The sequence below is a fragment of the Lissotriton vulgaris genome, chromosome 3_2, assembly GCF_964263255.1.
Source record: "Lissotriton vulgaris chromosome 3_2, aLisVul1.2, whole genome shotgun sequence".
In the NCBI taxonomy this organism is placed as follows: domain Eukaryota; kingdom Metazoa; phylum Chordata; class Amphibia; order Caudata; family Salamandridae; genus Lissotriton; species Lissotriton vulgaris.
The window spans coordinates 274,062,090-274,134,178 of record NC_141690.1 but is presented as its reverse complement, the minus strand read 5'-3'; the positions used below and the strand labels follow the sequence as shown (position 1 = coordinate 274,134,178).

At 49.3% G+C, this 72,089-nt stretch overlaps 1 protein-coding gene across 1 annotated transcript; it reads right to left on the bottom strand.

Moving 5' to 3' along the window:
- Positions 1-15,447: 15,447 nt before the first annotated feature.
- On the bottom strand, positions 15,448-65,563 carry LOC147725677 (fibroblast growth factor 18-like). The gene is made up of 5 exons (XM_086964479.1): positions 65,196-65,563; positions 57,812-57,842; positions 33,980-34,157; positions 19,987-20,093; positions 15,448-15,839 (listed from the first exon to the last, which is right to left on the bottom strand). Exons 1-5 carry the CDS (start codon positions 65,561-65,563, stop codon positions 15,540-15,542), a joined length of 984 nt encoding a protein of 327 aa, XP_086820605.1. The 3' UTR covers positions 15,448-15,539.
- Between the last annotated feature and the right edge of the window lie 6,526 nt (positions 65,564-72,089).

The window sequence follows — 72,089 nt, the reverse complement described above, 5'->3', positions numbered from 1 at the left end:
GCTTTTGCCAGGCAATGTCTGTTCACGGAACAAAAGTTCAGGTTCAGAAGTGTCCAAGCGATTTGACGGAGACACAGCTTCTTGCAGAAGATCGTCGCTTTCTCGTTCAGAGTTTGTCCCAATTAAACGTGCATCGCTAAAAGGCAGAAAACGAGGCATGGTTTCAGTTTCAGAGACTGGAATACCTTTCTGGACCCACTGGTCATACGGTAGAGGCAAAGGGGCCCTCTTACAATGTACCTCGTGGATCCAGTTCTTTTTCCCGCGCACTCGCACTACGGATCACGTGGACAATAGCACCAAGTAGGGTCCGGTGCAGCGGGGCTGATCGTTTTTAGTCCGCTGGAAATTCTTTATCAAAACCCAGGAACCAGGATCGATGGCGTGTCCTGGATCTTCAGAAGCCTGAGGCAATGTATCATGAACCTGTTGGTGTAAAACGCGCAATTTAGCCGTCAATTTGTACAGATAGTCAAGCAATACTGGGTGCTCTATTTCACTGAACTTGGTCGGCCGCGGCACTCCCCATATGTTTGCCGGGCGACCAAAAACAACTTCATACGGACTAAGTCCCACTTGTGAACGTACAGTCATCCTTGTTGACAGAAGCGCTATCGGCAAAGCATCGGGCCATTGTAGACCGGAGCTCGCCTGAATCTTGGCTAGTTTTAACTTAAGGGAGCCATTATAGCATTCTACCAGACCAGCTGATTGGGGGCGATTTGCAGCATGGAACTTCTGTCGGATTCCTAAACCTTCACACACTCTCTTCATCTCTTTACCCACAAATTCACTCCCATTGTCACTCCAGACCATTCTCGGCAAACCGAACCTAGGGAAAAATTCCTTAACAAGGGTTTTAGCTGTGGACAAGGCAGTATTATCTTTCTGGGGATATGCTTCTACCCATCTCGAAAAGGCACAAACAACCATGAGCTCATATTTTAAGTTGTTGCACCTCTCCATGTGGATGAAATCTAACTGCAAAGCCTCAAACGGATACATCGGACGTGCAAAATGACCGGCTGGAGTTGGAGTCCCCTTACCAGGATTGTACATCAGACAAACCATACAATTCTTAACCAAATTCTCTGCACACTGAGGAATTCCAGCATTTTGCCATACTGGAGCCAACAACTTACAAATCCCTTTCACACTGATATGAGCCATTCCTTGAGCCATCGTAACCACTGCAAGCACGTTCTCATCAGGTAACAACTCAACCCAACAACCATTCGAAACTAATTTACCCTTACTTTCTCTCCATTCACTCAACTCTTTCTCTGTAGCTTCAGCTTGAATCGACTTCACACTCTCAATCGTATCTTCACACATACTTCCATCTAGAACCCATCTCGCCGGACCTGCAACATACATTCGACTCATCACATCTCTCGCTGTTTCTTTCGCAACTTCATCTGCAAACGCATTACCACGACCAACATCATCAGTAACTTTCTTATGCGCACTGCATTTCACGATCGCAACTTGCAACGGCAAAGTAAGTGACTCAAGAAGTTCATTCACCAACTGACCATGCTGAATCTTAGTTCCATGCGAAGTCAGGAACCCACGCTCATTCCATAAACGTCCAAAACTATGAACCCCACTAAACGCATACTGGCTATCAGTGTACACAGTCACTTCTTTCCCTTTCGATAACACACACGCTCTTGTCAATGCAATCAACTCCGCTGCTTGCGCTGAATTATGTGGGATACGTACAGCTTCAACAATCGTATGCAAAGTCGTAACAGCATATGCCGCAGTCGTATCACCATTCGGAAGCTTAAAGCACGAACCATCAACCCATAAGGTACCATCACACTTTGGAAGAGGAGTGTCCCTAAGGTCTATTCTCCCTTTCGTTTCTTCCTCTGTCCTAAGAAAGCAATCATGCTGTTCAGAAACATCTGTCTCTACTGAAATCGGCAACAACGTAGCTGGATTCAACGTATTGCATCTCTTTATGTGCACATGACTCGCTAAGAGTGTCAACTCCTAACCTGACAACCGAGCACTAGTTAAGTGCTGTGTCTTTGTCCTGTTCAACAAGGTATCCACTGCATGTGGAACCATTACAATCAACGTATTATCCATCACCAAACCAGCAGACTGTCGGATAGAGACAGCCGCTGCCGCTGTAGCTCTCAAACAACTCGGCAACGCTCTAGCTACCGGATCCAGAGTCGACGAGAAATACGCACGTGGACGTTGCTTATCGCCAAACTGCTGTGTCAAAATTGACAATGCACATCCCTCTCTCTCGTGGACATAGAGTGTAAAAGGCTTACTGTAGTCGGGAGTACCCAACCCAACACAGGAGCCGAACACAACGCATCTCGTAATTCTGAAAAACTCTTCTGACATTCGTCAGTCCAAGGAATAGGATTCGGAGTATCCTTAACAGTAAGAGCTATCAAAGGTTTCGCAAGAAGCGAAAAATTCGGGATCCACTGTCTACAGTATGATGTAATACCCAGGAAAGCACGCACTTCTCTCTGTGTCGTTGGCACACTCATTTTCGCAATCACTTGAATTCTTTCTGGGGTCAATCTTCTTCCCTCCTTCGATAAGAGATGACCTAAGTAGGTCACCTCTTGTCGACAATACTGCAACTTCGAAAGAGACACCTTATGATGGAAATCAGACAAATGACGCAACAGCGACAAAGTAGCCTCTTTACAAGCCTCTTCATTGTCAGCAGCAACAAACAAATCGTCAACATACTGAATAAGGGCAGCACCATCAGGTAAGACAATCGTATCAAGCTGTGTTTTCAAAGCCTGACTATAGATGGATGGACTCTCACAATAGCCTTGAGGAGCGCACTTGAACCGGAAACCTCGGCCTCCTAAAGAGAAGCCAAAAATATCTCTACTCTCCTCTGCAATCGGGATGCTGAAGAAAGCATTCTTCAAATCAATCACCCAAAACCAGGTAGCAGAAGCTGGAATCATAGTCAGTAAAGCAGTAATATCTGGCACAACAGGAAATTGCGGTACGACGATCTTATTCACCTCGTGAAGATCGATCACAAACCTATACATAGGCGGTTGCGAAGAATCAGTACGTTTCAAAACAGGCAAAACCGGACTATTGCACACGTTACCTCTTGTTTCTTCAATCACACCTTTCTCAATCAGATCATAGATGATCGCTAAAAGCGCTCTTTCACCATCACTAGAAATCTGATATTGGGGAATACGTGGCAATCTAGCATTCGCTTTCAGCGTCACAACGTATGGCGGAATCTCCAAAAGACCCACATCATTAGGATCAGTAGCCCAAAGAGAATCAGGGAGAGAATACAATTCCACTGGAAGTCGATCTTTAGATATATACATTGGAGAGATCACTCTCTTACCCAATGTAAGCTTTACTCCTGAAGGAGAACAATGTAGCGTCGCATACAATCTTTTCAACAAATCTAATCCCAACAAGTTCTCACCACAACCTGTCGTCAGAATAAGGGGTGCTTTGAATTCACAAGGTCCAACAGAAAGAGACAAAGGACTAAAAATCGGATTACTAACCGGGGTGCCAGAAAAACCTACGGAAACATTCGTTAAGCCAGACAAAGGTGCGCCAGGGAGTTTAGAGTGCATAATAGAACTCTTCGCAGCATCAATATCCAACAGAAAAGGCTCTGACACACCTGATGTAATCACTTCAACATAAGGTCCACTCTGATCTATTGGAACTGAAACGACTCCCTCTCTTTGTCTATGGCTGTCCTAGCAATCATTACCATCCATATTCTCACCTTCAACATAGTAATCGTCCGCATAGTACTGAGTCGTCCTACCAGACGCACCATTCTGCTGATCAAAACTATTCATCGAGTTCTGTGGAGGCAAGGAACGCCCATTCTGGGGAAACACACCACGCCCTCTATCTCTAGGAGCTTGCTGAACACCTCAACCTCTCACACCAGAAGCACCATTCATATGCTGCAACAAAACCGGACAACTATTCTTGAAATGACCCTCTTCTTTACAATACGCACACTGATGAGGGCCTACAGGAAAACACTGTTGAGAAGACTCGAACCGTTGCGAGTTTCTCTGATACTGCTGAGGTTGCTGATAATCGAGCTGATTACTACGAGGCGGATACGCTTGCTGCAAAAGAACCTTTCTCTTTAACTCTTTAGTCTTCTTGTCGGCTCAATCTTTCTCATCCTTATCTCTATTCTCGTAGTACTGTGCAGTAGCCAATATCTGTGCCGACGAAGAAACAGCCCAAGAACTCTCAGAGTCCTTCAACTTATTGCATAAATCTGGAAGCAAATTATGCACAAACTTATCGACAAACAACCGTTGACCACCTTCCGTACTCATGTCCTGACCACTATGGTCAATAAATGTCTCTTCAAACCTAGTAAAGAAATCAGACACACTTTCGTCTTTCTTCTGCTTGCATGCAGACAATTTGTCCCAGTTTACTCACATAGCAGGCATCAAAGTCTTCATATAAATAATGATCCTACCAGGGAGTTCTGCAACTAAAGGCTCAGGTTTAGCACCACCAACTTGTCGACTATCCGCAGCACCAATATTAACTCATGTATCACCTAACTCTTGCGCGTGATCCGTATGACGAATCAATCCCCATAAAGGCTGTGGAACTATATTCCCAAACAACATATCTATATCGGCTAGATTCATAACACATGAATCTGCAGTCTGTGATAATTCCTTATAGTACCCTGCAGGATTTTTACGTGGATCAGGCAAAGTCTGCTAAAGGGCTAAAACTTCAGCTCGCTTCCATGGAATATGTACCCAAACACGCTGAAAATGAGCCGGTACAGCTTGAATACCAGCTTGAGCATTGGCCACAACGGCCTCTTTCCACACCGGAGGAACCTCTCTCATTGGATATTGGCGCACTTTTCTCCTAACGGAAGGATCAGGCTCAAACAACGGCTGTGAAGGAGACTCACTCCTAAACGACAAAATGTCGCAACTGCTCGTTCAACGTCGAGACCCACTGTAGTTCCTTTCGCAAACTCAGACTGTACACGGAACAACTCAGACGGAGTCTGTCCCAAATCACCATCTTCCCATTCTTCACGAAGGAAAGTACACTTTCTTCTCAAAAACATACCTCTGCTTCGGTGCTTCCCACTGACGGAAGACATCCATAACAGACTCTAAATTATATCTTAAAGAATGAGTAACCCATTTACGCGCTAAATGATCCAATACTTCCCGCTCATCCGGACCAGGCAGTTGGCTACGCAACTGTGTACGCGCTGAAATAGGGGTCATACCCCTATTTTAGAGGAGAAAAAAGACCAGTAACAGTATCAGTCATTCTCTGTCGAACAGAAGGAGAAGCTGACATAAGAACAGGAGACAAAGCAGACTGAGAAGAAACCAACGTAGGAACAATAGCAGAAGAAGTAGCAAGTACAGGAGACAAAGTCGTAGAAATTGGAGACGGAGCAGGTAGCAAAGTCGGTGGCCCTTGAGAAGGCTGCACCAGAGGAATAGGAGCCAACTGAAGAGGAGCTTGCGACTGTGCAATAACAGGAGGCAAAGCAACTGGAGGTTGCACAACTAAAGGTTGCGGAGGTGCTGTAGCACTCTGCACATAAGTGGGTGGCGAACTCAACAAATGTGACATCAAAGGATCTTTCTCAAGGTCCTTCGTTGCACCTTGCTGATGAGGTGGCAAAGCTGGATAACATTTATCAATCACCATTTTACGTTGCCTGTGCAACTTCTCACTTGTTCGTTCTTCTTCGTTATCTTTAAACTGTATAGCAGCTTGCATTATCGAGATACCCTTCTCTCTTTTATTTCTCTTCGCTAACTTACTTTCTTTCTGTCTGGCTTCCTTTCGCCAAAGGCAGAAAGAGTCAAACATCACCGGCCGGGCTTTCATCTTGAAAAGTTTAACTTCTAGATTATCTAAAATCTCCGTGTCATAACTACCATATTGGGGCCACTTGAGGACACCGTCCTTCCTAATGTATTTAATCCATACTTCATTATACGTGATGGGGCCCACGCCATGTTTCAAATAGAGCTCATAGGTCGGAGTTCCAATCGGAGGCACCGGACACGAGTCATCCAATCGGGAATCCCTATCACAACCACAACAAAATATCTTTCCAAGTCTGCTAAGACCAGGCATCTTCGCTCACTAGTCTAGCTTCAAACTTCAAGAGAATATCAAATACGATAGCCTCACAAATATACGAGTCCCTCGGCTTTGGAGCTTGCAAGTCCCAAATCAAAGATCCCAAGGGATACCCAAAAACTAAGGACTGGGAGACGCTCCACTCATACTTAACTGAAATATCGATGACGTCGCCAGAAGACCCGTCTATCGTCTTGCTCTACAAATCATCAAAGGGCTCCAAGACAAGGCGACAGTCAGGGCAGCAGTCCTTCGTAGCCGTAGGAAAGCGGGGAACCTCGCAGCAAAGACTTTCGGACCACGACGACATACAGGGGTCGATGAAGTGGTAGGCCTTCCTCCAGAATTTTCACACGAAGCTCCTCACGATCTTCAGGCTTGGACCGGTACCCCTGAAGTCGCCCCACGTTGGGTGCCAACTGAAGAACCGGGTTTTAGAACCCAGCGGCGTCAGGGGCACGCCCAATGTCTTCGGGTTCACCTGTCTTAGAATACAGAGATACGGGATACTTCTCGGTGACGTCAAAGACCAAATTTATTGGCTGCAACCAGGAACAGAGGTCTACGAAGCACAACACGGGTGGTTCGTCAGAGGCTGTACAATTTTAGTAGAGCGAGACATCATCTTTTATGCCAAAAATCACATTCCTGACTATCAACAATTATTTACGAACTGTCCAATCACACAGTGACATTTCAGAAGGTATCGCATAACGACAAGCCCACTTTCAGTTGTACAGCCCACCATCAATGACAAGGAAAATCCAACATTCTTGCTCGGACAGGCCGGACAAACCCATAATAAAAAGACCTCAACCCAAACCATAAATAGGCCATAAAAGAAGGAACAGAAATAGATGAGAAGCAAGATAAAAGGGTGTGTGCGTGTACCATAAACTCAGCAATGTCCTGCTCTTTGATCTCTATCTGACCAGCTGCCGAACAAGGAACTGGCTCAACAAGGTTAGCTTCGGGCAATGGAGTCAGTTCACTCAGGTCATACAGAAGTTAGCTAAAGGTGTACGTGTCCCAAAGACTCGCTCGGCTGTAGTCATCGGCCTATGTGAGGGCAACCACAAAATGGCTGCCGTACACAAAATGGAACCTGAAGGTTCGGAACGAAATCCCTGAATACACCGTGAATCCATCAATCGAACATGACGAAAACACTCGTACATACCGCACTCGTCATTTGCGGTTCGCTGATACCAAAATCGTCACGATACGACGACCTTTATTGAACGGGTTCAGAATCACGGAACCTCAGAGAAGAGCACCACTCTGGTCACTTGCACAACATCAAACACACTGCAAGACAGGAGAAGAGCACCAGTCTTGTCAATCACACAACATCAAACACAACGCAAGACAGGAGAAGAGCACCACTCTCGTCACTCGCACAACATCAAACACACTGCAAGACAGGGGAAGAGCACCACTCTGGTCACTCACTCCCAACATCAAACACACTGCAAGACAGGGGAAGAGCACCACTCTGGTCACTCACAAAACATCAAACACACTGCAAGACAGGAGAAGAGCATCACTATGGTCACTCACACAACATCAAACACACTGCAAGACAGGAAAAGAGCACCACTCTCGTCACTCGCACAACATCAAACACACTGCAAGACAGGAGAAGAGCACCACTCTGGTCACTCACAAAACTTCAAACACAATGCAAGACAGGAGAAGAGCACCACTCTGGTCACTCACACAACATCAAATACACTGCAAGACAGGAGAAGAGCACCACTCTGGTCACTCGCACAACATCATACACACTGCAGGACAGGAGGAGAGCACCACTCTGGTCACTCACACAACATCAAATACACTGCAAAACAGGAGAAGAGCACCACTCTCGTCACTCGCACGACATCAAACACACTGCAAGACAGGAGAAGAGCACCACTCTGGTCGCTCACAGAACTTCAAACACACTGCAGGACAGGAGGAGAGCACCACTCAGGTCACTCACAGAACTTCAAACACACTGCAGGACAGGAGGAGAGCACCACTCTGGTCACTCACAAAGCTTCATACACACTGCAGGACAGGAGGAGAGCACCACTCTGGTCGCTCACTCCCAACATTGGAAATTATAATGTAACAGGGGCTATTTGGCCACATGTTTTCCAAAACGTGTTTTTTAGGGAAAACCTCCATCTCCCTTGAGGGCATCAGTCCTGCTCACTCACAAGAATGGTGCAATCTGTGGCTGTTTTTTTTTTAATGTTGCTTTGAGTTCTTAGTTCTAGGCCTGACACCCTATTGCATTCTGTAAATCCTGGGACCTATTTACATGGGCATTGCGCCACTGAAGCATCACTTATTGCCACACTCCAGTGTTGCTGTGCCCTGCTCCATATTTACAACGTGGCTCTAAACCTTTATGTGTGACTCACCACCGCCTTGTAAATATGGCCCAACTCGATGCAGTTTTCTGCAGCAAAGATGCGTGCTGAGTGTTGCTATGGGCGTTCCCACGCAACAAGCATTGCTTTTTGACACTGCTCCAGATTTACAATGAGTGGTAAATCTGAGGAAGCTCCAAGAACCTACGCCTCCCAGCCAAGGTGTCAGAGTGGCACAACAAGGAGAAATACTTTTATTTTTCCCCGTTTTTGTTCTTTCTATGTGTGCTGCAGCATACATAGAAGGAGCCATACACCAATGATGATTGGCTTTGAGCAGAAAGGTGTCCCTTCCTGCACAAACACAGTCACACCTGCAACACAGGCACCCTTGCACCATGGGCCAAGGGTGCCTGCGCTGATTCTAGGCTGCTTTATTTGTACCGGCACAGGGCTGGATACAGGAATGTGCCATATTGTTGTAAATATGGTGCATTCCTGCACTGATGCAGCTCAGCGCAGAAAAATAGCTTGAGGCACCATGCTGCATCATTTTCTTATAAATGTGATCCACTGTTCAAAAGCATATCTTCCATCAAATCAACACTTTCTCTACTTTTTTTCAATCATACTAATCCATTCTCTAATTTCTCTTTCATCACAATAATCTGCTCTCCAACCCTGTCTTCCACCATGCCCAATTTTGTTTATCTATCCAGCCCTGTCATCTTGCCAACGTTTTCTCCTATCCCTATTCTGCCTCATGCCTCTTTTTTTCTCCAAGTGCTTTGATTCACCATGATCATTCGTTGTCGAAATACTCTCTTCATGCCAGCTGGATTTCCAATTCTTCGCCCTTTGTAACCATTTTACCCCCGCTTTTATCAAGCACCCTTTTGACAGGACCTCTTTGCATCACGCCAGTCCTTTCCCCTTCCCTCCCATACTTGAGACCAATCCTTTCTCAAATTGTTCTATCCGTTCCATTCTGGTATTTGTTGCAAGATGAAAATATTATGCGGTGTGCCAGGGGTGCCTTACCATGTAATACTAGCACAAAACACAAAGTTGGACCCCTGTACTTCTCTCAAAGCACCTTCTCTCGGTCATGGTTGAGTGGCAAAGTGTAGACAGACTACGAATGTTAAGCATTTCACATCAACAACATGGACGATAAGTATTGACACAACTCGAGAGAAATCTGACGCTCTGATTTATATATATTTTTAAACACCGATACAAAATCAATACATACAATATAATGAGAGTTATCCATTTTAAAGCATTAAATAAATCAGTACTTTCCAATATGAAAACAATAACGTTGTGGTCAAAGGGAAAAACGCATGTGCAATCGGTCGCTTAGAGAGTGAGTTCAATGGGATTCATTTAGAGTTAAGGTCTAGTGACTCCCTAGACTAGTTCACACTGGCACAATTTTACCTGGCTCAGGAGAGCGGGGTGCAGAGGTGCACTTTAGCTGTTAAACTGAGCTGCCAGTCAGGCTTGTGGAATTGGGAAGGTTACCTTAGCAAAAAGGTGCTCGCAGGGTAAGTTGAGCAACACCCTTTGGGACTTAGGCAAGAGGCTGGTCCTAGACTAGGAGTCTCCAGCCAGATCCGATCTACCTGGTTCGGGAGACCCAGATGCAGAGATGCTCTTGGCTATCCGTGGTGCAGAACTGGATCCACGGCCAGAGGAGCTGGCACGCGTGCCAAGAGAGGATGAAAACAAATGCTAGATCTTTAGGATGGAGCCACAGGGGTGGTGTGTCGTTCATGGAGGTGATTCTCTTCTCTTGAAGCGTCGAACAAAACAGGTTGCAGTCTGACTGACCACCAACAAGCCTTTGTAAATGCAAGCACTCCTGTTGAGGAAATCTATATCCAGGGGAAAGTTGTAGAAAGCTGAGCCTCACAGAGGGTTAAGACTACAGTTCCCAGAAGCCACCTGCCCAACGACTTTTAGCAGCCACGCTGGACCATTCGGGGAACAGGACTTCAAGGTCGTGGACTTTGCGGTTTGTGCCTTCCGACTGCAGGTGACTAGTACCGCTAGTCCTCGGGAGTTCTTGTGAAGTTTTTAGGTTACAGAGAGCCTCCCCTTCCTTTTAGAACTAATCTTTGGTCCTGGGTGAGTCATAGTCCAGAAGATGCAGGGTGGCTGTCACAGGACCAGTACTTCGCACCTTTCCTTTTGTGCAATCCTGCTCTTGTGCAGACACGGGTTTCTTCTTGTTTCACGTCAAATCTCAGGATCTGGTTTCTGGGGTGGCACTTAAATCCTGGATTTAGGGTATGTTAGTGTGAGGACTAGAGCCAATGGACATCTAATCTTGCAGCTAATCCTCCCCAGTAGTGACATCACTAAAACTAGTCAGGTTGATTTTTAGCCTAAATTCAAGATGGCCAGAACCATCCTCGACTGTACGCCTCAGCTGCAACACCCAAGAAATGTGGTCAGCCTTGTGGAGGTGGACGCCTCCAGCATAGCAAATGTTCTACCTGCCTGTGAAAACCAGTGCCTGAGGAAGGGGGAGCCTTTGTCCTCAAGTGGGGGGTCACGTTACTTTGTCCAGTGGTGGCAGTGAGGGCTTTGAGGCTCACCGCCACACCCATCTAATCACTAGCCACCCTGGGTGGGCTGAGATGTTACCTCCTGCACACCCAGGTTTTTGTCTCTGGCCACTGGAAGTGGCACAGAGTCCCCAGCATGAACAATGGTTTAACTTGGTGGGCACTGTCTAAACTGCCACCTAGGTACATTCTGGTTAAACCTTAAATCCACGAGAATGTCGGCGGTTAAAGAGCATTGTGTTTTACACCAAGCACGAAGAAGGAAATTGACTGTTCCATGATGGAGCTCACCTTTTGGGGATGTCCAGTGTCTGCCCATGTTATCCTACGGAGGGCCCGTCACTTGAGGTAGAATTAAGTTTAGAATGCTACCAAAGAACAATAAATGCTTGCACATATATTTCCACACATATAATGTACTGCAGCTTCCCTCCTGGGCTATAGGAGGCCTGCCTTAGCGATGGCTGACATATATTAAATGCAGTGAGGTGAGCCTGTCGCACATGATGTCCGCAGGGTTGAACTCGAGCAGGCAAGCTGCTTGTGCAGGGCTGACATGGCAGACCTGCAGCCTTTGATTTTACTCGGGTCACCCAGGGTGGTACAAGAAGTGCTGCGACCCTGGTGACCCTTTTACATCCCTGCCCTGGGTACCACTGGCACCACATACTAGGGCCTTACAGGGGTTTAAAGGTACTTGCCAATTGGGTGCACCAATTCACATTTACAGTTTAAGGGGAAGTTTGCTGGTGCTGGGGCCTGGTTAGAAGGGCCCAGCACAGCATCTGTCAGTTCAGGGGGGGGTGGCATCTGCAAGCAGCACCGTTTACTACAGTACCCAACATATCAATCCTTTTCTTAATCCTGCCATGATATCATGGTGCTCTATTCTCCAGTCCCTTCCATCAAAACAAACCATATTCCAGTCCCTCCTTTCCAGCATGCCAATCCTTTCTCCAATCCCTCTCTTCCAGCATATCAATTCTATTATTGAGCCTACCATTACATCCCGCTACTCTGTTCTCCATTCCCTCCCATTGTAACACACCTTACTCCAATCCCTCCTTTCCAGCATGCCAATCCTTTCTCCAATACCTCCTTTCAATCATGCCAATCCTTTCCCCAATCACTCTCTTCCAGCATGATCTTGGTTGACCATCTCCAGGCTGTGGGTATCGAGGGTTCGGCTCTAAAACTGCTAAAATCCTTTCTATCTGACAGAAAACACGTGGTGGCCCTGGATCCTTTTCTGGCCGAGTCTCTCTGTCTGCCATGTGGGATCCCGCAGGGATCCACGCTCATCACCACCCTCTTTAATGTCTACGTTATAACTTTGGCCACACTGATAAGATCGGTTGGGCTGGATCTTACCTCATATGCCGACAATACCCAAATCGTAGTAGCAATGTCTTCTCCCAACAAGCAGTCTGGTGCAAATTTCCAAGTGGAATAAAACTATTTAAAACTAAATTCTGTGACTACAGAGGTCATCCTGTTTGGAAATATCCCTTGTCTATGTTGCCCGTCTTGGGGGCCAGAAGAATTTAGGGCCATGCCCACCCCAGGGAGTATGTTTAGGAACTTGAGAGTGGTAATGGACAATAAACTGATATTTGAGTTGCAGGTCAATATAGTCACGTCCACCACTTTCCTTGTCCTAACGATTCTCAAAAAGTTCTTTCCTTTCATCTTCGTAAATTCCCAAAAACAGTGATCCATGATATTAATTTGCATAAGATTAATCTGGCGTGTGAACCTCGTTGGAAGGAATAATTTAAGTTTTTGTTTGATTTACTTTGCAGTATATATTTCTTCCAACGCATTGTTTGTATTTACATATGTTGTATCTCAACATGCATTATCTACACCTTAAGAAGCTTCAGGGCTTACAAAATGCCAGTGCCAGAATGTTGACTGGATTCGCAAACACAAATTAGTCTCACAAGCCATCAAACATCTTCATTGGCTGTCTGCTCGGCAGTCATTACATTCAAAGCCCTTTGTCTTGCCCACAAGGCTCTTCATGAACCTGACCCAGATTTCCTGAAACAATCCTTCAGGTGGTATAGTCCAGGGAGAAATCTAAGGTCCACTGGTGTCCAGAAATTTGAGGTTCGTAGGTTCAAATGAACCAATTGGGGAGGAAGAAGTTTTGTGAATACTACAGCTAATGAATGGAACCTTCTTCCCCCACATATTAGGGCTCTTCTGAACTTGCATATGTTTAGAAAGGCACTAAAAACTTGGGGGCAGATTTACAAGAAACTGACGCATCTGTACAGATGCGTCAGTTTCCCTGCGCCTCCATGCGAAACCATTGTGCAACCATGGATGCGCTGTATTTACAATGCGGCCCACCATGGCGCAAGGTTTGACAGGTGCATCAGAAATTCTGACGCATCTGTTGGTGCAAAAGTCACGCATTGCTGGAGTCATGTCGCAAGCACGACATAACTCCGGCAATGCACAGGGATGCAATTTCCCAATACACGGGGTCACTCCTTACGCCTGCTCCAAGCAGGCGTAGGGTTTTGATGCAATGGCGTCCTAGAAGTGGTGCAGTGAAATCTTGCAGATTTCACTGCGTCATGTTAAGGCTTTCCTACGTGGGAACGCCCACCATGCATACATTATACCTGATGCAGATATAATGTGGCGCAGGGGTTTACAACAAGGCGCATCTCCCTAGAAACGTCACATTGTAAATGGGCTGCAACATGGCGCAAATAAATGGCGCTACGGCGGCACAAAAGTGTCACAGGGGGCTTGTTCTTCGGCCTCTTGAGGCCTCATCTACAAGAAAGTGACTCAGCGTGGCACCGCAAGCCATTTGGCTGCGCCGCACTGAGTCACTTTCAAATCACAGGGATCCAACATATTTACAATAATATGTCCCATCCCTTTGCTTTCCCCTGCACTAGGGCACAATTGGCTGTCATGCGCCAACGCAGGTACCCTTGCACCATGGTGCAAGGGTGTCAGCATTTTTGGGGAGATTGGTTTTGTGCAGGAAGGGACACCTTTCTGCACAAAAACAATGATGAGAGGTGATTTCCTTTCTATATGTGATGCAGAATGCAGCATGCATTGAAAGAGGAAAAAACAAGGAGAAATGAAAACAGTTCTCCTCGTTGCAGCTCCCTGTGTCTCCCCTGGGAGGCATAGCATTTTGACCCATTCCCAGGTATATGAAAGGTTATAAATCTGGGAATGCGGCAATAGCCATGGGTTACGTGGGAACACCGATGGCACGCCCCTACATTTACAAAGACACAATGGGTGACTTTACCTGCCCTTGTAAATATGGTGTAGGAAAAGGCACCGCCGGTGCGTCACAAAAAGTGTAAATAAGCCCCCTGGCTTTTTCCCAGGTAAAACTAAGATTATGGATCATAGGGTATATTAGCAAGAACCTCGTTAAAATATCGCCGTTTTAGCGGCAGGAATCTGGTGCTAAAACGGCGATAATGGGCTTGCTAATATGCGTTATAGAATTCAAATAGGAGCCCAGGTTAGATGTCCTGCACATCTAACCTGGGCTTCTATTGGAATTCTATAACACATATTAGCAAGCCCATTATCGCCGTTTTAGTGCCAGTTTCCTGCTGCTAAAACGGTGATAATTTTTACGAGGTTCTTGTTAATATGTCTCCATATTTTTCTAACTCAGAGGCAGCGCCTTGACAGCTTTAGGTAATTGTTTGCACTGAATATGTCACCATAAAATAACATGGCATGGCGCCGGGAAAAGTGCTATCTGCTGGACTCACTCAGCTGGCATCTGAGGCACAGGGTGTACTTAGCATGATACTTCTCCAGAGGACGATAAATCTACTTCCTGGGCTACTACAGTTGACAAATGGCTGAATCTTGTGGAAAGTCAATTAGGCCTGTGCAAGCATTTCACTTTACATTCTGACACTTTCTTTTTCTTTTTAAATTTTGTTGAGTGTTTCCTACATCAAAACCATTTGAAAAATAAAATAATTCAATCATAAAGATTGAAATCGATGTACACTTTTGAGATAACAAAAGATATGTGTTTTCTTTTCCTCCTTTATTTTGAACTGTTTTTGTTTTACTTTTTTAAACAAAGCTTTACAGACAAAATACTGGCAAAGCCAATAGCTCGGCACCTGCATTAGAAAGTCGCGACATATTGACTTTGCCAAAGCTTGTTTCACGTATTGACTTTGCCAATGCTTGTTTGATTTTACTCCCATACAGCGTGTGCTATGGCTTCACAAAAGGAAAACGACAGTAAAGAAAGACTCTGATAGGGGAATGTTTTTAATCTTCTTGTTTGTTGACAAGGCATCGGGCTCTGAATAGAGTTATAAATAAGAGTCGGCAGCTCGGCAGTCCATCCTTGAAAATATAAAAATAGAGCTTTTTCACAGGGTGCATGGTCCACAGATATGTACAGTGCAGCGGGAGCATCCGTGCCAGCCTACGGCCTGGACGTAGGGCTGCTCTGCCACCGGGGCCCCGGCCTCGCCCGGAAGGCCCTCTTAGTCCTTTTGGTGACAGTGGTGAAGCGGAAGGGGTGGTGGCCATGCCCCTTGCCCTTGGGAAGGCGCTTCATGAAGTGGACCTCCCGCTGGTTCTGTTGGGTCCGAGGGCCCTTCCTGGGCCGGCCCACCCGGGTGAAGCCCAGGTACCAGCCCCTGTACTTGGCAGACATGAAGGCAGTGTAATTGTTCTCTAGGACCTCTTCCACGAAGACGCACTCCGCACTCCTTCCGTTCATCTACAATACGGTTGTGGAAAGACGGACAGAGAGAAAGACAGAAGAAAAGCGGTTAGACCTGTGGTGGGAGCCTCTGTCTTCGAGCCGCTCCTGGTGCGATTGAAAATGGCTCCAGAGAGACAAAGGGTATGATTACAAGCTTGGCAGACAGGGTTACTCCATCACATATGTGACAGGTATTCCGTCCACCGTATTACAAGTTCCATAGGATATCATAGAATTGTAATTTGGCTGGTGGGGTATTTGTTAACCCTCGGCGTATTGGGCGTTGCGGGGCTACACGGAGGTCCATGGAGTTGCAACAACCTCCGTGGAACTCCGCTCCACTACACCGTCTGCTGACACCCCCCTATTCAGAAGTAAGTTCAAATTAATTTAAAAAAAACTTGAAAGCACTTACCTTTGTACTGCAGTGCCAGGGGCTGCCCTCCTCCTCATTCTCACCATACCGGTAATGCTTTAGGAAACTGTGCATGCGTGCGTGCCCGCTCATGTGCATTTCACTCAAGAAATGCGCATTCGCGGGTGCTCGCGCATGGGCAGTTCCCTCAAGCAGTACCCGTATGGCGAGGAAGAGGAGGAGGGCAGCCCGGGGGCGCCGCGGTAAACAGGTAAGTGGTTTTTACTTTTTTCAAATTACTTGTGACTTGTATCTTAATAGGGGGGTTGGAGGTGGGCAGCGCCCCAACCCCTCTCCGCTGTGGAGTGTGCAGAGATTTGCATACTCCACTCCGGTGGAGCGAAGTTCTCTGCCCACAATTAGTGATGTCACTAGGGGTCCACCATGTGATGGCACTAGGGGTCCACTGTGTGATGTCACTAGGGGTCCACTGTGTGATGTCACTAGGGTTCCACCATGTGATGTCACTAGGGGTTCAAAGTGTCTCTACTTCCCATGGCCTGTCTCACCCTGACCTCTTGGAAGCACAGAGGATTCTGTTGCGAGACAGTGGAGGAGGTAAGGGGGTCATTCATGTGATGTCACTAGGGGTCTACTATGTGATGTCACTAGAGATCTACCATGAGATGTCACTAGCAGGGGCAGCTCCTCCATTATGGTGGGGGAGCATCGTCCAGCAGTGTCCCATGCAGGTCAGAGTAGTGGGGCCGGGTTGGGAGGGCATTTCGACCGAGAACCAGGGAAAATTAATTATTTACTTAATTTTCCCTTGTGGTTGTCTGTCGAATCCCCCCAAACCGGCCCCACTGCTCTTACCTGCACGGGCCGCTCCTGGCGTCGTCCCACTGCTGGAACCAGCAGAAGTATGTAAAATAAAATGAAAATAAAGAAGTTATAAAACTGCTTTATTCTCATTTTATTTTACTACGACAGCTGAGACGTTAGGGGGGGCCAGCAGGGGGAGTGGTGGGCTCCGGACACACTGCCAGTGCGCATGTCGGTTTGGCCGTCCGTCCACGGGCGGCCAAACCGACATGCGCCCTTCCATATCTCCAGGCTATTGCTTGGCGATATTGGCAGGCTCAGGAGCACAGGCTCTCTATTTTCTATCCCCCGTGCTGCCCACCGTTTTACCCTGCCTACAGTGCTACTGGTCACTGGGGGTCCACCATGTGATGTCACTAGGGGTCTACCATGTGATGCCACTAGGGGTCTACCATGTGATGCCACTAGGGGTCCACCATGTGATGCCACTAGGGGTCCACCATGTGATGCCACTAGGGGTCTACCATGTGATGTCACTAGGGGTCTACCATGTGATGTCACTAGGGGTCTACCATGTGATGTCACTAGGGATCTACCATGTGATGTCACTAGGGGTCTACCATGTGATGCCACTAGGGGTCCACCATGTGAAGCCACTAGGGGTCTACCATGTGATGTCACTAGGTGTCTATCATGTGATGTCACTAGGGGTCCACCATGTGATGTCACTAGGAGTCCACCATGTGATGTCACTAGGAGTCCACCATGTGATGTCACTAGGGGTCTACCATGTGATGCCACTAGGTATCTACCATGTAATGTCACTAGGGGTCTACTCTGGGATGTCACTAGGTATCTACCATGTGATGTCACTAGGGGTCTACTCTGGGATGTCACTAGGTATCTACCATGTGATGTCACTAGGGGTCTACTCTGGGATGTCACTAGGTATCTACCATGTGATGTCACTAGGGGTCTACCATGTGATGTCACTAGGGGTCTACCATGTGATGTCACTAGGGGTCTACATGTGATGTCACTAGGGGTCTACCATGTGATGTCACTAGGGGTCTACATGTGATGTCACTAGGGGTCTACCATGTAATGTAACTAGGGGTCTACCATGTGATGTCACTAGGGGTCTACCATGTGATGTCATTAGGGGTCCACCATGTGATGTCACTAGGCGTCCACCCTGTGATGTCACTAGGGGTCTACCATGTGATGCCACTAGGGGTCTACCATGTGATGTCACTAGGGTTCTACCATGTGATTTCACTAGAGATCCACATGTGATGTCACTAGGGGTCTACCATGTGATTTCACTAGGGGTCCACCATGTATTGTCACTAGGGGTCTACCATGTGATGGCACTAGGAGTCTACCATGTGATGTCAATAGGGTTCTACCATGTGATGTCACTAGGGCTCCACCATGTAATGTCACTAGGGGTCCACCATGTGATGTCAACAGGGGTCTACCATGTGATGCCAATAGGGGTCCCCCATGTGATGTCACAAGGGGTCCCCCATGTGATGTCACTAGGGTTCTACCATGTGATGTCACTAGGGATCTTCCATGTGATGTCACTAGGATTCCACCGCGTGATTTCACTAGGGGTCTACCATGTGATGTCACTAGGGTTCTACCATGTGATGTCACTAGGGGTCCACCATGTAATGTCACTAGGGGTCTACCATGTGATGTCAGTAGAGGTCCACCATGTGATGTCACTAGGGGTCTACCATGTGATGTCACTAGGGGTCTACCATGTGATGTCACTAGGGGTCCACCATGTGATGTCACCAGGGGTCCACCATGTGATGTCACTAGGGGTACACCATGTGATGTCAATAGGGGTCCACCATGTGATGTCACTAGGGGTCTACCATGTGATGTCACTAGGGGTCTACCATGTGATGTCACTAGGGGTCCACCATGTGATGTCACCAGGGGTCTACCATGTGATGTCAATAGGGGTATACCATGTGATGTCAATAGGGGTCTACCATGTGATGTCATTAGGGGTCTAAAATGTGATGTCAATAGGGATCTACCATGTAATTTCACTAGGGGTCCCCCATGTGATGTCACAAGGGGGCCCCCATGTGATGTCACTAGGGTTCTACCATGTGATGTCACTAGGGATCTTCCATGTGATGTCACTAGGATTCCACCGCGTGATTTCACTAGGGGTCTACCATGTGATGTCACTAGGGTTCTACCATGTGATGTCACTAGGGGTCCACCATGTAATGTCACTAGGGGTCCACCATGTGATGTCACTAGGGGTCTACCATGTGATGTCACTAGGGGTCTACCATGTGATGTCACTAGGGGTCCACCTTGTAATGTCACCAGGGGTCCACCATGTGATGTCACTAGGGGTCCACCATGTGATGTCACTAGGGTCTACCATGTGATGTCACTAGGGGTATACCATGTGATGTCAATAGGGGTCTACCATGTGATGTCATTAGGGGTCTAAAATGTGATGTCAATAGGGATCTACCATGTAATTTCACTAGGGGTCTACCATGTGATGTCACTAGGGGTCCACCATGTAATATCACTAGGGGTCCACCATGTGATGTCACTAGGGGTCTACCATGTGATGTCACTAGGGGTCAAAGAGTTCCAGTGACAGCTAAAGGTGGAAACAGCTTCCTCTTCGCCGCTGTTTACAATTCCTGTGGACTGCTTTACAACCCCTGTCATTTAAGAATTATGTTTACTGACTTTTTTTTATAAGTAGCTTTGCCATTTGATAGTTTTAAACAGTGGGCGTGTGGTCTGCTTGTCATTCTCTGTTCATTCACATCCCAGGCCCTTGGATTTACAGTAAAGACGAGGGCTCACATGAACCACTGCTTCATTTGATGTATTTGGGGCGGAGTCAAAGGGCGTGTGATGTCACTTCTATTAACACCCTGTGCCTCTGCCCACCTGGCACCGCCTCTGGAGAGGGGGGGGGATACCCACCTTGCCCAGGACTTTGCCGCTCCTGTTCATGCAGATGTAATATCCGCTTTCCTTGCCCTTGATGCGGACGTGGCTCCCAAATGTGTCGGTCTCCACCATGAGAAGCGCTGCATGGGACAGAGGGAGAGAGTTAGCGAGGCGCTATGGGGGGGGCGATCATCTTCAACACCACAACGCGTCATCACCTGAAAAGGTTGCTTTTATTGGTTGGAAGCAGAAAAAGCTCAAGAAAATACCCTTCTGTTCATGCCACACAAGTTGAAGAGCCCCCCCCCTCATCGGACTAGGATTAATAGCCTAAGATCCCCTCGCCCTAAAATCAACTCAACCCACCCCTCTGGCACTAATGTCTTCTGCCACCTTTCCTATAACTACACCTTCCACTGTTACTTATAACTTGTCTAGGCCTTCCGGTGCCTTCTGGGCCAACCAGCCCGTTTATCCTTCATTCCTCTTTCCTCTTGGGCTACATTTAGAAAGATGTCAAAAAGTTGCTGTGCTGCGTTGCGTGACAGGGAGAGAGCAAGAAAGATCCAGACGCAACCGTTCCCCCACCTGCGAGCGCTCTGAAGTTACTGAAATGCAACACATAGCACTATGCAAACCCCACAATTAGTAAACTAGGAAAACACTGGGACGCTGGGATAGAAGTCTAAAACCTGGCACTGCCCCAGTGCATCCATGACGTCTGGCCACTCGCGCCAAGAGTTCCTAGAACTCTTGCACCATGCTCCGCAGGGCACATGCCACCCACCTTCCCTACACATCGCACAGATGAACCACATTCCTGCAGGCCTGCCCGGAGCACTCTGGAACCACACTCAGGATTCCTGCTGCTGGTAGGTACACCCTCCACTCCAAGCTTAGCTCTGGTTGTGTCAAAGGTACGGCCCAGACAAGCAACCTAGCGCCATCTTATGGCCTGTGATCTGTCTGAGCTCTGCAAGATGGCCGCCTCCCTTCTCTTGTGGGTGGAACCACAGGAAGCTCTGATTTAATTGGACAGACATTTATAATGGGAGAGCGCTGGTGCTGTCTAGACGCTCTAGAACCAAGGGGCTTATTTACAAGCTTATTTACCTATTTATGAACAACGCATGCGCGTTGCTTAAGCGAGACCTAAAAAGGTCAGAGATCTCTTCCTATCGATGGGAGGAGTGGGAATGTAACAGCACACCCCTACGGTTGGAGAGTGTAACAGGAAGGGGTTCTCTCAAATGGAAAAAACTATTTTCATCATTGGAAAATTAAGCAGCACTTCTGCATCCATGAGGGTACACCATGCACAATGCTGCTTGTGGAAATGCCGTGTAGAGGATTCCAGAAAGGTTCAGTGAATTCCTGAAGCTGTAAATCTACACACACGTGACATCATAACCTGCAGGTGCAGGAGTATGACTCGGAGAATCCACCCCTGAGTGTTTAAGCCATTTACCTTTATTATTACACGTGCTGGAGTTCACTGTCCGGTGATAAATTCTGCTCTGCTGGCGGAGTGTGCGGAGTTGTGCCTGCTCTTCATCCCGCTTGCAACACAGAGTTCTGGGAAAACTCCACCAACCAACACATGGTGGATTTTTTCTTGTATGCGACTCGCCAATGGTAAGATGGTGAGAGAGAAGTGGCTTCGCCAGTGACTCTTGGATGCTAAGACAGAACGCAACAAGCTTTTCTCAACGTGGGCGGTCGTGACCGTGGGCCGGGAGAAAGCTGCAGCTCGTGTAGAAAATCTACTGGAGCAGCAAAGCAGCTGCGCCCCCTGGCGCATGCGTGGTGCTGTTTGCGCTGCGCGGAAATATCTTCTGCCGCTACAAATCAGCAATATGTGCCAATTACTCCATCTTGCAGAACTCCGCGGAAGCTCGGAGAGGTTCCATAGAACTCCACAGAATTCTGTGGAGGGAACTCTACGGGTTCTGCTCACCCCTGGACCTAGGATATAAGGACATTAGGATAAAAGATGTATATGAGATGTGTTAAGTTAGTCACATCTCGAAAGAATGCTCCATGTGTAATAACAGGCTCCCATAGATTACAAGGTGGCCCGTTCCCATAAAAGTGGGGGTTGGGAGGTCACCGCCCCTGACTTCACTTCCTCTGATGTCACTCTGCACTCCTTGATTGTTCCCGACACTTATTTTTGGAGTTTGGCCTTGACACCAAGTGATGAGCAGTTGCCATGGGAGCCGCCGCCTTTCAGAGCACGTGTAGGGTCCTCCTGGTGCAGAACCCACTGCCAGGCATTGCTCCCCGAGTTTCAGTGGCCTGAGAACGGCTTAGGTTCCTTCAGTTTAGTGAGAACACACCGTGTGACCCTCGGCCCCTCTCACACTGGCATGCACAGTTCGAGTCCACCTTCTGCTTGCAGAGTCTCAGAGTGGAAGAGTTCTCCTTCCATCTGCCCATGTATTGGTCACCTGGCTGACAAGTGCACCCAGTGCTTAATTTGTGAAAAAAAGAATGCTGGTGCCTGAATCTTTGGTCAGAATTAAATAGCGCCGAATACCAAGGCTGTTAGTCTTTAATCCGCTACCTGACTCTCTCTGTCCACCAGTCACTCCCAGTCCACTAGTGTCTCCCCATCCACCAGATGCTCCATCGAGACGCTCCCTGCCCACAATACACTCCTCGTCCACCAGACTCTCCCCACCCATCAGACGTTCCCATCCACCAGACGCTCCCAGTCCACCAGGCACTCCCTGTCCACCAGATGGTCCCCATCCACCCTACCCTCCCCATCCATCAAGATGCTCTAAGACCACGACACACTTCACGTCCACCTCCCAGTCCCACAGACACTCCCCGTCCACCAGACGCTCACCGTCCACAAGACATTCCCTGTCTACCAGACTCTCCCCATCCACCAGACACTCCCCGTCCACCAGACACTCCCATCCACCAGACGCTCCCCATCCATCAAGATGCTCCCCATCCACAAGACATTCCCTGTCCACCAGATGCTCCCCGTCCATCAAGACTCTCCCTGTCCACAAGACCCTCCCCATCCATCAGACACTCCTATCTACCAGACACTCAACATCCACCAGTCACTCTTATCCACCAGGCACTCTCTATATACCAGACGCTACCTGTCCATTAGACACTCCCGTCCACCAGATGCTCGCCATCCACCAGACGATCCCCGTCCACCAGACGCTCCCTTCCACCAGGCACTCCCTGTACACCAGGCTCTCCCCGTCCACCAGACGCTCCCCGTCCATCAGACGCTCCCCGTCGACCAGAGGCTACCATCTACCAGACACTCCCTGTCCACCAGACGCTCCCCGACCATCAAGACGCTACCTGTCCACAAGACACTCCCCATCCACCAGACTCTCCCCATCCACCAGACGATCCCCGTCCACCAGACACTCCCCGTCCACCAGACGCTTCCATCCACCAGACGCTCCCCTTCCATCAAGATGCTCACCGTCCACAAGACACTCCCTGTCCACCAGAAGTTCCCCGACCATCAAGACGCTCCCCGTCCACAAGACACTCCCCGTCCACCAGACTCTCCCCATCCACCTGACACTCCCCGTCCACCAGACGCTCCCATCCACCAGACATTCCTCATCCACCAAGCAATCCCTGTCCACCAAATGCTCCCCGTCCATCTGGCACTCCCCATCCACTAAACACTCAACATCCACCATGCACTCTCCGTATATCAGACGCTACCTGTCCATTAGACTCTCCCGTCCACCAGATGCTCCCCATCCACCAGACTCTCCTATCCACCAGCGCTCCCCATCCACCAGATGCCTCCCATCCACCAGACGCTCCCCGTCCACCAGAGGCTACCATCTACCAGACACTCCCTGTCCACCAGACACTCCCCGACCATCAAGACGCTCCCCATCCACAAGACACTACCCGTCCACCAGACTCTCCCCATCCACCAGACGATCCCCGTCCACCAGACGCTCCCTTCCACCCTGTACACCAGACGCTCCCCGTCCACCAGACGCTCCCCGTCCACCAGACGCTCCCCGTCCACCAAATACTCCCCGCCCACCAGACACTCCCTGTCGACCAGACGCTCCCCGTCCATCAAAATGCTCCCCGTGCACAAGACACTCCCTGTCCACCAGACTCTCCCCATCCACCAGACACTTTCCATCCACCAGACTTTCCTATCCACCAGGCAATCCCTGTCCACCAAATGCTCCCCGTCCATCAGGCACTCCCCAACCACCAGACGGCCCCTGTCCATTAGACGCTCCGGTCCACCAGATGCCCCCATCCACCTGACCCTCCCCGTCCACCAGACGCTCCATGTCCATTAAACGCTCCAGTCCACCAGATGCTCCCCGTCCACCAGATGATCCTATCCACCAGGCATTCCCACTCTCCGTATATCAGACGCTACCTGTCCATTAGACTCTCCCGTCCACCAGATGCTCCCCATCCACCAGACTCTCCCATCCACTAGCGCTCCCCATCCACCAGACGCCTCCCATCCACCAGACACTCCCCGTTCACCAGACACTCCTGTTCATCTAGTACTCCCTGTCCACCAGACACCACCTGTCCACCAGACACCACCCGTCCACCAGACACTCCTTTCCACCAGACACTCCTCATTCACCAAATGCTCCACGTCCACCAGACGCTCCCTGTCCATTAGACGCTCCCGTCCACCAGATGCTCCCCGTCCACCTGAAGCCTCCCGTCCATCAGACACTCCCCGTCCACCAGACACTCCCCGTTCACCAGACACTCCTGTTCATCTAGTACTCCCCGTCCACCTGACACCACCTGTCCACCAGACACCACCCATCCACCAGACACTCCTCATTCACCAGATGAACCGCGTCCACCAGACGCTCCCTGTCCATTAGACGCTCCCGTCCTCCAGATGCTCCCCGTCCACCTGATGCTCCCCGTTCATCAAGACACTCCCCATCCACCAGACTCTCCCCTTCCATCAAGATGTTCCCCATCTACCAGACCCTCCCCGTCCAACAGACGCTCCCATCCACCAGACGCTTCCCGTCCATCAAGATGCTCCCCGTCCACAAGACACTCCCTGTCCACCAGACTCTCCCCGTCCACCAGACTCCCCCCATCCACCAGACCCTCCCTGTCGACCAGACGCTCCCCGTCCATCACGACTCTCCCCATCCGCAAGATACTCCCTGTTCACCAGACTCTCCCCGTCCACCAGACTCCCCCATCCACCAGACCCTCCCCGTCCACCAGACGCTCCCATCCACCAGACGCTTCCCGTCCATCAAGATGCTCCCCGTCCACAAGACATTCCCTGTCCACCAGACGCTCCCCGTCCATCAAGACACTCCCTGTCCACCAGACTCTCCCCGTCCACCAGACTCCCCCCATCCACCAGACCCTCCCCGTCCACCAGACGCTCCCATCCACCAGACGCTCCTCGTCGATCAAGATGCTCCCTGTTCACAAGAGACTCCCTGTCCACCAGACTCTCCCCGTCCACCAGACTCCCCCCATCCACCAGACACTACCCGTCCACCAGACGCTCCCATCCACCAGACGCTCCCCGTCCATCAAGATGCTTACCGTCCACAAGACATTCCCTGTCCACCAGACTCTCCCTGTCCACAAGACCCTCCCCATCCATCAGACACTCCTATCTACCAGACACTCAACATCCACCAGGCACTCTCCATATACCAGACGCTACCTGTCCACCAGACACTACCCGTCCACCAGACGCTCCCCGTCCATCAAGATGCTTACCGTCCACAAGACACTCCCCGTCCACCACACTCCTCCCCGTTCACCAGACACCATCTGTCCACCAGACACTCCCCATGCACCAGATGCTCCCTGTCCCTTTTTCTCGCTCTTGCAGGTTCCTGCTTTCTCTGTTTGTGACAGTTTAGCCGTTTTTCTCTTCCTCCTTTCCGATCTGTTTGCCGTTCCCTCTCTCGCTCTCCACAAATATCCGATGCAGGAAATAAATGCTCCCCACCAGCAACCACGGCTCAGACTGAGCCCTGCAAGCGGCCTGACCTGGTACCCAACCCTTTCAGCCAGTCTTGGATTTTTGGTCACGAGCACTTTGCATGCTGGGATTTGAGTGCTAATATTTACAATGTTAAAAGTGAAACTGCAAGTCCCAGAATGCAAAAGTCATGACTAGCTGAACGTAACGTACACAACATAGTTCCACTTGCTGCAAACGATCGTAGTGTAGATGTATGCTGCGCTGTGTTAAGGCTTTCTGGGGCCAAGTATAGGAAACAACTTTGAATGTATTACTCATTTTCAACTAATTCAAACCTTTGTGATGTCAGACAATATGAATTCTCAGAAACAAGGACATGCAAAAGCATCCTGCAAGCCGAAGCCCTGCCCCCACCTGCCAGCCAGGTAGGACTGAAGGAAAGCTCGAAAAATAATCAAAAAAGACTTTTCTTTTCACTTGGATCAAGGTTTTTTGTCTTACAAAAAGCAATATAGAATTTAGGGGCAGATCTACAAGTTTCTCACGCACGGCAGCAGTCGCAAATGCTGCGCTGCGTGAGAAGGAGAGAGCAGTAGAGCGTCATATTTACAGAAATATGGGGCCAGATGCATCAAGCATCCATTTTGCGATTCCTTATTAGCGAAAATTAAGGAATCGCTAATAAGGAATAGCAAAATGGAATGCATCAAGCAATCACTATAAAAATAGCGATTCCTTAGAATTCCTTAATTGCGACTCGCAAAATGCGAGTCGCAATTAATGAATACCTCCCCATTAATTCCTATGGGCCTAGAGGCCCATAGGAATGAATGGGAAGACAGTCTCAATTTGCGAATCGCAATTAGCGATTCGCAAATTGAGATTGCGAGTTCAAGGGTGCAGGGGTGTCCAAAGGACACCCTGTTACACCCCTGAATGTGATCTGTGCACATTTGTTGCGCACACACATGCCCTTAGGGCATGTGTGTGCGCAACATGAAACTTTGAAAAATGCACAAAAGTGCCTTTTTCAAAGTTTTCGCAAATTACCATGAAGTTGTACTTCGTGGTAATTTGCGTGCCCTATTAGCGAATTCGCAATTTTTGATACTTTCATGCATTGCATTTAAGGAATCTCAATTAGAGATTCCTTAAATGCAAACAATCGCAATTTAGCGAATTCTCTATTTGCGATTTTTGCATTTGGGATGATGCATCCCAAATGCAAAAATTGCACTCGCAAAGGGCCCGATTCTGAGAATCTGGCCCTTTTGCGAGCGCATTTCGCTTGATGCATCTGGCCCATGGTACTCTCCTCCTTCCCCTAGCGCCGGAGCAGAAATGTGCTGCCGTGTGCCGCTGACACACTTTTGCGCTATAGTGCAAGGGTGTCAGTGAGTCTAGCATAGGTTTTGTACTGGAAGGGAAACCTTTCAAAACAAAACACCATGCTGAGACTAACTTGAAATCTTGTCCCACCTTGTGTGTGTGCTGCACAGTGCGGCAGACACACAAAGTGGGAAAAGAAAGGAGAATGAAAGCATTTCTCCTTCACAGTGGCGATTTGAAATGGGCGCTATTTTCTCACGCTAAACCATGTTTACTTTTTTAACCCCTTCGTCGAGCGGCAAATTCTGCCATGGTGTGAGGGGGGGGGATGGGGGGTGGGGGGGGCAGGGCTGGGTGTGGCACTCGGGTACCCAGGATGGCTCCCGGCCATCATAAATCACTGTGGGCGTGTGCTCATGACGATCAGGAGCCGTCCGAACTCCACCCACTGATTAATTCTCCCGCACAGGCGGGGAATTAATCGCGTGTGGGCGGAGCGGCAACGTTCGGACGGCTCCCCGCAGTCATGAGCACACGACCACCATGGCTGATGACAGCCAGGAGCCGCTCTGAGCATGGATGTGGTTAAGTAAATAAGGTTCAGCATCATAAACGTTGGGTGGTTGCACGGGAATGATCATGCCCATGCACTAACCATGATATGCGCCCGTGGTGCTCAGTAATGCAGCGCTACCTTCAAGTGTTTTCCAGCACTAAACAAGTTTAGCGCTGCAAAGTAAATTAGTAAAAACATATTTTACGTCACATTTGTGACACAAACACTGCAATAAATCTTAGTAAATAAACCCCATTAGGAGCATATTTACAAGGCCCCTGCACCAGCAGAGCTTCACGTTTTGCACCACTCCGGTGGCGCTGTGTCCTGCTCCATATTTACGAAGCCGCACTAAGCCGCTTTGAGTGGCTTAATGTGGCCTTGTAAGTATCGTACCCTTTGACACCGTTTTCTGCATTAAAGGGGCATGCCATGGGGTGCTGTGGGCGTTTCCAGCAGCGCCAATGGCTTTTTGGCACTGCCCCAGATTTAAAAAGAATCTGAAGGCAGCGCCAAGAAAGTATTTAAAGCCCACAGATGCTGTACGGTGCGACAAGTAGGGCGGAGCCCTGCATTTTGGGCAAAGCCCTGCGTGACTGGCGGGCACACCACAGAAGCCACAATTTGAGGAGGGGCCTGAGACTCTGCTTGGGGTGGAGGAGACCCCTCCGAGCAGAAGCCCGTCAAGCAGGGCCCGCCCTGTTCTAATGCTGCTGAAGATTTCCTTTTTTTTTTACTTGGTCAGCTTTACCTAGTTTGCAGCTCACGAAGTGTGACTCGTGAGCAGTGGTGGGGATGGTGTGCGAGGGAAGCGGAGGACGTGGCCTGCAGGGGGAGCATTGCATGTGCGCCCTTTCTGAACCGACGGGTCGGGTAGAGTCAGCTAGAGCCAGAGGCCGAGGCCAGGCTGCTCTCGCTGCCTAAAGAGATTTTGCTGGCTGGATTTTCCCTCCTGTAAAATCGGGCCTGGTGTTCCCACGCCCAGGAAAGGTGTGAGTAGGACCACCAGGCCAAACTGAAATTGGCTCCTCAAAGAGCTACTCAGAAGAAAGCCAGTGAAAAGCCCTCTCCCCGATCATAGGCGTAGGCTTCAAATAACTTGATGCAGTGGGCACTCAGGAGCAGCCCAGTACTGCACATAAGCACTACGTGCGCAACCATCTACTCAACGATAACCATTGTCTCTTAATCTCTCTATTCTCTACTTTAAGGTTAAACCAGGTAGAAAAGCGAGAGAAAACAACCCTGGCGGACTCCGGTCCTCACTTCGAAGGCTTCCATCAGTTCACCTCCATGGACTATCTTATAAGAGTTCCTGATGATTCTTAGAAGTTTATCTCGAACACCGTTGTGGTGAAGGAGTAATGTTAGTCGTAAGGTTAGATTACAGTTAGTTGTCGTTTATAAAAAGGCTTACCATTAGGATAGGCATGCAACGAGATACAGTTCCAATCAAACGCAAGGTTAGAGTTGGTGTTATCGTTAGCCTTAGGATTACAGTCTGTAGCAGGCACAAGGCAGGGGTTAAACTCTGAGTTAGTAGAGTTGGGTTTTTATAGGGTACAGTTAGAGTTAGATGTGATGTCACAGCTGGGCTATCAGTACAGTAAAACTTGGGTCAAGGGTAGTTTCAGAGTTAACATCAGTCTTAGGTTTAGGATTATGGTGTGTTCAGAATACGTTTATTGCTAATGTTAAACTTAGGGTAACGATACGTAACATTCTATGAGAGTTAGTGTTGAGGTATTAATAGCATTAGGGTCTAGGTTGTTGTTAAAGTTAGTTCTGTATTAATGTTAAGCTTAGGGTAGGTTATACATTACACGTTGTACATGTGTTAAGGCTTAGGTTTGGTGTTATGGTTAGTTCTGGATTATCAATAACGTTAGGGTTAGTGTCAGAGTTAGGTGTGCGTGAATATTATGCTTAAAGCTAGGATACGTGTTGTTGGACTTGGCCCTTCTGGCAGGTTCACACCTAAACTTTTTGCTTTTATATATGACCTGGTGCTAGTTATTTTTGGCTTCTGCGCACTTTACCACTGTGTCCCAGGGTAAAGTGCGTGCGTGTGGTGAGGTTGGTCTGCCCTCCCATAGGAATGCATGGGGATTGTGAGTGTCCATGGTAGTTCCTGATGCGTGGGGAGCGCAGGGTCGAGTTTGGTATGTGCGAACTCGTGAGATTGAATGCTGCGCGATGATGTGTGCGGCGTTAATGTGTCTGGTGTGGAAGTGCCACTTCTAGAAGTTGGCATGTCAGTGTAATAAAGGTGAAATGACTGTCTGGCTTGTGATTGGCTGGAGCTGGCTGGTGTGCCTGGCTCCAGGAGTCAGGATGGGTCTGCCCCGGTGGTGAGTGGAGAGATCTGCATATTGATGGGAGGGAAGAGTGCACCTGGAACCTGAAGAGGACTGGGCTTTCCCTACACAATGCTGGCTCGCCCCCCGTGGTGCGACTGATGACCCTAGCCTGGCCAGTGAATAGGGAGAGGGGCTGAGCACAACAGAGTGCTCCAAAACCAACTGCGTCTGGTTTTTCCCTTAACCCTGCAGCCTAGACAAAGGATTTATGTGTATAAAAAGGGGCTGTGACCCCTTTGCAAAAGGTTCTCTTTCCTGATCCTACCTTGAGGGGGGCCTGCTGCTGCTGGGCGCCAGGAGGACCGCCACTGGGGACAGCCTCCCTGCCTGGAGGGCCCTGTGAGCTGGCCCCTGGGCCCAGCCTTTGCCCCCCCACCTCCTACCAAGACTCTTGCTGGACTTTGGGGACCCTAGCGCTTGGGAGCGCTTTATTTTTCCTTGTAGCGCCTGGGAGCGCTTGATTTTGGTACTGGGGAGCGCTGTGCTTTCTTGAGCAGTGCTCCCCTCTTTCAACAGGAGCACGGAGCTGCGACCCCAGTCCTGAGGGATTCCCCGGCATGGGGATCCCCCTTTGCTTATTTTCGGTGTGGGTGCCCACCCCGCATCTCTGCTGTGTTGTGCTTGGATTTTGACGCGCAGGTGCCAAACCTGCGTCTTTGTGTGCTGGTAATAATTCATACCGGGAGCTTACCCCGTTTCTGCCGGTTTATATCCCTTGCAGGTGCCCACCCCGCCAGGGACTTTGTGCTTTAAGCGGGTGCCTACCCCGCTTTATATTATAACTTATTCCGGGAGCCTACCCCGTATATTGCACGGGAAAATCACCGCCGCTGCCCCGAGGCCGAGTTCTTCCCGAAGAAAGCAGCCGACGGCGTCACCCCAAGGCCGCCCTGGGATTGGCCCCAGCCGGCCGAGCCTCCCGCAGCGTCATTGGTGGAGAGCGCAGGGATTGGTTCCCCCTCGAGGGCTTCCCCACACTCCCAACCCGTAAGCCCCGGCCGGTGAGAGGCTGCGCTGAGCCTTGCGGACTGCCCCCACATATTGGTAGGAAGAGGAGCCCCCGCCCCAGGTCCCGGTGAGTGGGGGCCCGTTGTGTTGATTTGGGGAGAGGGGGGGCGTCGGGGAACATTGTCGGTGCCCGCCACCCCCCGGCTCCCCCCGGTGGTGCTATCTTCATTTTTGGGGCCAGTCTTGGTAGGGGTAGAGCGGCCCCGGTTGGCAGCGGGCCGCTCCCCCGAGGTGGGCAGCATTTATCTCGAGCCCACAAAGGCCCCAGGGGGCATTTCCTTTCTCGAGCCCACGAGGCTCCAACATGTTGGCAGAATTTCTTGAGAGCCCACGAGGCTCCACCTGATTTGGGGGCATTTTATTAATCAGAGCCCACAAGGCAAAGGGGGCATTGTTGTTTAGAACCCAGGAGGCTCTAGGTGATTTGGGGCCATTTTGCATCTTGAGCCCACAAGGGTCCTAAGTTGTTTTGGCCCTATTGTTTCTTGGGAACCCCAGAGGAGAGCCAGGAGGCACGCTGGTGCCAGGCTCAGTTCCCCAGCTGCCCAGCACTTAGTGGGCAGCTGCATCGTTTAGGCTTGTCCCTCTGGCGCATTCTTCTTTGGCTGCCTGCGCAGCCTGCCCTGACATTTTGGACATAGGGTGTTGAGCCCTTTGAGAGGCCCGTTGGCCTGGGGCGCACTGTGTCTCTGCTTTTGTGAGTTTTGCACAAATGTGATTACTTGCCTAATGTGATTTCAGCATAATATGCAATGCTTTTTGCCTATACCCCTAAATGTATTTTCATGCTTAGAAGTTTGTTTTTCGCAATATAGGTTCTTCCAGTGAGTTCATGGTTCCCTGCGTGATATATGCCTAAGGTGGTTAGGGTTGCATAGTGTGTACTTACCCTTTTACCAGTGGTTACTGGTTGTGTGCTACAGTTGCTATTTGGTGCTACAATTATTCTATGTTCTGAGTGCTATTCCTACAAAGTGCTATTTCTACTAAGTGCTAGTTCTACCAAGTGCTTATTCCTGACAGTGGTCCATGTGGCCCTGTCCTGTGTATATAATCCCCTGTAAATTCCGCCCGTGCCAGTGGCACAGTGTAAATTGTGTGTTTATTATCTAATGTGTTTGGTATAATACAAAGGCTATTTTTATATATAACCTTGTGTGGAGTTTCTTTTGTGGTGGGCCTTGGGTGTTGTTGCTGGGTGCGCGCGCAAACGCTTCACACATCGCCTCTGAGATAAGCCTGACTGCTCGTGCCAAGCTACCAAGGGGGTGAGCAGGGGTTATCTTGGCGGGTGACTTCCTTGCCCTGACCAGAGTGGTGGTTTCTGCCTGGCTTTGGCGCAAGCCTTAGCCAAACAGAAATCCCCATTTCTAACACGTGTTAGACTTTGTACATATATTAGGCTTAGGGTAGATGTTATGGTTACTGTAGGAGTATCAATAACGCTAAGATCAGCTTTAGCGTTACATTTAAGTCTACATGAACATTAAGCTTAGAGCTAGGATATACATTAGACTTTGTGCACGTGTTAGGCTTAGGTTTGGTGTTATGGTTTGTGCTGAGGTATCAATACTCTTAGAGCATCAGAGTTAATGTTACATGAATATTAAGCGTAGAGCTAGGATATACATTAGACTTTGTGCATGTGTTAGGCTTAGGGTTGGTGTTATGGTTAGTGCTGTGGTTTCAAATATCGTTAGGGTCAGGGTTAGTGTTTTAGCTAGGGTTACATTAACATTAAGTTTGGGCTAGGCTATACTTTAGACTTTGTGCACGTGTTAGGCTTAGGGTTGGTGTTCTGGTTAGTGCTGAGGTATCAATACTGCTAGGGCCAGGTTAAAGTTACGTTTACATGAAGGTTAAGCTTGACTTTGTAGTTGTGTCATGCTTAGAATTTGTGTTAGGGTTAGTTTGAGTGTATAGTAGTGTCAGGTGCTGGATTAGCGTTAAAGATAGGTAACTGTTGCTACTCTTGGAGCAACCATCTTAGTGTTAGAGTTAGTCTGAGGTTTGAGGTGTCTGTTGTGTGAAGCTCAAACTTATGTTTATGGTTTACACTGGCATTTGGGTTAGAAATAGTGAGCGGATTATGACAAATACTTTGGTGTTCTACCTTTTGGTCTCTGCTACTTTGACAACAAGCATAGGGGCATATTTACAAGGGCTTTATCCCCTCTTTTTTGGCTTACAAAGCCAAAAAATCAGAGATAAATCCAGTGCCGTATTTATAAAAGGGTGGTAACGTGCATAACCGCATGTTAGCACCCTTTTTCCCAACTCCTCACTTTGCATCTCCAATGAGATGTAAAGGGGGCGTCCCTGGGTCTACCCCGGATGGACTACCTTGCAAATATCGCTGATGTTCACATCGCGATATTGACAAGGCAGCACACATGATTTTAGCACACATTAGATTTTTGCGAAAACAACCTAACATAGGGGGTCGATTATGCTGATACGAACCTGTGGGTCGTATCAGCAAGGTTATCGCCGTTTTGCAGGGAACATTGCTGGAAAACCAGCGTTGTTCCCTGCAAAAGGACGATAACCTTGCTATCTCTTGAATTTTTATCGCCCTGGAGTAACGCGTTGTTAATTACGCGCTACCAGGGCGATAAATACCACAGATAGCCTGCGATAATATAATTATCACTAAGCACGGCCAGCGATGATTATCGCTGGCCGTTGTTATTATGCTCCCCCATGCTTTGCAGTTATGGTTGCGTTTCCCCCGGGTCTTAGCCAGGAGCGCTTTGCCTGAGGGTGCCAGGCTGCCGCTGACCCCTTCTTAAGCGTCTTCTCAGTGCTCACCATGTTTGCTGCCATCCTCGCCGTTGGCATTCACCTTCTTGCCAAGGACCTGCACGTGCTTGCTGGTGGTACGGCTGTAGAGCTGGTACATCCGGGTCTGTTTCCGGCTCAGTTCATCCGGGTTCCAAGTTCGGTTCTCCACATAGACCCGGAAGTCTGCCAGGGTCTGGTGGGATCCCTGCAGGGAGGGATAAGAAGAACAATAAGTGTGAGAGGAGAACACAAAACCACCTAGAGAGCCACCACACACAGCCTCACCCCCCAGCACAGCTATCCTGTCCTCCAAAGGCAATCCTTTTGTCCCTCTCTCGTGTCCAATCAAGAGGATGGTTGCATACTCTTTCACCAGCCTCAATCCTGTACCATGAGGATCACTTTAATACTCTGGCCGACCTTAGGCTACCTTTGAGAAGGTCCTGGTTGTGTGGCACCCACTATCCGTACGACAATTGTATCAAAGTCTGCAACCCTAACTCGGTGCTTATGGATACGTCTCCCTTTCCAGCCATGGCTGCATTGATTTGCACCAATCTGCGCACAATGAGAGACTTGCAGGTCAATTTGTTTATTTGAAATTTTGTGGAGATAGATTGGGGCAGGTATACAGAGTTATTTAGCGAGCTCCTCTCCAGCTAAAACTATGGGGTGTTATTAAATGAAACCTGTCGTAAAGGTAGAACTTTGATCAAAATTAAGGGTCATATTAGCAAGAACCTCGCTAAAATTATCGCCGTTTTAGCGGCAGGAAACTGCCGCTAAAACGGCGATAATGGGCTTGCTAATATGCGTTATAGAATTCCAATAAAAGCCCAGGTTAGTTGTCCTGCACATCTAACCTGGGCTTCTATTGAAATTCTCTAACACATATTATCAAGCCCGTTATCGCCGTTTTAGCGCCAGTTTCCTGCCACTAAAATGGCGATAATTTTAACGAGGTTCTTGCTAATATGACCCTCAGTATTTGTAGTTGTGTGAATCCTTAAGAAGTTTTTGAGATAGTTACATCACAAAAAGGGTGTTGGGTGGTCTTCATAGTTTGCAATTTCTAGATATTTTGACAGGCGGATTTCAGAACAATTTGAGAGTGAGGTTTGCAGATTTTATCGATCACACCATTCTAATTCGAGGCCAGAGGACTTCGAAAAGATGCATCCTATATAAATCCACACACACGTCATCCCGCGTGCCTACACAATGTCACAGCCTTACACAGAACATCATAGAGTCAAGGAGATGCAAGGGGGGGGGGCACTTAAAATGTAGAGGGGGGCTGACAGGAGCAGTTCTAAAAGCCTTGTTGAAGTGGCAATTTAACCGTAAATGTTGATTCATAGAACAAGCACGAACCACCAACAAACTATTCCTGAGCAACGCCCAATATTTAGAAACACTGTATGATGAATTTAAATGTAGATTTCAAAATAAAAGCTGAAGTTAGGGACCCTGTTCCCTGAGCTACACTTTACAAATGAGAGAGCCCTTCACACGTCAATCTGAGGCTCAATCTTTTCTTCCAAAACAACCCCATTCAGGGCCTAAATATAGAAAGATAAACTCTACCAACCAGCCCCAAATTGGCTTCAATTCTGCTGAAAATGCATAATTGCTGGTAAATCAGTTGACAAAAATGCATCAAATTATACTAATTTCTGAAAATACAAAAATTGTGGCTTGTGCAGTTTGTGTGCGCTGCACAGTTGCCTAGAAACCATTGGGAGTGTTGGCAGCAAAGGGGTGGCTCTCCCGGATGCAGCCCTCACGCCCTGGGGTCTTCGCTATTTTGCCCAGGAGAGCCTTGTCTCGCCCTCGGGACCTGAGGGGATTATTTACAAGACCCTTGCTCTGCCCGCGGGTCACTTTTTGTGACGCTTCGGTGGCGCTGATTGAACAATCATATGTATGAGGCCACGCAAAGTCACAATGAGTGGCCTTGAATAACATAACATAACAGGTGTATTTGTAAAGCGCACGATTACCCGAAGGTGTCCTGGCGCTGAATAACAGATGTTTATTGCGACCCAACTCAATGGCCTCATAGATATGGAGTACGGCAAGACAGTGCAAATCGCTGCGTCACCGTACTCTGCGTTCGGGAGGTCTTCCACAGGCGGGCGTTGCAATGGGTTTCCTACGCAACACCCATGGATTTAGACACTTCCCCATATTTACGAGAGCATGTAAACCTGGGGTAGAGCCAAAACCCTACAGCTCCCGAGGTGAGGCGTAATGCGTAGGAAAACCTCCCTGAATTATTTAGTGCAGGAAGGTGCCCATTCCTGCACAAAAACAATCCTGCATGCAACGGAGGCACCCTTGCACCATGTCACAAGGGTGCCTGCATTGGCCCTAGGCTGCATAAATGGCGCCTGCTCCGGGGAAGGGTCAGGAATGCACCGTATCTCAATAAATATGTGCCCTATGCCAAATCCCCATAAATGAAGGCCCTAGTGTATAGACAGAGGAGGTGAAGTAGACCATGGTAGGCGTCCTGCCAGCCCACCGGGTCATGGAGCCCATGGACTGCACTCCACTGCTGGAGGAGCGTCCACCATATTCAGAGCAACCACCCGGCGGAAGGATCCTGGTGCCTTCAGCAGCGCAGCGGGTGTGGGCACAGAAGCCTTACCAAGGAGGTGCCATGGTCGTTGCCCGCACGCGGCACTGTTATTTGTTCGAATTAAAGAGTCTTCCAGAGCATAAGTTTGTTTCTTGTTCCTTGAAAACAAAATGCAATTGGACATGACACCGGGGTGGTTTTGCCCTGAATGTGGGGCCATTGTGTGTTTTCCCTTTCTGGACCTGCCATGGGTTGTGTGACATTAGAACGCATGCTTTTACTACGCATGCCTTTACATCGCAAGTTTTACAACGCATGCTGTTACAACGCATAGTGTTGAGGGGTGCTGGATAGTGAATAGTTTAATTTACTATTCCAACTCCAGTCCCTGTGGATAGTAGGGAAGGTGTTGGATAGTAAATTAAATCTATTCCCTATCCTAGAGCGCCCCCCCAGCGCAATGCGTTGTAACAGCATGCGTTGTAAAACTTGCGATGTAAAGGCATGCGTCGTAAAAGTTGCGTTGAAAAGGATGTTCCCCCCTGCCATGCAGTGGCGGCCGTTCGAATTTAAAAGTGGTGAGTAAATGCGCATGCAGGGTGGGTGGGATGGGAAGGGAAGAGGGAAATAATAAATTAAATCACTTCCCTGCTGGTGCTCCTCTCCCGACGCTGGTGTACACCTCACAGGCTCCTAGCTGCCAATCCAGACGCGGCTCTCATTCTGGTAAAACAATTTACCAGCATGACAGCAGCGATGTGATTGGCCTGAGCGACCAGCTTTGGCGCTCAGACAGGACCAGGGAGCCTGTGTCTATTCTCTACCCGGCCTACTGAGTTACTGCCTGCCTGCCCAGAATACTTTGCTGTTCTTACTCATATTGCCTTCTGAGTTACTGCCTGCCCAGAATACGTTGCTGTCCTTACACATACTGCCTGCTGAGTTACTGCCTGCCCAGAATACTTTGCTGTCCTTACTCATACTGCCTTCTGAGATACTGCCTGCCCAGAATACTTTGCTGTCCTTACACATACTGCCTGCTGAGTTACTGCCTGCAGAGAATAATTTGCTTTCATTACATATAGAGCCTTCTGAGTTACTGCCTGCCCAGAATACGTCGCTGTCCTTACAAATACTGCCTGCTGGGGTACTGCCTGCCCAGAATACTTTGCTGTCCTTACTCATACTGAATTCTGAGTTACTGCCTGCCCAGAATACTTTGCTGTCCTTACACATACTGCCTGCTGAGTTACTGCCAGCCTGCCCAGAATACTTTGCTGTCCTTACACATACTGCCTACTGAGTTACTGCCTGCCCAGAATACTTTACTTTCATTACATATACAGCCTTCTGGGTTACTGCCTGCCCAGAATACTTTGCTGTTCTTACTCATACTGCCTTGTGAGTTACTGCCTGCCTGCCCAGAATACTTTGCTGTCTTTACACGTCCTGCCTGCTGAGTTACTGCCTTCCCAGAATACTTTGCTTTCATTACATATACAGCCTTCTGGGTTACTGCCTGCCCAGACTACTTTGCTGTTCTTACTCATAACTCATACTGCCTGCCCAGAATACTTTGCTGTTATTACTCATACTGCCTGCTGAGTTACTGCCTGCCCAGAATACTTTGCTGTCCTTGCTCATACTGCCTTCTGAGATACTGCCTGCCCAGAATACTTTGCTGTTCTTACTCATACTGCCTTCTGAGTTACTGCCTTCCCAGAATACTTTGCTGTCCTTACACACACTGCCTGAGGAATTACTGTCTGCCCAAAATACTTCTAGTCCTTGACCCCACCCAGAAAGCGGTGCTCAGTGACTGCACCTTTCATCAACCAATACAACTTTAAAGAACTGAACCAACGAGGTAGGCCGGTGGGGTCAAAGGCCATAGAAAGAGGAATGCCCTGAAGCCAGACTTGAGAGCCACAGCAGGCAGAGGAAGCACTTGGAAACTGCCTGTCCACTGTGGGCTTTGTGGCACTAGACAGAGTCTAATCCCTGGGGCAGTATTTTCACGTCAGGCCACCTGACCACGTCTCCAGTGATAGCCCTGAAACAAGCGAGCCCCTCACAGGGATAACTGGACCCACACCGTCTAGTACCCCACCTTTTCGAGTTTTCGGGATATGAGATGATAATTTCACCTGAATTTATTTTTAAGTTTAAGAACTTTGCACCTTACAAAACTTCGTTTGGAGAAAAAAAAATCTTAGATGCTCCCCCTAAAGACAGTTTTTGCTGGGATTCAATTATGTGATCCCGGCTGTTGCAGAATTATTTCTTGCCATTTAAATGCCGCCCGCGTGCTGCGCCTGCCAGGCCAGACCCACCGCAGCCTGGCACGTGGTCGCTTTCGGCAGCGAAGGGCACGAGGCTTAAAGTGGCAGCTGATCTGTGGCGAGATGATTACTGTTTACTTTACTCCTGTGATTTTGTGGTTGAGACACTGGCAGCGGGTGGCAGGATGCCAGGGCGTCTACAGGCCCGTTCAATGGAAACAGAAGTAGGACTAGCCGGGTGGCCAGCCGAGCCCCACCAATCCTGTCGTTCTGAACCACCACCAGGGCCGGTTTCATTATTAGTTAATTCCCTTATGATCACAATTAATTATCTCTGTGGACAGCGCTTCATTTGTAAATACATATATATAATTAATAAGTGAGTGCAGGAGCCAAACGTTTCCTTAGCAGCCTGCCGCTGATGCAGCCCAAGGCAAGGATTGCCAGATGCCACAGCGGCTGAGTGCGGATTCCATCTCAAGCCCCTTCCTTGCCCCCGCCTCACCCTCCTCCTTACCTATTCTTCCAGGTTCCTTTCTAACCACTCTTTCTCTTTGTCACAGTTTCTCCCCATTTCGCTGCCTCTTTTGTTCTCCATTTTCTTCTTTTCTCTCTTTTGTTCTGGGAGTTTGATGCTGAAAAATAACCCCTGGCACTGCTTAATTTGTAATAAAATAAATGCTAGGGCCCTCGCCACCCTCTCCACCATCACAGCCCCATAGCAGCCGCCACTGACTAACCTTAACACCCCTATAAATGTGACAATTCAAACTATTCCAAGCCCCCAAAGTTATAAGAATGGCTGGGTGGCAGGTATTAGTCGCCTTTAATGTATATTAAATTATTAAACAACAGTTGATCTGCTCATCTCTAAATTAGCCAGACAGCGCCACCATGTGCCAGACTGCCATAAATGCCAGTGTTTACAACTTAGTGCCGGTGCCAAGTCCCGGAAACCATCGGCTCAAAGTAAGCACTGCTCCCAGTCCCTCAAATGTGTACGTGTGCCCACCCTCTGCAACCCCAACACAAACTAAGTACTGTCTTTAAAACATACGAATGGCAGACTGTGTACTGTATAAATGCTAAGCAACAGTAAAAGAGTGCTCTTAGTTATAAAACACAACATACTCACGGGCTAATGATGCCATGAGACCTGTAAATGCAGTGTGTTAGAGTAATAAAACAGGCACCATACATGCCAACATTTTTAAATTAGAAAGAGGAGGATTTTGAAAATAAAAATATAGGGTACTTATTTTTTCCCATAGACTTTCACTGAAGCAGCAGCAGTATCAGGTGGAATGTTGTTAAAATTAAACCATTTTTGCCTTTAAAAATTCGGGTGCTAGGAGGAGCTACGCTAGCAACCAAGATGGCCGCTTAGGCTCCCCGCTCCGCCGACCTCCGTCCCCCGCCAGATGATCCTGCTACTAATCCTGAATTTACACCCTGCCTCCGGGCGTGTGAACTGCTGTGCTGTACTTTGGAGCGATCCCGGGACTTTTACCAGCTTGGTGGACGGAGTTATGTTGAGTTTCAGTTTGGGGCCTACACCAGCTCGTGAGCCGGGGACTCGAGTACTGGCCCAGCCGGGTTCCAGTTGAATAACATCGGCCGTGGGTGATCAACAGGGTCCGGTCCTTGGATGTGGAGAACTTTCTAAGCCCGATTTCGACGGCGGTTGTTGCTCTGGCCTAAACATCGACGGAGGGTTGACGAGGCACGATTGTGGCTGTGGGTGGAGGTCCCTGACCCGGAGACCCGGTTTGCCGCCACCAGTGTTCGCTGAGTCGGGGTCTTCACTTGCGGTAGCGGAGCGTGGATTGTGGCCTTGGCACGCCCTGAGTCTCCCTCCGTGACAGTCCGTCCCAATTTTGCCGGCTCCCCCGGGGAAGTCCGGTGCCCCTGTGGGACGCGATTATGGTCGACTCGGAACGAAATGTGGTGGGACGGACTGAGTCTGAACCATCGATGTGGACTGTACTGGTAGCTATAGGGGCACTACATTCCCATCTGGAGTCCAATGTCCAGAAAACGATAGCGGTCACATACGGACATGGGCATGAGGAACCGGACCCTGATCCGGTGCAATATCCTGATCGGCCTATACCACCCACGGAGGTCCTTGTAACGGCAGTGGGCCCTGTGCCACGAGGGGTGTCGGAGCTTCATGGCAGTGTGATGGCCGACGACCGTGAACTCGGTGCTCTCTACGGATTGTCAAGCCCACCATCATTGTCTACTGTGTGTGGATTAATAGGTGCTTCCTTTCAGGATACTCTTGGTGGGAACTGTCTACGGGATGAATGTAAATGTAATGTAAATGTAAATGTACAGGAATTTATATAGCGCAAATCACCAAGCAGTTTCTTAGCGCTTGCTTAGGGAACCCGTCCTGGTATTCCCCTGTGAGATAACCCCGGCAGGTTATCCGCAAGGTGAAAGCCAGGCATCCCGCCGCGAGGGGCCGTTGTGGAGATTAAGCAAGCTATTGCCCAGAGGCGCAGAGTGTGAACCCGTGAATCGAGTAGGCACCGGAGCGAGAATTGTCGAGTCCATGGACATTTTAGAACTCAAGACCCGCCGAGCCGGGAATTGAACCCTGGTCCCGGGCTGACCTCTGCTTCCAGGTCTGCCTCCTCTAACCAGTGAGCCACACTTCTCCATACAACATGAAACAGCGCTTTTCCCCTCTCCGACAACTTCATTACGATCGCAGAGACAACGACGTTGGGAGCTCGTGGCGGTGAGGGACATCGCCGATGGAGTTCCCAGTGATTTTAAAACGTTGCCTCGTCTCGGAAGGAACTTTACTGAACTGTTTCGGTATTTTGACTATCCTGCGGAGGCGACAGTCCGTCCGGAAGGGGCTTGCTCGACTGATCGGAAGGGTCAAGGATGAGACTGATTGTTGGGGCTTGGCACCGTGGACTTGCTGAAGTGGGATTCGCTACCATTGTATTTACGGGAGGTCGGGTGGTGCTTACTGTTTCCCCTGTTTCGTTTTATATCGCTCTAATAGTTGTGGGTTTTATCCTGGGGGATTCTTGGTTCTGGCGAGGGGGAGGGGGGACCGGGGGCCCGTACTAAGGTGTCCTCCTCCACTTTTTCTACTTTTAGTACCTAGTTAGATGGGGCGACAGGCACACTGCTAGTTGGGGACAGGCGCAAGCCATATGCAGGGGTGCTGGGTGGGGGGAGGGGTGTTCGTCTTGTTAGTGTTTGTAGTTTTTATGTTAGAAATCCTTTCGAATCCTGATATCGGTGGTCTTATTGAGGCGCGAATTTGTGTTTTGGGTGGATGGGCTCTGGTGGGGGTATTATTAGCATAAATTAGCCAACTGTTGCGTCATCCGTTATTGTATTCGGGATGCGGCTGTAGTCTCGTAACCTTTTATTGCTGCGCCCCCCCCCCCTCCCTTCTACTCTGGACTGCTGCTCAATGTTTATCCTGTTTCCAGGGGAGGTGGGGTTGGTGGTTGGCATTTGTTTGATTATCCTGAATGTCGGGCGGCCGATCACCCAATGTAGCTTGTGAGTAGGCTTTATTGATAATTCTCCATCCATTATGCCCTGTCTGTATATTGCTCATCCTTTCATTCCGCGATGTAAGTCACCTGTTATTGTTTTTCTTTGTTTTTTCAATAAAAAGATGTTTAAAAAAAAAAGAAAATTCGGGTGCTAAGCAAACAAATGATGGACGGAATGTTGAATAAATCATACATTCAACCCCAGTCAAGAGATGTGGGTTAAATACATCATTCTTTTGCTCACCACGCCACTCCAGTTTAGACCCAGCCATATGCAAATCAGTCCTGACCCTGTGCCTCATGGGAACAGTCCAGACCGGACTGCCAAGCCAGGTCCTCCCTGGACCGGAAACAAGCATCCTGGGACCAGTTTCTGGGTAACACCCTTCATCAGCCAGGCTAGCTTGAATCCAGTGACACAGTGAGCAAGGGACCCACGTCTGGGCATACCCTGCCACCTTAGGGTGAAAAGTGCTTCAGCAACAAATGATGGATGGAATGCTGAATAAATCATACATTCTCCCCCAGTAAAGAGATCTGGGTTAAATCCATCATTCTTTTGCTCACCACGCCACCCCAGTTTAGACCCAGCCATATGCAAATCAGTCTTGACCCTGTGCCTCATGGGAACAGTTTGGACCGAACTGCCATACCAGGCAGGCAGGACTGGTTTGGATATGGTTGGGTCCAAACTGGAATGGCATGGTGAGCAAAAAAACGATGGATTTAGGCCCAGATATCTGTACTGGGGTGCATGTATGACATTGTTCTGCATTCTATCCATCAATTGTTCTTTTTGCATTTAAAAATTCGGGAGCCTCCCACCTGAATCGGATCTGTTAGCATGTGTAGGCATCTGACCTTACTCTGCAGCTATTGAGCTCAAGCAGTAGTGTAGAAACCAGAAATCCTCTCGCAGAGAAGAGATGCAAAGGTGTTCATCACTGTGCTGCACCAAGGGGTTTGACTCCCACATTAGGAAACCTCAACAATCAATGGATAAAAAAGGTAAAATTATTTCACCAGATAAGTGTTCAATAGTTTGCAAAGACTTACAAATGTGTCAGGTTAAAAGCACAACAGGATGACGCTGACACAGGTGATTGGTGACTGGAGGGAGGTACAAGCAGCTTGTGACGTGGGCGGGGTTGTGTGGGTGTTAAAAAAACAACAGTTGTGAGAGGGACCACCAATCAGACATGTCCTCATGGATGTTACATTCCTCCTAGAACAAATAAGAGGTCACAGAGTGAAGCAGGTCAGAACCTGACGCCAACAGGACACAGGGACTAGTTTAACATTGTGCAAAGGTCACCCGCAGGAAACCAGTGGATGCTGAAGGTGACCTGTTCAACTAGGAGCTTGTCACTCACCCTGTCTGGTGGCTCAGGACACACAGACTAGTATGAATCTTTCCAGGTTATTGACAACAGCGACTGATGAACTACTGCATATATGGCAGGACCCTACCTGGAGAGTTTGAGGTCAGTCCACCTTACGGTTGCATGTGACTAGATCATTACCTAAGAATACTCTAGATAGCCTGGTACACGTGTGTCATTAGTGGAGATACTTGACTTCCGAAGACACCATTCAAGAGACTTGGAAACGTGGCGGCACACTTCAACTTTCTAGAGTCTTCATCTGGGCCACATTCAGACTTGAGTGGAGCAGCAGTGAGGTCATCTCTCGTGTAAAGATGGTCCTTTGACGCATGACCACGGAATTGTGTGTGGGCTGTGATGATGTTGCATGTGAGTGACTGCTGGACCACTGCGACACTGCTGCTAAGCCAATGCCGTTTCCATGACAGGACACTCCTGGTCGGGTAGATCAAGGTTGTGATGTTCTGGTAGGGAGAGCAGATGAAGATCAGTGGTTTGACTGTTCTTCTGTGCCAGTGTGCCAAGGACATTTCTAGGCTAGTTCAAGGATATTTCCAGAAATTAGCAGCTGGACAATAAGAATCTTCTTGAATTGAATCGTTTTTGAAGTCCCTCCTTGCATTTCTCAGTGGAAGTGTCAGATTCCTGTTGTCACCAGTTCAATCACTCCTACTCTATGACTGTGCGAATTCATTCCTAGATGAAAGCCAGCTGCACAGTTTGCTGTGAAATGCCTGAGGTGGTAAATCCATTGGTGGATTGCCATAACCTTTGAAACTTTAGAAATGGTTGATGTCTTGGCCACCGATGTCCGGCATTCATGGTCTCCGCTTGAGGGTGGAGGCTGTGCTGCCCATCCCGGGGCTGTATTGGCAGTCTGCTGGTTTGCCTGGTCAGGCTCCATGACCAGTGGGTGCTGCACCATGATCAGAAAGCAGTGATGTTGGAGGACCTGGATCCGGTGTGCCTTCATCCCTCTCATCAGCGGTGTGCTCGTTCCTGTCTCTGCGACGCAGGACTCCGTCATTGCTGTGGGCATCTTTCACTGGGCGGTTTCACTGGATTCACTCTTGAGACATGGTCTCCCTACATGAGTGAGCCTTATCCAAACCATCACAGGACACTTCTTCTGAGCCCCGTGAAGCAAGCGATGGTGAGGATACATCCCGGAGGACACTCTCGCTCGGACTGTGAGTCTGGGGTCTTTTGTCCTCAGTGAGGTAGAGTTGGTCTTGGAGGTGAGAGAATGCTCCTTTGGGATTGGTGTTGACCCTCCTCACATCTGCAGTGATGCTGTGTTGTTCTGTGAGGCTTCTGGAGCCCCAGCGAGCACTCTTAGCCCTGGGGTCTACTCTAGTGCTGCGGCACGTGCTGCACTGGTTCAATGTAGGCAGGAGCTCCCTCAACCGCTTTGAAGCTTGTTCTGCACAAGGTCTGTTCAACCAGATGTAGGTGGTTGCTGGAAGTTCCTCACCTACCCCGAGTATTAACAATGATAATAATGCAATTTCTAAAGCGCATAAGTACATCATTTGAGGTGTCTCAGCGCTAGGGACCGGTGTCACCAGCCTCAATGCCGTTATCAAACCCCCTGAGCTTATAAACATGTTTTACTTGTTTCCCTGAACCGGTCTTCTATCTTGGTCTGATGAACTGCTAAAGTCTGAGAATTCCGCAATTTAAGTACCCAGTAGCCAAATGCACTCAAGTCATGCGCACTTTCTTAAATATGGGGACAATTGCCAGCATCTCCGGTGCTGATCTAAGGTTCCTCAGCGGTACATAAGGTCTGATAAATGGTTGCAAACATCGTGGACCTTTGTTATCCAAGGCCTTGTGACAGTAACACAAGGCCTCGAATGAGGACCTCTGTCTCATTGGGAGCCAATAGAGCTGCTTGAGCACAGGCGCCATCGACAGGGAGCCGATGGAGCTGCTTGAGCACAGCCGCCATCGACAGGGAGCCAATGGAGGGGCTTGAGCGCAGCCGCCATCGACAGGGAGCCAATGGAGCTGCTTGAGTGCAGCCACCATCGACAGGGAGCCAATGGAGAGGCTTGAGCGCAGCCGCCATCCACAGGGAGCCAATGGAGCGGCTTGAGCACAGCCGCCATCGACAGGGAGCCAATGCAGCGGCTTGAGCACAACCGCCATCGACAGGGAGCCAATGGAGCAGCTTGAGCGCAGCCGCCATCGACAGGGAGCCAATGGAGCTGCCTGAGCGCAGCCGCCATCGACAGGGAGCCAATGGAGCTGCCTGAGCGCAGCCGCCATCTACAGGGAGCCAATGGAGTGGCTTGAGCGCAGCCGCCATCAACAGGGAGCCAATGGAGCTGCTTGAGCACAGCCGCCATCGACAGGGAGCAAATGGAGCTGCCTGAGCGCAGCCGCCATCGACAGGGAGCCAATGGAGCTGCCTGAGCGCAGCCACCATCAACGCACGCTGAGGCAGATTCAGTATGAGCCGGGCTGCAGCGTTCTGCACTCTTTGTAGTCCCTAGTCACCATTCTTTCATGGGGTCTTATGGGCCAGTCTGGACTTGAGAGCTGGGAGGAACCAGCCTCTTATCTGCAGCTGCCAAGGCCCTCAAGGGTGTTGTGTGGACCATGCAGCATCCCTGGTGCCTGATAGGACTGTAGGGCACATACAAGTTGTGTTTTAAATGCACCGTGGAAAGGGGGCAGGCTGGCTGCTGGTCAGGTACTGCACCTCCCCCTCTCCAGCTTGGTGGTGCATTAGAGCAGGTAGTCGCTAGTGGGTCGGTGTCGGCTGTATGTGAAGCAGCATTTCAGGCCTCATCCCTTCCTTGCAGCATCTGGAGCCGATGGACTCCATCATTCGACACCGGCTGTCACAGCTGGCCAAGATGGGTCCAAAGAGGCGCGGTGGCAGAGGTGGTTCAGGTGCTACTACCACACTAGTGGTACAGTCAGATCCTGAATTGAATTCATATCTTTCATTGTGAACTCCCTCATTTAATCATACATTTCCTACTTCCCTCCAGAATCCTCTCCATCTCTTCTTCAATCTAGAATCCCCTCCTTCAATCCAGAACTCCCACTACCAATTCTAAATTCCATTCCTAAATTACCTCAACCTCTTCTTTATTACTGAATTTACTCCTTCCCTCTTTCCACCTAAATCCCTTTGATCTCTTCTTCAATTCAGAATTCTCTTCTTCAGTCCAGAATTTTCTCTTTTGATCAAGAATTTCACCAGGAAAATTCTTCTTTAACCCATAATTCCCTCTAACAATTCTTTAGTCCTGAATTGTCACTATCCTTACTACAACTCCTCTTCCCTCCTTCACCCCTGAATAGACACTTCTTCCCACTTTCTGTCCTGATCCCTCCCCATCTATTCTTAATTCCAGAATTTCCTCCTTCAGTTCAGATCTCCCCCTTTGGCCCTGAATGAACCCCTTCTCTCTTTCAATCGTGAATCCTCACAGCCTTACCTTTGGTGCAGAACAGCCTCCTCCTCTCGGCCGCCATTCCAAATTCCCCGCAACAGCAATGGGACACTTTTAATTTTGCCCTCCTTGCGACACCATGAATGTGCCATATTGACACTACAAAAAACACAGTTGATGGACAGAATGCAGAACAATGTCTTACATTCACCCCAGTACAAAGATCCGGGCCTAAATCCATCGTTTTTTTGCTCTCCACACCACCCTAGGTCAGACACTGGCTATATGCAAATCAGCCTTGACCCTGTGCCTCATGGGAACAGTCCAGCCCGAACTACCAAGCCATATCTTTCCTAGACCGGAATCAAGCATCCAAAGACCGGTTTCTGGCTATCAGCCTTCTTCAGCCTGGATAGCTTGACTCCAGTGATGTGGATAGCCTGGGACTCACGTCTGGGCATACCCAGCCCACTCGGGGTGAAAATTGCAAAAAACACAGTTGATGGACAGAATGCAGAACAATGTCTTACATTCACCCCAGTACAAAGATCTGGGCCTAAATCCATCCGCCCATTACCACCCCCTTTTGTACCGCTTTTGGCCGCCACAAGTGTGGCAGGGTATGCTCAGACGTGAGTCCCTTGCTCACTTTGCCACTGGATTCAAGCAAGCCGGGCTGAAAATGGCTGGAATGCCAGAAACCGGTCCTCTGAAGCTTGTTTCCGGTCCAGGGAAGGCATGGCTTGGCAGTTCGGGCTGGACTGTTCCCATGAGGCACAGGGTCAGACTGATTTGCATATAGCCATGTCTGAACTGGGGTGGCAGAGTGGGCTAAAGAACGGTGATGGATTAAACCCAGATCTTTTGACTGGGTGTGAGTGTTTGATTGGTTCAGATGCTCCGTCCATTACCACCCCCTTTTGTACCGATATTTACACTACAGCGCTCCATGTCACAAGGATTGCGCAGATAACGTCAGAAATCTCGGTACATTGTCCAGCAATGTGTCATTACACATGGGCGAGTCCCATGTGAAAGGCTCTTCATCACTCCATACGCCTGATTGTAGCAGGCGTAAGGTTTGTGACGGAGTAGTCAATCAATCAATCAATCAATCAATCAATCAACGAAATTTGTATAGCGCGCTACTCACCCGTAGGGTCTCAAGGCGCTGAGGGGAGGGGGCCCTACTGCTCGAACAGCCAGGTCTTGAGATGTTTCCTGAAGGAGAGATGGTCCAGGGTCAGCCGTAGGTGAGTGTGGAGGGAGTTCCATGTCATGGCTGCCAGGTAAGAGAAGGATCTTCCTCCGACGGTGGATTTGTGAATTCGTGGGGCGAGGGCGAGGCTGGCGGATCGGAGCTGGCGGGTGGGTGTGTAGAGTGTGAGGCGGCTGTTAAGGTACTTCGGGCCCGTGTTGTGGAGAGCCTTGTGTGAGTGGGTGAGGAGTCTGAACGTGATCCTCTTGCTGACGGGGAGCCAGTGCAGGTCTTTCAGGTGGGCCGAGATGTGGCTGTGGCGAGGGATGTCCAGGATGAGTTGTGCTGAGGCGTTCTGAATGCGCTGGAGTCTTTTCTGGAGCTTGGCTGTGGTTCCAGCGTAGAGGGTGTTCCCTTAGTCTAGGCGGCTGGTGACGAGGGCCTGGGTGACCGTCTTCCTGGTTTCGGTGGGGATCCATCGGAAGATCTTTCGGAGCATGCAAGGGTGTTGAAGCAGGATGACGAGACGGCGTTGACTTGCTTGGTCATCGTGAGGGAGGAGTCCAGGATGAAGCCTAGGTTGCGTGCGTGGTCCGTTGGCTGGGGTGCGGTGCCCAGGCAGAAGGAGATGGTCCGAGGATGAGGACTTCCGTCTTGTCTGAGTTCAGTTTCAGACGGCTGATCTTCATCCATTCTGCAACGTCTTTTATTCCTTCCTGGAGGTTGGCTTTGGGGGTGGTGGGGTCGTTGGTGAGGGAGAGGATCAGCTGGGTTAAGTCAGCTTAGGAGATGATGTTGAGGTTGTATCGGCGAGCGATGGCTGCGAGAGGGCTCATGTAGACGTTGAAGAGGGTGGGGCTGAGTGAGGATCCTTGCAGAATGCCGCAGATGACTTCGGTGGCCGTGGATCAGAACGGGGGAAGGCGGACTCTCTGGGTTCTTCCGGCGAGGAACAAGATGATCCACTTCAGTGCCGCTCCTTGGATTCCGGTGTTGCTGAGGCGCTGTATCAGGGTGTGGTGGCATACAGTGTCGAAGGCTGCTGAGAGGTCCAGGTGGATGAGGGCAGCAGTTTCCCGGTTGTCGAGCAGGGACCTGATGTCGTCGGTGGCTGCGATGAGGGCGGTCTCGGTGCTGTGGTTTGCTCGGAAGCCGGACTGTGAGGGGTCGAGGGATCCGTTGGTCTCGAGGAAGGCAGAGAGTTGTCTGTTGACGGTCTTCTTGATGAATTTGGCTGGAAAGGGGAGGAGCGAGATGGGGCGGAAGTTCTTGAGGTCCGTGGGGTCCGCGGTGGGTTTCTTCAGGAGGGCGCTCAGCTCGGCATGTTTCCAGCTCTCCGGGAAGGTGGCGGATGCGGAGGCGCTGTTGATGATGTTCCGGAGTGGGGTGCGATGATGGAGTCGGCTTTGTTGAAGATGTGGTGTGGGCAGGGGTCGGTAGGGGAGCCGGAGTGGATAGTGTTCATCAGGCGGGTGGTGTCTTCGGTGCTGATAGGGGTCCAGGTGTTGAGGGTGGTGGTGGGGGGCGTTGGTTCGGTGGTTGGTTGCGTGGTCAGTGCGCCGAAGCTGTTGTGTATGTCGGCGATCTTGCGATGAAAGAACGAGGCGAGTGAGTCGCAGAGGTCTTGCGAGGGTGTGATGTCGTTGTTGCAGGCGCCGGGGTTGGAGAGCTCTTTAACTATGCTGAAGAGTTCTTTGCTGTTGTGGGTGTTGTTGTCCAGTCGTTCTTTGAATGTTGTCTTCTTGGTGGTGCGGATAAGCTGGTGGTGTTTGCAGGTGGCGTTCTTGAGGACTGTCATGTGTTCTGCTGTCTGGTCGTGGCGCCAGGCTTTCTCGAGGGTGCGGCAGGTTTTCTTTGAGTTTTTGAGGTCGTTGGTAAACCAGGAGGCTTTCCTGCTGCCGGGTCTGCTGGGAGGATTCTTCAGTGGTGCGAGTTCGTCGGCGCAGTTGGTGAGCCACTGTGTGAGGTTGCGGGCTGCTTCGTTGGGGTCCGTCGTGTTGAAGGGCGGGTTCTGGCTGAGGGTGGTGATGAGCTGGTCAGCGGTGATCTTGCTCCTGTTTCTGCGGGGAACCTGTTGCGGGTGGTGGTGGGTCGTGGTTCTCCTGAAGTTGAAGTGGACGCAGCTGTGCTCTGTCCAGTGTAGTCCGGTGGAGTGGCTGAAGGAGATGTGCTTGCTGGAGGAGAAGATGGGGTCAAGCGTGTGGCCGGCGTAGTGGGTGGGGGTGTTCACAAGTTGTTTGAGTCCGAGGATGGCGAGGTTGTCCAGCAGGGCAGCGGTGTTGCAGTCCAAGACATAGGAGTGGTGCAGTGAAATCTCATAGACTTTCACTGCACCACTCCTACGTGGCTTTTTTTTCGTGGGAACGCCCACCCTGCATACATTATATCTGACACAGATATAATGTAGCGCAGGGCTTTACAAAGTGACGCATTTGTCTAGATGCATCAGTTTGTAGATAGGGCGCAGTGTGGTGCATTGTTTACGCCGCTGCAGTGTCACAACAAAGTGACCCAACGGCTGCGCAAGCCTTCATAAATAAGGGCCTCATTTATGAAGTTTTGGTACAGGGCAGCGACGCAAGGAATCTTGCTGCATTGCCTTGCGTCAAAAGAAAAGGCTTTGAATACACAGAACTTCTGAGATACAGCTCATTCCTGTCCTTCTCCCCTGTGCTAGAGCACAATAGGCTGCCATGCGCCAACGCAGGAAACCTTACTCAGTGGTGCAAGGGTGTCTGCATTGCAGACAGGATTGTTTTTGTGCAGGAAGGGACACCTTCCTGCACATTGCACATAAACAATCATGAAAGGTGTCTTCCTCTTTCTATGCGTGCTGCAGAATGCACATGGAAAGGGGGAAAAAGCAAGGAGAAATAAAAGTATTTCTCCTCGTTGTGCTCCCCTACGCCCCTCCTGGGGAGCTGTAGGATTCTGGCGCATTCTCAGGTTTCCAAGTCCTTGTAAATCAGGAAATGTGTCAGTTCCATGAGGGTTGCATGGGAACGCCCAGAGCAACACACCTTTCACGCAGAGTACGGCATGAAAAGGGACCATATTTACAAGGCCATGAAAAGTCGCGCAGAGTGGCTTTGCGTGGCCTTGTAAATATAGCCCAGCACAGTGCGCAGCTGAAGAGTCAAAAAAAGTGATGCTCGGGTGGCACAAGGGGCCTCGTAAATGAGACCTTAAGGGCATCATTTACTAAGAATTGGCAAAAGGCAGTGTCGCAAGTCTTTGTGTGGCGCTGCCCTAGGCCAATTCGAAAGGTCAGGATTACACCATATTCACAAGATACAGTGCATTCTTGTCCTTTCCCCCTGAACTGGAACACAATTTGCTGTCTAGCGCCAATGCAGGCACTTTAACACCATGGTGCAAGAGTGTCTGTGTTGTTGGCGGGATTGTTTTTGTGCAGGAAGGGGCTCCTTCCTGAACAGAAACCCTCCATGGTGGCCTTCTCCTCGTTCTATGTGCGCAGCAGAACGCAGCACACGTGGAAAGAGGAAAAACCAGGAGAAATGACACATGTCTCCTCATTATGTCTGCTCTGTGGAGATGTAAAGCTTTGGCGCCGCCCCGGGTTTACATTATCTTGTAAATCTGGGATGCTTCAAAATCCACAGGTGTACGGAACACCCATTGCAAAGCCTATGGAGCGCCCCGACACAGAGGAAGACAACGCAGCACCTTGCGCTGCCCTGCCTTGCTCATTGCTATGAGGCCCTGCAAAGCCGCCCAGTGTCTTTGCGTCGCCTCATAGATATGATTAAGGGGTCTGCAGCACTGGAGCATCAAGGGATGCTCCGGCAGCGCAGGCCTCTTGTAAATAACCCCCTCCCTTCCTCCTTCCCTCTTTCAATCCATATTTCCTCTTTCTATCTCTTTATCTTCACTTGCCTGACTTATTTCCCGCCAGTCCACTTATCTCACTTTTGTGTCACACTGTGGGGATTATTTATGAGCCCGTTGTACTGCCGGTGTGTCACTTTTTTTGACGCACCGGCAGCGCAGAGTGCGGACCCATATCCATGCGGTCAAACAAAGCCGCTTTGCGTGGCCTTTCATGGCCTCGTACATATGGAGTGCGGCAACGCAGCTCAAGTTACTGCGTTGCGTTGCCTTACTCTGCATCAAAGAGGCAGTCTACGGCCTTGCGGTGGGGGTTTCCACTCAACACCCATGGATGTTGATACATTCCCAGATGTACCAGGACTTGTGAGGTTGGGAATGCGTCTAAAGCCTGCTCCTCCCCAGGGGAGGCGCAACAAGGGGAAATGCTATCCTCTTTCTATCTGTGCTGCGTTCTGCTGCACACACAGAAGGAGGGAAACACCTCCCTGCACAAAAACAATCATTCCTACAACGCAGACACCCTTGCACCACGGTGCCTGCATGCTGCGCTGCGTCAAAAACTAGTAAATGAGGCCCTGACTTTTTATTTTATTTCTTTCGATCTATTCTTTGTGGTATCTCTTTTGTTTCTCTTGTCCTATAAGATCTTTCTGTACCTTTCTTACCATGTCCCATATCATCTCTTTTCACCACTGGTGAGACTATAGACCAGCGAAACAGAATCAGTGCCGAATATTTACACGCCGAGGAACTCCTGAACTGTGCCGAGGCAAACAGCATCCTTGATGCTGGCACTGCGAGCCCAGAGGAGGCTGCCCACATTAGCGGCTCGTGGAGGGAGTGCTACGGGCGATGGGTGGGGTGGCGAAGGAGCAGGGTTGAGGGTAGTAAACTACGGAATACGGTCAATCAGAGGTAAGTACACAAACAAATAAAATGAATTTCATTGCGTGCACTGCATTGCCAAATACGATGCAGCGCTCGCAATGAAATTTGTTTATTTATTTGTTTACTTACCTCTGTTTTGCCATATTCCGTAGTTTACTACCCCCCACCCTGCTCCTCCCCCCCCTGCCCCACCACCCCGCAGCACTCCCTCCACGAGCCGCTACTGCCTGCCCACTCCTAACTTCAGGATCCTTAATGCGGGCAGCTTGAGCCCAGAGGAACCTTGGCACCCCAGAGCTGTGCCCATGCAGAGAGCATCCTTGATGTGGACACCGTGAGCCCAGAGAAACCTTGCCACTGAGGCAGACAGCATCTTTGTTGCGGGCAGTGTGAGCCCAGAGGAGCTCGCCCACCCCGGAGCTTGCCCAGGGAGACAGGATCCTTAATGCGGGCAGCTTGAGCCCAGAGGAACCTTGCCACCCCAGAGCTGTGCCTGCTTGGAGGATGCTGAGTGCAGCACGCGTTATAATAACCAGCAGCAGTCATGATAATGACAACTTCTGTGATTATCACTTACTACCTGTGGGTTTCTTGGGCACAGGCTGGTATTCCTCCATAAGCTCCGTGCCCACCTCCCGCCTGTGGCGCGAGCTAATATGTGTTATTGAGTCTTCTGGTTCCCCAACCTGTATTTAATTCTTTGCCTTCTGGAAGGTTCTACTCCCCACACACCTTGTGAGGCTAAAGACAAGTGCTGGCCTTGCAGGCGAGTCCTCAATACTTGCGGAAAGGTTAAGGGGTACCACATATTCATGGGATTGGCACCTTGCGGAGTGCCATGCTGAGTCATGCCCACCCGTGGAATGACGCAAAGCGCGGCACAGCGCTGACTCCGCACATCCGGCGCAGTGCGGATGTGCAACGTCAGCTGATTGAGCCTACAAGTCACTGAGAGTGATGTGTATACAGCGCCTTGAGACCTTCACAGGTAATTTGCAGCGCTTTATAAATCCTGATTGATCGATTGATTGATGTCACGGGATGTGTAGAGACAGTCATCCAGGGGCGTAGCTTGGTCAGTAGGATTATTCCGATTTCCCAACAACCTCTCCGGCAAATCTTGATAGAATACATTATATGAGAAGCAGGACATGAGGGGGACGAAAAGGAGTGTGGATTGTTAGAGGTATTTAATATACTATATTTTGTAAACTTATCAACATTTTTAAAAGCCTCTAAAACAAACGAGAGAGTGTGTGTGTCTTTGTCAGTGTGAGCGTGTAAAAATCCCAGGTGAAATCCGACAGACACCTCACAATACCCGACTGAAAGCACTTGTATCCAACTATTTACTACAGAATACATGGTTAGGGGGGTGTAACACCCCACACCCCCACCTCACCCGAAGCTACGCCCCTGAGTCTTGGCCGCTGCGGTCGATGGATACAGATGCAATGTCCGGTGGGGGAGTAGGTGGACACTTGGTGGAACACCCCTCTGGTATGAGCGATTACGACTCCGTGTGCAGCGTAACACACTCTATTAAGAGCCTTTCAATAAAACATAACACTGCACAACTTCAGTGTAGACAAACCATGACACTAAGCAACTCAACACAATTCAACTTAACAAAAAACCTCAAAATATCACAACACATCGCTAAACTGTGCAAGACAAGAGAACACAGCTCAAAGTAAACCAACTGATAAAAACACAACTCAGTCTAACACAGCATCACTCAACACAACCCAATACAATCAAACCCAACACAATCATCTGCAATACAACCTCAACACATCACAGATGAGCACAACAGAACTAAACACAATCAAACTCAGGATAACTAGGCACAACACAACTCAACAGAACACAACCCTAACACATCATACCTCAACATGACCGATTCAATTAATCCAAACCCAACTCAACATAACACAATGCAAAGCAGTACAACACAACACCTCATGACGTGCTTGTCTTAAGGTATTAAGACAGCACAACGGATCCCACCGAAGCAGCACGCAACCTCACAAAGTGGCTGACCGACTGCGCCGACGACCTCGCGCCATTAAAGAACCCTACCAGCAGACCCAGAAGCAAGAAAGCCTCCTGGTTCACCGACGAACTCAAGGACTCCAAGAAAAACTGCTGCACCCTCGAGAAAGACTGGCTCCTCGACCAGACCACAGACAACATGACCGCCCTAAAGCACGCCACCCGCAAGCACCACCAGCTTCTCCAACCCCAGCACCGGCAACAACGACATCACTCCCTCACAAGACCTCTGCGACTCTCTCGCCTCGTTCTTCCACCGCAAGATCGCCGACATCCACAACAGCTTTGGGGCCCCATTGACGCACCCAACCACCGAACCAACGACCTCCACCACCACCCTCCGCTCCTGGACCCCGGTGACCACCGAAGACACAGCCCGCACGATGAACACCATCCACTCCGGATCTCCTACCGACCCCTGCCCCCACCACGTCTTCAACAAGGCCGACTCCATCATCGCACCCCAACTGCGGGACATCATCGACGCCTCCTTCAACACCGCCACCTTCTCGGAGAGCTGGAAGCACGCCAAGCTCAGCGCCCTACTGAAAAAACCAACAGCGGACCCCACCGACCTCAAGAACTTCCGCCCCATCTCGCTCCTCCCCTTCCCTGCCAAAGTCATCGAGAAGACCGTCAACAGACAGCTTGCAGCCTTCCTCGAGACGAACGGATCCCTCGACCCCTCGCAGTCTGGTTTTCGAGCCAACCACAGCACCGAGACCGCCCTCATCGCAGCCACTGACGACATCAGAACCCTGCTCGACAACGGGGAAACGGCGGCCCTCATCCTCTTGGACCTCTCTGCAGCGTTCGACACAGTCTGCCACCGCACCCTAGTTCACCGCCTCAGCAACATCGGTATTCAAGAGAAGGCACTGGAGTGGATCATCTCATTCCTCACTGGAAGAACACAGAGAGTCCGCCTCTCCCCGTTTCGATCCGAGGCCACCGAAGTCATCTGCGGCGTCCCGCAAGGATCATCACTCAGCCCCACCCTCTTCAACATCTACATGAGACCTCTTGCAGCCATCGCACGCCAGCACAACCTCAACATCATCTCCTACGCCGACGACACCCAACTGATCCTCTCCCTCACCAGAGACCTGCCACCGCCAGAACGAACCTACACGAAGGGATGAAAGACGTCGCCGAATGGATGAAGAACAGCCGCCTGAAACTGAACTCAGACAAGACGGAAGTCCTCGTCCTGGGACCATCGCCTCCGCCTGGGACGACTCCTGGTGGCCCCCCGCCCTGGGCGCCACCCCCAAGCCAACAGACCACGCACGCAACCTGGACTTCATCCTGGACTCCTCCCTCTCGATGACCAGACAAGTCAACGCCGTCTCCTCATCATGCTTCAACACCCTACGCATGCTCCGCAAGATCTTCCGATGGATCCCGACCGAAACTAGGAAGACGGTCACCCAAGCGCTCGTCACCAGCCGACTGGATTACGGAAACGCCCTCTACGCCGTAACCACAGCCAAGCTACAGAAAAGACTCCAACGCATCCAGAACGCCTCCGCCCGACTCATCCTGAACATCCCCCGAAGCAGCCACATCTCCGGCCACCTGAAGGACCTGCACTGGCTCCCCGTCAGCAAGAGGATCACGTTCAGGCTCCTCACCCATGCACACAAATCTCTCCACGACCTGGGCCCCAAGTACCTCAACGACCGCCTGACCTTCTACACGCCCACCCGCCAGCTACGTTCGACAAGCCTCGCCCTCGCCGCCGTACCACGCATCCGAAGAGCCACCGCTGGCGGCAGATCCTTCTCCTACCTGGCGGCCAAGCCATGGAACTCTCTCCCCATCCATCTTCGGCTGACCCAGGACCATCTCGCCTTCAGGAGACAACTCAAGACCTGGCTGTTCGAGCAATAGCAGACCCCTTCCCCCAAGCGCCTTGAGACCCTGCCTGGTGAGTAGCGCGCTATACAAGTGTTATGATTGATTGATTGAATTGGTGATCTCGATATATTGATAATGCTCTGAGTGCCTTGAAGGTGCTGAATCTTGTACCCTGCCTGGCTGCGGGCATTAAAGTTACAACCACAAACCCCTGCTGTCAAGAGTTATGTGTTCTCTTTCCTTGGAGGAAAAGAGGCAAAGCCATGCACATAGAAGCTGCAGGGTACATCTCTGTAGGATCCTCGCTAGGCAAGCACTGACCCACACTTCAGTGGCACAGTCACCAGAAACAGCCACAATAGGTGAACAGTCACCAGAAACAGCCACAAAAGGTGAACAGTCACCAGAAACAGCCACAAAAGGTGAACAGTCACCAGAAACAGCCACAATAGGTGAACAGTCACCACAAACAGCCACAAAAGGTGAACAGTCACCAGAAACAGCTACAACCCTCCTGTTGGCCATAATTGTGAAGGATAAAACAACAGGTCGGCTTGGCCACTCTTCAGATTGACCTTACAGGGGTCATGGCAGAACCTCGTACTGCTCCCTGAGGGCTGAGCACCAGACACCGAGACTACAGGCGGAGGCCAAAGGTCTACATGGAGCTAAGCCACCTGTAGGAATGCCACCCCAACAACCCCAAGCTTTAGGAAGCTGCCATGAAAGGGAACTCTCATTCTCAAAGAGGAAGTGGACACACCTGAGTAGCAAGTGATGCTGATGCAGGACTGTCTCTTACCACTTACCGGCAAGTAAAGGACCAGGAACTGCAGGCATCTGAAAGAGAAGAAAGAAACCATCAACGGAAGCCATGAGGTGAAGAGAGGAGGGAACACAAATTGGTTTTTGTTTGGATTTTTATACAGCGCAAACGTGACTTGAAGGTGTCAGAGCACTTTACATGAGCACCAGTTGCGATACATGAGGACACATTCATTTTAGTTAGGCACAGGGAAATTAAGTGATTTGCCCAGAATCACAGGATGTTGAGCGTCATTGCTGAGACTCGAACCCGGTTCCTCAGATTTGAGATCGACCACCCTAGCCGTTAGACCACATCTTCTCCCCAATATGGCCTGCGCTGAACTCTACTGGATGCAGGGCTGGAGAAGTAGGCCAGGCTACTCCAAGCAAACAGTACAAGGTGTGAGCTCCACTAAACTCTACTTGAGATAGAGCTGGGGGCTGGCGAACACAGGCCTGGCTATGCCAAGTAAATGGTACAAGGTGTGGGCTCCACTAAACTCTCCTTGAGATAGGGCTGGGGGCTGGCGAACACAGGCCTGTGGGCTGCACTGCACATTACTTGGCGTAGGACTGGGGGCTGGAGGAAGTAGGCCTGGCTATGCCTAGCAGATGGTACTAAGTGCAGGCTGCACTGAACTCTACTTGACGTAGGGCTGGGGGGGGGGGGGGGGTTGCTGGGGGAAGTAGGCCTGGCTTTACCAAGTTATCAGTATCCCGGTAGTAGAATCTGGTTTTACCATGGTATGACGTGACGTGAAAGGTGTTCAGTTTCAAGTTAGATGTATGTCATTTATTGTGTATGAATGAACCATGTCAACAGTTACACGCTCACACAGTCCAGCTCCCAGACGCAGAGAGCGCCGCACGAGCCGACTTCAAAAGCGTATGATAGATGCACACGCGTGCCATGCAGCCTCCAAATTCACACATCTTACCACACTACCCAGCATACATTGCACTATATTGTCTATAAGTCAACATTTTTTTAACATAAACCTTATTTTAAAAACATCTGAAATAGCTTTAGCTTCGAAAATCAGCACCGTTGTCCCTCTATGGCACATAGCACTGCAAGGTCCTGCTACTAACAATACAGCGCTTTACAAAGTTCTGTAAGCATAACATTATTAGGACGGGGTTTGTACAGACACTTATTACAAAATGGCCTAAGAGTTGAAAAAAGAGTGACCTTCAAGCTGCTCACACACGCCTACAAAGCCCTCCACAACACCGGACCCCAATGCCTCAACAAAAGAATCACCTTCCACACCCTCAAGAGGAACCTCCGCTCCGTCGACCTTGCCCTGGCCGAAATACCACGTATCCGCATAGCCAAATCAGGGGGAAGATCCTTCTCCGACATCGTGGCCAAGACCTGGAACCAACTCCCCCCGCATCAGACAAACCAACACACTGCAAACCTTCAGGAAGAGCCTCATGACCTGGCTCTTTGTATGAGCCAGAGCTGCCGAACCCACCCCCCCACCCCCCCCCCCCCCCCACCAGCGCCTTGAGACCCTCATGGGTTAGTAGTGCACTTTACAAACCTCTGATTGAGTGACATCAGACCAGTGGGTCTGTCTCCGAATATCTCCAACCAAAAAAGTTGGTCGGTCAGGGGGTCTCTACAAAACTCGAAACCAGACTAACACCTTCCTAGCGCTCCTACCCAGACCCTACGTCCATCCCGATTCGAGGCACTAATCTCCTTGCGGGGTGAATCCTCTGACTTTCAGGGTATTTCTCTAAAAAGAGGGATCTGAGGAATCAATTGGGTCTGCAACAAAGAGCAACCAAACCTCAAAGTACATTTTTTCCTAGTAAAGCCTTTGATAATGAGTGAGGCAAACTGAAGCCTTCTGGCTCTGGAGGTGCCTTGAAGCAGAACATAAGAAGATGGAACCAAATAAATAATGGATCAGAGAGAAAACAATTGTACTGAAGCAAGATGGCAGGAAGCAGCAGTTATCACATCACCTACTACAATGACCATAATGCATTGAGACTTCAGCGTAAAAGATACTAAGCCAAGGACTCAGTGAACTTGTGAAGCAGTAGATTAACTGCTAAATACAGAACTGGAAAGACCATAGTGCAATGAAAGAGCAGAACTAGAGGAAGGACTGTTCGGGTCGAGAAATCACTGAAAAGTTACCAGGGCTGGCTCCATGAAGTGAATGTACATTATGTGTTTTGGATTTTAAACGCATGTTTCTATCCCTCCCTTCTCTTCATATTTTTGTTTTTTAATTTGAATTCAGTGGGTCCCACACAATACCATTCTGTACTCAGCGCTCCATGTGTGAGGCGCCCCGCTGCCTTTAATATGTTGTTTGTGTAAGGCCCTCCTGCCTACCAGCGTTAGCTTTATACAATATCACACACGAGACATGAAAGACAAATAACTGTGCAGCGCAATAACACAAATGCACACAATTGTGCTGCAGCTACATTAACCCACCAAGCTTCCTCACTGCCATTGGAACATGTGATCTGCAGGCTAAACACTGCAGCGGTCACACAACCTCCTGAGCAATCTTCCTGGTCCAGGAGTCGTTAGCCTGCAAGTAACAGTGATCCCCCGGCGCGACATCAACACACTCATCACTTTTTGACAGTTTTTCTCCAAATCTTGTCACACAGACACACAGAGACCTGAGTGCTAGGATAAACTTGAAAGGTTTCACAAAAGTTTACTTTTCAGAATATCCTGTACCCTCACACTGGCCCCCCAGGACTCTCCAACCATCTACCCTCTCCATCCCTCTCCTTCCAGAACACTCTTTTACATTGGACCAATCAGGGTCTTAGGACAGGCGCTTCCAGGACCAAGTGGCCTGGCGACTGCTTTGGTGCAATGTTTCTCGCCCAATTACTTTGTGCAACTCTATTTCGCCCTCCCTTCCTCTCTGTGATGTCACTTCCTCTTGTTAGTATTTACCTGGTTGATATCTCCTGTGCCAGCATTAGGGTTGGGTGATACATTTTGCTCCGCCAGCGGAGTTCACGAGTTCCAGCCAAGCTCACCAACCACCACGTGGCAGAGCTTTTTCTCGCAAACGGCTCACCCACAGTAAGTTGGCAAGCGTGAGCGAACATTGGCGACCCCTAGTGCCATTTTCAGATACTAGGAGAATACCCAGCAAGATTTTTGTAACACGGGTGTTCGTGACCATTTGCTGTGAGAAACATGCCGCTCGACTAAACAAGCATTTACAATGCAATATATTTATATTGTTCGCCATTGTTTTACTATATATACTTTTTGTGTAAATGTGTTACAAATACATTATTTATATATGATTGATTGTTTTTTCTAATCATTTGGTTTACAAGATTTTGTATTGATTGTTTTTTAATATGAAGATGTACATTTAAGAATAAATCTAACTTTGTACTTTTTAATTGGTTGTTGTGCTTTTCATACTGTTTTTTCCCTGGTTATATTATCAATTGCTTTATTTTTCACACAATGCAATGGTCTCTGCATTATTAAAGGTAGAGCTATTGGCATTGCTTATGACATTTTTTTTAAACATAAATAAATGGTATTGTCATTTACAATGGCAATAGGTGAGCATTACGAGGCCAGCCAATGGAGAACAGGGGTGGGTTCAAGCCCCCTAACTAAAAAACATTAACTCTTTGGCTCCGCCCACTGCTTCGCAGTGTGACGGTCCTCGACCTAAAAAGGCAAACTATTCAGGTTGAACAAAATAAACAAGTTTCACTGTGAGAGTCTGACTAGCAGAAGCAGTGGCTCAGCAAAGACTTAATCACCTAGTAGTAGAGGCAAAAATCAAGCAATACAAGGGCGGTGCATCCACATATCTAAGGCCACACCTTTGCTGCTTTCCATATCATAATTTCAACTACACAGAAACCAGTTTTATGAAGTGGTCAAAGTGACAACATAAAACAGCAAGGTGATAGAAGGCTTGCCAATATGCAGGCTTGAGAAGGGTGTGAGGCACAGATTGTTTACAATTATAAGTGAAGCCTGTTTGGTGGTCACTGTGGGTCAACTATTTTAGCAGTCCAGTGACTGCTCACAAAACCACCACACCAAAGTTGGACATATTCAATTTATTTTGCACAACATAAACCAGAGCAATCTACTTCAATGTGTAGGGGAGAGAAAAAGTGGTAGGAGAGAAAGACACATGTGGGGAGAACAGAACTGTAACCTTACAGACAGGAGATTATTGGGCATCTGGTGACATTCCATTTATCAGAAACTTTTTTTAGGTTGGCTTTTAATGGCTGTATAGATGAGTGTTTTTTTTGCATTTGGAAAGCAATTTGTGCCAAAGTTAAGTACCTTTTAGGGTAAGCTGCTTCCCTCCCAGTCTTTCTTTATGAAAATTAGTCATGAGGAAATTTTACTTGTGCACCCTCTCAAGAGGTTTACCAACACTGGCTCTAGCCAAGGAGCGTGGCTAGATTACAGGTCTTTATAGAGGTCTAGGTTCACACTTAACAACAAAAAGAACCGGGGGTCTATAACGGAGGTTCAAGTACTCCGAGCTGCTGCAAAAATCCTACATAAGTGAGTTAGGCGCTAATAGAGCTACATAAAAAGGAGGCCCCGCTCTGTCCGGCGTTGTCTCATTGCAGGACCCGAGCTTCGTGGAAGGCGACAAATTACATTAGAGTTTTTCACCTATTGATCCTTTTACCCCTTGTTTTTAACTCACACATCTTTTGATTTTTGCACTGCACTCGATCCCATCTTTATCATTTGTTCATGGGTACCTTAGCGATTGATGGTGCAACCCAATTGAGTAAGGGCGATGGATGGGTCTCATTGATCAAGAGACATACAACCCCATTTTTGGATGACCAAATGAGAACACTTGATCTACATACCTATTTGATGGGAATCCAACACATCTCTGTACGGGTCTTACCAACAATCTCAGTAGGTCCTTCGACAGGTTTGTCCTGGCACACATTTTGATATAGAGACTTATATAGCTCTATTAGCGCCTAACTCACTTATGTAGGAGTTTTGCAGCAGCTCGGAGTACTTGAAGCTCCGTTATAGACCCCCGGTTCTTTTTGTTGTTAGGATTACAGTTAGGGGGATACGAACTGGGCAGGTCTTTAAATTTTCCCTCAGACCTTTCTTCAATTGTTTGTGTTTTACTAGGTTCACACTTACCACTGATTACACAAATGTGGGAACTATTTGCTAAATGCCATTGAGGGAGGCTAGTGGTCTCCAATCCTCGCTGCCTGCGTGGTTCATCTCTTTCAAAAAAGGCACAGAGAAAGCCAGTGTCAGATTGCACACACAGGGCGCAAAAAGGGCAAACTATTTAATTACAAATTACAATGTGTTCCATGAGCGAGGTATGTCGGCCAAGTTTTTTGTCCCTCCTAGATCATTCCGGCCCTTTCTGACACAGAAAACTGAGAGCCACATATTTGGGCAACAGTAAAAGAGAAATGGTGGCTCTGTCATCAGCTCGGAAAGCAGAAGACCACATTCTAATCTTCACTTCCGTGCCAAAATTGTGGTTCTTTTAACAAAATGTTTCATCTCTCTGTGCCACACTTTTTCATTTCTGAAGTGCAGAGATGTTGATTAACGCAAAGTATTAGAAACTATAAAAACTGGATATTAGCATCCAAACCTTTCTAGTGGGTCGCACCATGTAACCCAAAAGGAAAGAGTGGATTAGCATTAAATCTCTGCATGTTTGGTTAAGAGTCCACAACAACGTCCATAAAGCAGAAATACCAGCAAGTGGCACTTCTCAATCAGTTGAGAGGAAACACACACAACTTGTCACCCGACTTGTGTGCTTTATCGCCCTTATTTCAGTACTACTCTTAAACAGGAAGCAAGCACCAGAGTTGCGTATGAAACGCAGTGATGCTATATGTAGCCTCGGAAAAAAACGAAACTTGCATCACATTGTTGTAAAGTCAAAGCACAAACAACAAAAAGACACATACGAGGGAATAATCGAAGGGCATGCCTACTATTCACCAAACATGATATATCACACACGAGTTCACAAAAGCTACAGAGGCCTACAATAAAAATGTAAACCATAAATATATGCAGCCACTCCTCCAAGTTACCCTCGGCACTCCCACGCAGCCCTAGGACTACGAGGCAGCAAAAACAACAATGTAATTTAAGAACTGGCTGGATAACTTCTCTAGTTGTTGATCTAACCCAAGTAGCCTAACTGCTGAAAATTATTCTTAGTGTTTTTAAGTGGTCCTATAACAGGAAAAGCACTTCACTAAAACTAACACACAGCACAACAGACAGGGTATGGGAATCAAACAGTTTTAGATGTGTGCTACATGGGGCATTTTCTACAGCAATAATGATTTAATTGCTTTTGTGCAAAATGCGGATAAAAGCTACTTCAGAGCACTTGCCGATGGTGAACCATAAGACCGGTTTAAAAATCGCCAGGACATTACTTTGAACTGTGCTGTATTATTGGTGGAATAGGGAAAGTGCAATTTTCTAACAAAAACATGCATCAGTTCGGCTCTGAACTAGTTGAAATAAAGTGGATATTTTTTAAATCAACGTGCGGCAGAAATGATCATGTGAAGCAAATCTAATGTGTGTCTGACCATCTCAAACGTTGTAGTAGGCTATGTCTCAAGAAAAGCATGTTCGTTGTCAAAAGAAAACGTGTGGTCATGCATCTTGAAAGGTTGCCCAACAGCGGAAAATGTGGGAGGCGGGGGTAAAGCAAACAGAAGGGACAACCCTGGACTCCTCCCAACCCAACTACTAGAACGTGTACAACATCACATTTCCCCCTTTGTTAACAAAAGAAATTTAACTAGTTCTAGTCCATTTCTTCAATCAGTCTCTTTGGCTTGAGTATGTCTCTTCATGGTCGGAGATGCATTCCAGCATCTGCAGGCACATAGTCCATTGGCCTGTCAGGTCTCAGGTTGGGACTCGGTTGACTCAATCCGCCAGCATCTTGGTGGGCTGTATCCCTGTCAAGTGTCTCTTTCATGCCCGGGGTAAATTTCTGAAAATGAGACACATTTCGGGTGATCCTTCTTTGCTCAGACTCGGCGGTGATCATGGTGCCTTTTTGCTGAGTGACGATCAATGGTTCTTCCTTGAACCGACAATCCGTTTTCTTGGTCTGTTCTTGTGTGACCACGACTCAGTCTCCTGTCTGAAGGGATGGAGACTTGGCGCGCCGTCTAGCGTCCGCATGTGTTTTCATTCTGTTCTTTCCCGCTTGGTCAGCCCTTGCCGTTTCTTGATGGATACGTGTTGGGGACACCGGTGTCAGAGCCCCTTCCCAGGTCGGGATCCTTGTCCTGATGGGTCGCCCCAGTGTGGCAGGACATTTGCCGGTGGTGGCGTGAGGGGTAGTCCGGTACGCTCTTAGAACTTCGTTTAGAGCTATTTGTAAGTCTCTCTTTTCCAACGTGGCCTGTTGAAAAGTCTTTTTCAGGGTGGCCATGAACCTCTCGATGGTGCCATTGGCTTGTGGCCACAACGGTGTAATCTTCCTATGCCGAAAGTTTAAATGCTTTGCAAATTCACTGAACTCATGACCATTGAAAGAAGGACCATTGTCTGTCTTTAACTCCTTGGGAACACCCCATGCTGCAAATACTTCGTCTAGCACAGCAATTGTGCTGGAGGCATTGGTGGAAGACACAAATTGAGCTATCGGGAATCTCGAGTATTCATCCATGATAGCCACCACATACCTGCCTGATTGGAGGGGTCCATAGAAGTCCATGGCGAGTTCCTGCCATACCCCTTTGGGCAGCGAGGTAATTTGAAGGGGAGCTGGAGGCTTTCCCGACTTCACCAGTTGACATTGGGGACAGTCCTTCAGAGTGAGCTCAACCATTTGATCGAGTTGCGGGAACCAGACTCTTTCCCTTAAAGCTCTCTTTGTGGCAACCACTCCTCGATGACCTTCATGCGCAAGGTTAACCACTCCTTGACGGAGCTGCCTCGGGATGACAATCCGATGGTCCCTCAGCAGGAGCCCCTCTGAGGTAGCTGACAACTCGTCACTGATATGTCAGAAAGCTTGCATTTCCTGATGCATTTGGGGGTCACTCGCTTCGTCCTCACTATCGTGTTTCCAGCGATGTGTGTTAAGACGGCGCACTACCTTCTGAAGGACATTGTCCTGCGCCATAGCATCCTTGATCGCTTCTAATGGAACTGCCGGTGGTCGGGCTACACCTACCACAAAGTGTATATATTCCTCAGCCATTGACGGATGTGAGTCTTGGATGCCTGAGGGTGTCTGGACATGTAGTCCGCCGGATTCTCACCTTTCCCGGGTTTATGAATGATGGTGAACGTGTATTCCTGCAGACGCAGACCCCATCTTTCAATGTGGGGCGGCATCTTGGCTTTGGGGTTACCGAAGATGGTGACAAGGGCCTGGTGATCCGTGATCATGGTGAAATGTTTGCCGAAGATGAGCACGTGGAAATGTTCACATGCCCACACGACTGCTAGGCTCTCTTTCTCGGGCTGAGAATAAGCCTTCTCGGTGTCGGAGAAGGCTGCGACTGGGATATGCCACAATGTGACGCCGCTCATTGTCACTGTCGTATTGAGCCAAAATGGCAGCCAAACCCACTGGACTGGCATCCACCGTTATCTCAGTCTTTCTCTAGGTGTTGAAATAGGCCAGATTGTTCGCCGATTCCACTACTTGCTTGGGCTCTTGGAAAGCCCGTTCACACTGAGGGCTCCACACAAATGGTTGTCCTTGCTTAGTGAGGGCATGAAGGGGGTGACTGATCGTTGCATAGTCCTTGATATATCTGGAGCAATAGCTTGCCATGCCCAGGAATGATCTGACATTGCTGACGTCTTGAGGGCTCTTGGTGGTGTTGAGCGCAATTACTTTCTCGGGGTCGGGTTTCATTCCCGCTCCGGAAAACACATGACCGAAAAACTTAAGAGGGACTGATGGAATTCACACTTATCCTTATTCAAAGTTAAATTCGCTTCCAAGAGAGCATGGCATACTCGATCCAGGGCTTTGTCATGTTCTTGTGTGTTTGATCCATATACTAAAATGTCGTCACTGTAGTTTGGGAATTTGGGATATGCCTGATGGTCTGGCGTATCACCTCTTGGAATATTTCTGCTGCAGAGGAAATGCCGAAACTCAACCTTTTGTAACGAAACAGACCCAGATGAGTGGCAAATGTTGTAATGTATCTTGATCTTTCGTGCAACTCCAGCTGATGATATCCCTTGTTGAGATCCAGCTTTGAAAACAACCTGGCTCCATTTAGTGCCGATATCATATCACTCAGATGTAGCCCTGGATGCCGTTCCCGTTCTATGGCTGTGTTGGGAAGCCTCATGTCCACACATAACCTTACTTTCTCTGGGGTACCCTTTTTGGGGACAATTACAACCAGTGAAACCCATGGTGTGGGACCATCCATTTTTTTCAATAATGTCCACTTGAAGTAGTTCCTGAATTTCGTCCTCGACTGCCTGCTGAAGGTGGAAAGGCACTCGCCTTGGGTGCTGAGCAACAGGGCGTACTTGGTCGTTGATGTGCAGGCGAATCAGACACTTATTCATTTTGCCAAGTCCAATGAACAACTTGGGAAATTTCCGGACAATGTCTGGATTGTCATGAACTCAGTATATGATTTCAACCAGTCTGAGTCTCTCTGCCGTGGGCAGACTGAGAAGGCAATCGGCCTCCGGTCCCTCAATGACGTGGATGAAAGCGGGTACCGCTGTGGACTCGTGCTTGAGCGTCGTTGCAAACTTGCCCAGACAGGGAAGTGGTTTCTTTGCCATCCAGGTAAATACTCTGACATGCGCGGGACTCAGGACAGGCGGTGGTTTCATCTTGTGATATTCGGTCACAGGCATGTAATTTAATGAGGCCCCACTATCAAGCACAAATTTGGTGTCATGAGTCCCTACTTTGATGTCTAGCGGAGGATACTTTTTCAGCTGGTCCGGGTCAGCCACCATACATATGTATTCATCCGTGAATGTTGTCTCTTGAGAGGTCGACCTCGATTCCCTCGACGGTGACCTTCTGATCCATTGAGATCTGTGAGATTCCTTGCTGGAATGTGACGAGCCAGAAGACGACAGTGCCCTGTCTTGCACAACCTTTGCGTGGTGTCTCTTTTCTTCTGGTCAGGTTCTGGTTGTCTCCTTCCTTCTCTCCATGCTGTACACTCCACACATGGCTTTGAAATGGTTCTTGCGCCCGCATTTCCGGCACTGTTGGTCCATTGCTGGACAGGTGTCTGTATGTGGGAAGTCATACCGACATCGGTAGCATTTCCGTGGACGTTCTGGTTTCTTGGTGTAACTCGACTTCTTTTCTCTCCTTCTCGATTCATATCGTCGATGACTTCGGTGTGTGTGTCTGGACGCTGGACGAGACCTTCTCTGACGATCACTTGATCTTTTCTGAGTGTTGGAGCTTTGAGTCCAATATGCTTGCTCCTTTTTCTCGCCCCACCCTGTCTCCATGGTTTTTGCGTGTTCTTCTGCCTGGTCATATACTCTCGTCATTTCCTCAATCTCGTCAAGATCATGGCTCTTTCTTAGCAGTTTCCTTCGGAGCGTCTCTGAATGACAGCCCTCAATGACTCTCAGTCGGATGGCATCCTCCGTTGAGAATGAGTCAAAATTGCAATACTGCGACAGCCGGCGCAGTCGCGATATAAAAGTGCTCATCATTTCATCTTTATCCTGACGTGCCTGATGAAACACGTACCTCTCGTAGTCCACATTTCTTTTGTGAACAAATTTTCTGTTGAGTGCATCACGCACTTTGTCATAGGTCCCTTTGTCATCTGTTGGTAATTCTTTGATCACCTTCCCAATTTCTTTGCCAACTAGATAACGGAGTGCAATTAGCTTGTCTCTGTCTCCTGTGACATTTGACCCTTCTAAGTAGTCCTCAAAGTCTTCCAGCCACTCCTGCCACCGAAGGCCCATGCTTCCGCTCGCTACCAGCGTCAGTGGTTCCGGAGGTCGCAGGTGTGAGACGATGGGTACGACAGGGGCAACCACCGCTGCACCACCTCCATTCCTGTTCGGCGAGCTCGACATGGCTGGGTTGAAGTGTCAGCGACGCACCTGTATCCTGGCTAGGGCTCGCTTTTTGCAATGTCCAATGCTTGTTTCTTCAGTCGTCACTGTTTGCACTTGCACTAAAAATGCTTGTTTTCATTTATCAATACTTGTCCTTGCACTCACCAGCGCTTGTTTTGCAATTGTCAATGCTTGTTTTGCAATTATCAATGCTTATTTGTTTAGGTCTTGTGCTGCCTGACTTCAAAATGGACGCCATTGGTTTGCACATGGAGGTTGTCCTGAAAGTTGCCTGACTTTAAGATGGCCGCCGTTCTTGAACTCTCAGCCCCCACCAGACTTCACTCTCAGTCATTCTCTCGAGGCACACATGCTCTCCAGGACTCACCGGCGGATACTTGCAGCATGCAGACACGTTTCCTTGATCCCTCAAAGCTTCTGGCACTTCAAAGCATCCAGGTACGATCAGGGAAAACCCCTCGCTGCAGCTCGTCGTTTGGACGCCATTTCTCACGCATCGGGGGTGAGTTGGGTATTTTCGCGCGCACGGGCGCTCCTTGTCAGGACACTTCCACTCGTCCTGGGCAGCACTACAGACGCCCCTTGGGCACCAGAGCAGTGGGCAAGATCGGGGTGGGCACCCGACTTCCTCTCATTCGTCGCGTGCCGGTTTGCACGCATCGGGAGTGAGCCGCACTTTGGCGCGAACCAGCGCCTGGCTTCAGAACACCCCGGCGCTCAATGGCGTCTTCTTCCTCTGGGCTCTACGCGACCAGCATGTCGCGGAGCAGGGGTAATTACCGCTGGCCTCTTGATCTGGCCGGCGGACCCACTTCAGACACACGTGTCTCAACAGTGTTTTCTTCTTTCACGCTGCTAGGGACAGGGACGCTTCTTTGTGGGTTTCTGTGGGTGGCAGACTGCACCATCCCATCCTCGTCACCAGTTGTCGTGCCCTGGTTCTAATAACGACAGACAATAACTTATTTTATCAAGAGCTTTATTCATGTGCTCCTTACTGTTCCCTGTCCCTACTCGAACTGCCCCTTTCCTGTCACGACTCCTCCTCTTCCCCCAACCCCTGGACTCCTCACAACCCAACTACTAGAACGTGTACAACATCACACAGTGTACATGGTGTTACACTACACCAGGCAGGATTTGAGACTGGTCAAAGTGACAATGAGTGTGAGACGCCTTCCTAGTGAGCAGTAAAGTGTGACCCTAAGTAATCAAATCTACTCCATACCCTTAGCCATTCCAGAACCCTAAAAACCCCAGTAAAACCCTTATTAACCCATACCCTTAAGCATCCCAAACACTAGAAACCTCTTACTAACCTGTACCCTTACTTACCAATGGATTCTGACAACTCCTTTAAAACTTTTACTACCATTTAACCGTATCCATTCCTGAACACGAAAAACCTGAATGCAAAAAAACCCTTTAAGACCCATACTACCCTGAACCATTACCCATCCCATAATCCTTAAGAGAGAGAAAAGAGAGGAGAGAGAGAGGAGGAAGGGAGGGAAGGATAGAGAGAGAGGGGAGGGTCTGAGACAGAAGAGAGAGAGAGAGAAAGAGACAGAGAGAGAGGGGGGGTCTGAGACAGAAGAGAGAGAGGGGAGAGAGAGAAAGAGGAGGGTCAGAGTCAGAAGAGACAGAGAGACAGAGAGAGAGAGAGAGAGAGAGAGAGAGAAAGGAGGGTCTGAGACAGAAGAAAGAGAGAGACAGAGAGAGAGAGCGAACGAGAGGAGGGTCTGAGTCAGAAGAGAGAGAGAGACAGTGAGACAGAGACAGAGAGAGAGAGAGAGAGAGAGAGAGAGAGAGAGAGACAGAGAGCGAGGGGGAGGGTCTGAGACAGAAGAGAAAGAGACAGAGAGAGAAAGAGAGAGAGAGAGAGGAGGGTCTGAGACAGAAGAGAGAGAAAGACAGAGAGAGAGACAGAGAGAGAGAATCTGAGACAGAAGAGAGAGACAGAGCGAGACACAGAGTGAGTTAAGCACTTTTTGGCGGGTAGCATACTACTCTCGAACCCAGGACCAGTAGTTAATAGGTCAGTACGAATGTTTTTGGTTGTTTTTCTTGTGTATTCGTTGTGTTAAGTTTGTGCTCTTGATTTCAAGTTTTTTTTGTAAATAGTCTTTGTGTGTGCTTGTTAGTTGGGTAGCAAGGCCAAAAAGAAGGGGTGAAAGTTTGAGAAGGATGTTTGAGAGTTCAACACGGTGGAAAAAGACACCCCGGGGCTTATTTACAAGCCCATTGTGCAGCCGATGCATCACTTTTATTGACGCACAGGCAGCACCATGGCCTTGCCCATCCTTGTAAATATGGGCCCCTTTCATACATAACTCTACGTGAAGGGGGTGTTCCATGGGTGTTCCCACTTAATATCCATGGAACCTGACGCAGTCCCAGATTTCTAAGGTATGGTAACCTGGGAATTTGTCAGAACCCTAGCCTCCCCGGGGAGATGCAATGAGGAGAAATGCTTTTATTTCTCGTTGTTTTTCCTCTTTCTATGTGTGTTGCAGAGGAAAATGCCTTCAATTGTTGTTTTTGTGCAGGAAGGTGTCTCTTCCTGCACAAATACAGTCATCCCCTCAGCGCAGGCACCCTTGCAAAATGACGTGCGGGTGTCCTCGCTGGCGCAGGGCTGCTGTTTGTGCGCCGGCGCAGGGGAGAAGGCCAGGAGTCCGCCTTATCTTGTAGATACGGCGCATTCCTGCCCTTTTAGTTTGACGCATGCCCGCGCAGCTGGAAGGCTGGCGGCGCTGCTGGGCCTCATAATATTGTACATGGGGCCCTCGTTGTGTGCCCCCCGCTGAGTGTGGACTGCCGGGTGCCACCGCCGTGTGGTGTGACCCGCAGGTGCCCTGGGGAGGGCACAGGCAGCGGTGCCAGCTCCAGGGATGGAAGTTTACAGCTCTCACCGGTGCAGGCCAGGGTGTGGCGCCCAAGTGACGAATCTGCGGTCGAACCATATGGCCGCAGCTGCCCAGGTGAGGTCATTGTTTCCCAAACTCTGACCTGTCGGGGAAATTAAATCATTGCCTCGTGTTTGTTTACTGGGAGGCTTTTTCATGTGCAAGGGGCAGCGTGAACTCAGTGAAATCCTCCGCTCTTTCAGGGGTTTTTCAGTAATCCTCATTTTCACTCGTTTTACACTCTAACACCGCTCCAGTCTCATCACGAGGGCTCAAACCCCT

Bases quoted from the DNA above. Each gene is read 5' to 3' on its own strand.
- LOC147725677 (XM_086964479.1), bottom strand. From the start codon at position 65,563: ATGGACTTCTATGGACCCCTCCAATCAGGCAGGTATGTGGTGGCTATC. The intron at 57,843-65,195 runs GTACCGGACTAC...CTTCTCTTTCAG, and splicing joins CTAAACGAAGTTCTAAGAGC to ATGCCTGCAGTTCCTGGTCC. The intron at 20,094-33,979 runs GTGAGCACTGAG...TGTCCCATGCAG, and splicing joins CGAGGATGGCAGCAAACATG to CGCTTCTCATGGTGGAGACC.